Below are 72,089 nucleotides of genomic sequence, written 5' to 3' on the forward strand. Positions count from 1 at the left end.
TCATCCTCAGGTCAGCGTAAAAGTCCTTACTTGGCATTAATTCAGAGGTTGATTACAAAGGCAACTGAGGTTTTTCTCAATGCTTAGGACTGTGGACATACTTAGTAATATTTTGGTTTTGTAGTGACCTTTACATGTCTAGAGATGAAAACCTGGCATTGTTGCAGATAACAGCAATCATCATGCTTTTTTGTTTTCTTTGGGGTTTAAGAATAATGACTGATTATCAATGTAGTGTAATAATTACGTTTACGTAACCTGAGCAACCTGGATTCTGAAAATCAAGAGTGTTTTACTCAAATACTGTTAAATACTTTTTTTTTTAAGGTACGCTTACTGCCAATATCTGGCAAAACTTTGTCATTCTGAGCTTTTGGAGAGGAATTATTTCCTCTTTGACAGGTCAAATTTTCTGAGTCTTTGAGTGTCTCCAAAACAAATCCCAGTTCTAATGGTTTTGACCAGAAGCCAGAATGTTTTCCTGAGATCTGGTAGGAAGAGGAGGTGTATTGAAAATTGTTCCAGATGTTTGGAAAAGAGCTCAGTGGATGTGTGCGTAGAACACTTTGCACGATGATTCTGATTAGCTTCCTACTAAACCAGAAGAAAAGGTGTAGCGTTTTTTTTACATAAAAATTTGAATCTCTGGTTGAATGCTATTAAATATAGATAAGACTGCCTTAACCTACTGATGTCCCTCTTCTTTATTTTGTCAAGAACAGATTTAATCAGACATAATAATTGTATAAACAAATGTCCAGAGTGGGCCAAATTCAATCTCTGACTGAAGTGCGTTTGTGATATAATGGTCTAGAGCCGTTCAATGTAAATGTTCATGTAATTCTGATCATTACTTTTTTTCCTCCCTCACTGGCTCTCCATTGTATTATCTTTGTAAGAGAATTAATAATGTTGAAATGCTTTTAAAAAATATATATTATTTTAGTGATTATGTTATCGAAACCCCTCTGGGATATCCTTGCCTCTTTCTCCTTAACACGCTACCTCCCCACCTCCCCCTCCACCTGTACTCTCTGGTGTTTTCCCTGAGAGAGCAAAGTAAAAATTAAATAATAGTTGACATCATTTGGTTGGACTTGTGCTCAGATTCTCTCTATTATTTATGCAATCTTTCTTATTATTTTTCTTTTTCATTCACCGTTATATTTTATTTACTTTAATGAACTAGATGCTGGGCTTCAGCCTGAGACTGTAGAGAGAGACCTGGCGTGCTCTCAAACTATTGTTTTACTGTGGTTGAGATTAACGTCATCAGGATTTTCCTCTCTGTTATTTATTAAATCTTTTCTTTTCTCTCTCCTCCCTCCCTCATGTGTAAGGCATACCTTAGTGATGGTAATGAAATAGAAGCTGCATAAAAATGACAAATACAGTTTTGGGTTTTTTTATTCCCCCCTTTGCTTTAGGAGGCAATATCAAGTGTAGCAGACCTGCAATTTTACTTGTTTCTCTTTTTCAAGTCTGGATTGGCTTTTAGCAGAGGAAGTATGTACATATAAACTGGACTTAGGTGTAAATTCCCTAATTCTCACTTTCTGCAGAAATTCCCGGTCAGCAACACCACCATGCAGAAGTAGCCCTAGCTAATGAAGCCTGTATATATATACACACACACATATATATACACACATATTTACATATATATACACAGGCACACACATATATATATGTATGTGGTGTTAGTAAAATGGTGACAGGGGACAATTAAATGCCTCTCTATCTCAGCTGCAAAGGCTAGAATGGAAATGAAATTGCCTTTGCGGATACCAACTGCAGAGCAAGTATGTCTTTTTGTCAATTTGCTGAGCTAAATGTGCAGTTAGGGCTGTAGTCAGCCAGCTCAAAGCCTACCACCTGCCTTTTGCTGGCTCTAGGCCTTCAGAGGTGCCTATCCAGTAGGAAACGCTAGTCAGAGTTTTAGACAGCATTTAGGCTGTTTTGTCCCTGTGTGCATAATTTTGGGGAAGGGAGTAGTTGGGCATGGTATTCATGGGATAATTTTTGTCTGAAAGCAGTGTTTTCTGTGTGTCTAGAAATGTGGAGTGCCTCATTTTTGGTTGATGGCCATGAAACAAAGAGGATTTACACCCAGGACTTTGAGAAATATTTCAGTTTTGGTTGGTCTGGAGGTACACTAGATATTAACAGTAAAATGAGACAGATGGGTAGATTGCACTAGCTGGACCAAGGGGTCTTTCTTCAAAGGGTCTTCAACTTGTATATCTCTCCTTTGAAAGGTACTTGTCTGTGTTGGCTTTTTCTGTCTAGGAGGCAGCATTTACTGTGTCAAAATTCTTCAATGCTGGAACAAAAAGGCATGCTGAGAATGTAATGAAGTTCATGCCACAGTTTCTCTCCAAATAAAGCAGTACTCAAATGTTTTGGTGGGTTTTTTTTAGGATGTTTATCAAATAAGAAAATATCTGATCCTCAGGTGGGTTCCAGTGTTCTCAAGTTGTTTAAATCAAGGTTATGTTATGTCTCTGTTTTCAAGGAACTTGGTTCCTAGTGAATATAATTCAACACATTCATGGGTGTTGATACGCATCACCTTTTTCTGTTGAACTACCTTGCTATCTGAAATTTCAGTCATTGTGGAAGAGTATTTTTTATTTTGTTTGTATTTTCGCAGTGTTAGTCATTATTCTTAACTTTCCTTGAGGTGGAAAGGCTTTTGTATTGGTCCCAACGTGTGGATCTCAAACTGTGAAACTTAGGAGCTCAGAGCTGACCTTTGAATGTGGTGAATCCACCTAATTTGTTCTAGCACAAATAGGGCCTTGGATGTCTGTTCTGATTTATCCTTTGGAATTTATCTATTGGCTGGGGAAAAAGATTATCTTAATCTTAATCTGCAATAGATAATCTTAATTCTCTTTAGTGGAAGAACTCTCCATCTTTAGGTTTGCCAGCCCTGTGGAATAGTATGAATGCAGTTGGATGTGGTCTAAGTTGGGGATGCATTGTGAAGGCATCAACCCCAAAAGAACTTTAAGGCTTTAAGAAAATTCAGGGTAATCTACAGGCTTCTGGAAAGCATCTCAGAAGGACTCTTTTGAGGGGTTGTTTTGAGAGGGATGACTCAGTGGAAGATCTGTCAGTTAAGACTTTCCTTTGTGATAACTTCTTTGCAATGTGATTCCACAAATTTTGATTCTGCTTGCAGTGTTAGGTGGTGGTAGCATATGTCTCTTGATTCTTCTGTGTGCCACTACTGTGGAAGGCACGGTTCAGAGAATTATTTGATTTTTACAGCAGCTCTCTGTTGAGTTTTGCCATTTACAACCTTTGGTGCTTGCAATTGGAATTACAAATCACTTGGTCATAATTGGTATGTACTGAAGCTGGACGAGGCTCATTACTCGGGAAGAATCTCAAGATGTAGTCCTCAAGTTTGTGCCTTCAAAAGGTACAGTTAAAGATAAAAGCATGGTAATGATGTTTGTGTTTTATTAAGTATACATTACTTTGGTCTTCGCACAATGTAGTTTTCAGCTCTTAATGACTTGGTTTGATTCTGAATACATTTGCAGGGGTATATGGCCACCTTTGGTAAAACCTTGAGCAAATCAGGTCATGCACCAGAGTGGTCCATACCACTAGCATCTCAGGTTGTTAAAAGGGGGTTCTCCCAAATGCTACATTTGGGGTAAAGCACGTTACTGCAATGGCTCAATGGATCTCCGAAGAGCTTATATGGCACTTTTGGCCTGGGCACGCAGTTGCAGCTGATATCCATCAGATGGCATAAGAAAATGGAACAACATGCAATTACAAAAAAGTGCAATTTTTCGTCAGTAATGAATTTAATGTAAATGCTGGGGGGGAGCGACTGCAGCAGTTGTAGTATTATTTCTAGTAAATCAAAAAATGCCATTTGCACATTGACTCTGTTTGCGGATAACGACCTTCCATCCATATGTTTCTGGCTTATCCTTGCAGCTCATTTTCTAAATAAAGTTGAAACCTAACTAATATGGTATTGGGCCTCTCGCTGTTTCAGTTTGTCAGACTTTCTAATAAAAAGGCCTGTGTACGATGGCTTCATGCTTTTGGTATGTGTCAGAAATAGTTCTATGCATATACATTACGAAATTAGGATTTAATTTTTGTTGTGTAGCCATAAAAAATTAGATTATATAATTATTATGTTTTCCTTTCTTATCTTTTATATTTTTAATATAATTTTTGAGGATGCCACAGGGCACTCCTGCTGTGAATTAGCTGCAATAAACTCTCTTAAACAGATAAACATCAAAGAGCAGTAATGTTTTAAAATGAAGCAACCTGCATTCAAAAGCCAATTGCTTTATGTTGTAGATCTTGAATGCTTCAGCTGGTAAAAGTGAACAGGGTTTCTCAAGGGCACAGAGGAGTTGCACCACTGGGATTTTAACGCAACAAGGATTATTCAAGTGAAGTTGCTAGCAAATCCATTGGTTTTCATAGAAGCAGGCTTCCTTCTATTTTTCATGTTCCTCGTGGAGATTACCAAAATGTGAAGAGATCTTCTATTACCATGAATCCTACAGCTGTATTTAGACTGTTGATATTGAAGGTGTTCATGAGACTTACATGTCTTGCGGACTTTGTGGTGACTTCTGGTAAAACAATTGATTAACTGCAAACTTTGGTGGGAATTTTAACTAAATTAGGAGTCAGAGATTTTCTCCTTTTTAATTAGTTTAGAGGATTTACAGTAGACTGGCATTCACTTTGAACCTAGAGCTGCCACCAAGAACTGAAGTACCAAGCCTAGCTTCTATTCGAATGCCGTCAATGTTACAAAAGGTCCCAAATTTGGATTGTCTGCATTTCTGGACATCTGCTTTATATAGCTAAGACACTTTACCTCCTGGTGCTAAGGCTGTTTGCAAAAACCACCTCCTGATGGTACTGTGAATGCAGTTTCAGAAAAGCAAGCACCCACGTTGCCCAGAAAATACTCTGTGGAGGTTAATAAGACCTCGTGCATAGACTAGAAGATGTTCAGGGTCTTACCATCAAGGGTTATGTTTGCACTGAGCTCCTCAAGAATTCTCCTCCAGTTGTCAACAGGTCCTTATAACAGTTGTGCTTTGCAGGTGCAAAGGTAAAAATATTTATATTTGAGTGTGCAGCTGCATTTGGTTGCTCTGTATTTTTGATGTTGCTTTAGCAGTGTTGCATCTTTCGTATAGTTTTCTGATGATCTGAGCTCCTGAAACAACGAATTGGTACTTGCTGTTATTGTTTGGTTTTAACTTGAAACTAGATGTGAGGCTGAGGCAGAAACAGAGCTAAATCAAGTTCCCTGTTTCTTTTTTTCTTAAAGCAAAACCTGTGTTGAAAGATCCAACCTCTCCGATACAGTAATTATAGGGTGCTATCCTTAGTGATGTTAAATAGCTCCCTTTAGTGTATCTGTTTGATCTTGAGCTGTGAATTCCCTTTCTTTCGTGGGTGTAACTGTAAACAAGGGGATTAACATTGCTTCAGCGATGTTTTGCTTAAGTGAATAAAAGTTGAAAGGGTGTTTTGAATATCTGTGGAAAGCTTTGTGTGCTGTGGGGTTTCTGTTCTATGCGTATGCACAGTGCACCTTTCATGGTAAACTCCAGTGATGCTTTAAAGTTTGTGAAGTTCACTTGAAGCTTTTTATATTTGGGATGCTTTTGTGGAGCACTGTGAGTCTCTGTGGTAGTGGACCACAAAGGCACTGTGAAGTTCCACTCTATTATATCCATCCTTTTAGCTATGTAACTTTTTTCAAGACCTATCATGGAGAACAGGATTCTCATCATAAAATGTGTGCCAGATTTTAGGCTTTTTGGTAGCCCAGCGATGGCGAGTAGTTATCACACCAGGGACGTGGATGTCCATAAGAGAGTGGAAGTCATAAACCTCTGTCTTCCGTTGGTGCCTGGCATGCAAGCAGCGAAAGGACTGCTTGTTGAGGGGAAGGCGCATGTGTGGGGTGGCACACTGCTGTGACTTGGTCCCTGCGTGTGCTCTGCATCTTGTCCATAAGGCTCCTCGTATCTTAGTTGCCAGCCCGGTGCAGGACTCTGAAAAGCAAAAAGAAAACAGGGGAGAGAAGAGCGTGAATATTTTCAGTGCGGTCCCTACCTGACACGGAGAGGCTCCTGTGTCACACCATCAGCTGGGAGAAAAGAGAGGAAGGACCAGCATCCCTGGAAACTTGTCCGTCCTATGCAGGGCTCCCACCTGCTGCTCATCCACCCTTCAGCAGACCAAATCTCGTGTCGGAGCACCCTCTGTTTGCGCATGCAGTTTTCTGTCAGGACTTTGTTTAATTGGAAAATACAGACCCCTTTCCTCCCTCCAGTTATCCAAGGAAAAACCTAATGTCATGATTCCTTTTTTTTTTTTCCTTTTAACTTTTAACTCACCCTAGATTCTTACTGCACATGGCGCCTTCTTTCTATGACATGATTGATGTATAGAGGGTTTCCCCATTATCTCTTACCTTCATCTGATATTACACTCGGCACTTGTCAGTGTCAGAAGTTACACCTGCCTCTCTAGTTGTGGCAGGAGCCCAAACTGTGTCTCCTGGATGAGAGTCCTCCATGATTCCTCTCCAAGCTGTCAATTAAGCCTCTTGTTTTCATTTCAGCGTGCCTGGTTTCTCTGATCTGAAGAGGATGCTCTGCTCCGCTCTGAAGCGATACTTTCAGGAGGACAACAGCAGTTAAGGTGCGGGCCCTATTTTCCTGTCTGCATCCTGCAGGGCAAGAAGCGTTCGCATGCTACTCCTTGTTTTGAGATTATTTAAGAAACTGCCGCTGTTGAACTAGCAGGGGATCTTTCCTTCTGCGCCCTTTGCCGGAGCAGCTGACTGGCGTGCCCCAGCTGCAGGCCATCGTTTTCTTGGGAAAGTTTTAAGAGCGTCTGAAAAGTGATCATCTTCTTTCCTAGCCCTTACCGACATGTACGGGCTCTTCCTGGCCTTTCCAACTCCAGTGTGGAAGACGTTGTTTGTTTTCTTTTTAAATGTTATCTCTGCCTTCCTCCTTTTTTAATGAGGCTGTATATACATGAAGACTTGCTGCATATTCGGCGTGGCACATCGATGGAGCGGCCACTTTGAACTGCTTTTGCAACAATGGATTCTGCTTGACTGATAATGAAACCACGGGATAGACCTCTGGGAGGTGAGTCATATGTTAATTTGTTCTTGAAAGTTTCCTTGGTGTCTTAAAAGCTGTGATCTTTCAGAAAAATCTCTTATTTTATTTTTATTTTGTTTTATTTTATTTTATTTTATTTTATTTTATTTTATTTTATTTTATTTTATTTTATTTTATTTTATTTTATTTTATTTTATTTTATTTTATTTTTTTCAAGCTACTTCCTGGGGCCATGGCAGATGCTGTTCTGGAATGGCACCCAATGAGTTATTCTAATGTAGTCCAGGGCTCGGCTGGCATTCTGCTATTGTGCAAATATTTTCGGTACTTCTTTTACCGCAAAGATATTTTATTAAGTGCGGCACATTGTTATACACATGTGGTGCTATGGAGCTCCAGAATATGCATGGGACATAATGTTGAGCTGCAGAAACACAATAGCAATGAGTCACTGGAATCCCTTGTTGGTCACAAGAGTTTGAACAACTGCAGTGATAATCTTTTGAGACAATGTACAACTCCAGTGGTATTTGCTATCTGGTCCGTGGTCTCCCTCAGTTAGCTGCTTGATTGGCTTGGCTTTGTGGGTATTCTAATCATGTTGGCACAGTCACTTTGATTAACAGCGACATGCAACTTGCAAGTCTCTGGGCTTGCGCCGACCTCAATAAAGTTCTGTGCTTTTTCTCTTTTCAAATCTCATCAGCTTCCTGAGGGCACAAGAAATATTTTTGTGCTGTTTTCCGTGGTGGTTGGTGAATATTTAAGTGTGGGATTCAGAGGAGTGCATCTGCTTCTTCTCTATCTTGGAAGTTGAGAAAAGGGAAGAGTAAATAAAAAAAATTTTAAAAGTTACAGAAGGGAGGAATATAGAATTCTTAAATATGTATTATTTTTTTCATGGCCTTTCCAGTAGGTCCCAGTCAGCTTTAAATGTCAGCTTTAGTCCCCTCTTCGGTAAAGCAAGAGAGTACTCCCATCAATGTGACTTCATTTATGGCTAAACTGGCTGATCTTCACCTGTTACTTCTTCTTTTTAAAAGGCATGCTGAAAGCACTCTTGATCATATTTAATTTGTGTAATGCTGTGTCTTTAGAGGGAGAAGGGTACTGCTTTTACAGTCAGACAAACAGCCTTGCAGGTCCTTTGTCAGCATGGGTGAAAGCTTAATTCTCATTATTCCTCAAACCAGAAGAAACAGAAGTTCAGTGTCTCGTTTTAGACTTAAGGAAACTGATGGGACATGAAATCCATGTCGTGGTTTTAGTAGCCTCTGCTCGCTGGCTCTTGACCATATTCCCCACTCCTCTGCTGGTGTTTTCTAAGGATATACAATATTTTCAATGGCCATCACCTACTACCACGTGGTCCTTGAATACCATCTACACCACTGAAAGCAATGGTGTCTTCTAAAAGACAGCTTACAGCTGAGTTAAGCCAGTGGGATATTTAATTTAGATAGTGTGAAATACAAAATGTCCAGTACTGAAATTTGGAATAAGATGGGATTTTGGAGGGAGACATCCACATCGATCAAATTTTTTTTTTTTTTTTTTTTTTTTTTTTTTTTTTTTTTTTTTTTTTGGTATGCTTTGGATGGGGTAGTGTTCCCAGCTATTGAAAGTGTTGTTTTAACAACAGAGGGTTTGTAGATCTGTGCAGTTAAATTTAAGGTAGTTTCCAGGACACATTTGACTGGTGTCTTTGTTTCTGAAAACCTGAAGCTTGTTTCTTGGAACCCTTTTTCCACTTTAATTCAGCACTGCCTTGCCTTACAGAGGTTAGTAGGTCAGAAGTGCATTTCAGGGTAGTCATCCTTCAAACTTTAAAACTTTCCCATCCCCTTTCTGTGATGGTGGTGTTAGGGGTCAACCTCACGCTTCTATTTTTCATTGAAGAAAACATTACTTAAAATACACTGCAACACCTGCTTCCTTGACCCACTTTGCTTTAAGATCTTGTTACCGGGCTTTTGAATAGTGGTAAAGGAATGAGGGATGCTGAGGTCACTGTGCCATATGGGACATCAGGTGAATGTGTCAAAGAACGTGGACCCATCAAGGAGTCTGCTCACAAGTGAGTAGTTTCCTTTTGTTAAGATTTCACCTATTTAGAGTTGTCCTGCAATGCCTCAAACATTTTTTAAGTCTTTAAAAAAATTCTTGTTCTTTAGTCAGGACTTGTAGTAATAACCTGTTCTTGTCCAAAATAATTTTGTTAGTGATTAGTTTGAATATTTTAGCAATAGGATCTGCATTTTCAATCTTTTCAGGCAGAGAATCACCTTTTAAACTTGTTTTGTCTCTTGATAAGAGACCGTTAGCTCCTTTTTCCTCTCTTTCATTCTTTTTCTGTTCCGTCCTCCTTTTCTCTCTTCATTCGCAAAAAAGTTTGGATCTATGTCTTCATTTTAGTTTTTATCATCAAGTTATAGAAAATGCTGTCTTGTCATACATATTAATTTGACACTGTTAACCCTGTACAAATACATTTCTGGTGTTGACTACCTAGGAATACAAGTCTTTAAGTATATTAATGCAAACAGAGTTTGTTAGCCTGTTAGTAAGTCATTATTTCACTTGACTCTCCTTAGTCACTACTTACTGCATATGATACCCACTTTTGTGCTTATTGGAGTCAGTGAAGGTTAAGCACACAGTAGCTGTGAAAATCGTCTTATTTTCAGCTATGGGTGCCATTATATCTTTAAGAAGGCAGATTCTTTGCCTCTCTGAGTACTCTAGCTGTAAAATGAGGTATTTGCTTACTTTGAAGGGAACTCACATGTGTAGGTCTATAGAGGAATGTAAGATATTCGGATAATATGGTAAGGGAAGCCACACGAGTAGTTGTATGAGAAAATAATTGTTTCTTTAAGGAAAGGTCAAAAAAAAGCAGGGGGAGAGGTGGAGTTTTCTTTTCCTTTGTTTGGTCTCTACATGTTTTCAAAATTAACCCTAAAATAATATGAACCCTAGAAACAGTATTAGAGATTATGGTGGTAGTACTTAATGCCCTCTGCCTTCTCTGCCTGCTGGTGGTGCTTGGCAGTACTTCCTTGCTTAAGGGAACAGACCATTCACCTTCATGAGAGTGTTGGAGGTCTCCTCTTGGGGATGCTTCGGAGCAGAAACCCACTTCCACTCTGTGCAGAGTCTGTCTCATCTCACAGGGTACAGAAAGAGCCCGGGGGAATCTATGTGCATAAATTCAGAGGATGTGGGTCTCCCCTAAAGTTTTGTTTCATTATGTGTTGGTAACAGATTTGCACGAGGAGGAGTGTGGCAGGGTTGAAGGCAGTATCAGTTTTGCCACCCGTCTGTGTGGGTGATGTATGAAGATGTGTCAGAGAGGGCACAGAAGTGTGAGCCATGGCAGAGAAGCCCTCAGAGAACCCTGGCAGGAATTAATGGAGAAGTGCCTGAGAGAGCAATTGGCTTCAGTTTATTCCGACCCCTTTTAAAGATGTTGGGGAAGAACGGTTTACCAGTGAGGGGAGGGAAAAGTGAAGAGAAAACGTGGTTTGGTTCAAACTGACCAAAGCAGGGAAATGGAGAGTAAAGCTGTTATTACATCGCTAACTTCTGTTCTGGCGTGGAATGTCCTCAGCTCATCTGTCACCCTTCTACAACGAACAGTCCTTCACCAGCCTTAATACAGGCCAACGCCTCATGAGTGAAGGCTGTGGGCAGCCTGGTGGTGATCAAAGAAAGAGGTTGCTTTTGTCAACTGAAGCTGGAATCATACCTTATTTTAACAGGGGATATTTTTGTATTACTTCACTTTGGCTGGGAGTTTAGCGTGCAGTTGCATCTCAGCACAACGCTGCTGCAGATGCTGGGTGGGAAAAGGCGGATTGATGAGAAGTGGAGTTGAAAATACTGCAACTGAAGTGCTGGACAGCTTGGGCTGCTGAAAACCTTGTGCATGAAACCCTGTCTCCCTTAAAGTGGCTGGCAATGCTCCCGTTGAGTTCAGCAGAGCCAGGATTTTGCCCTCTATATTTATTATGATTTATGAAAAGATCAGTCACCGTAGTATCTAAGCACTGAGACATGGTATTTAGCTACAAACAATCACTTTAAGAGTGATGCCAAAAATCTACACATGCATTATACTTGGAGATTAAAGAACATGGATCTTTGGTTGCATGTGCTTCTCCAGTTGTAATTATTCTTCATCCCAAACACTGCAGCCCTCCGTGCTGTTGGGCACAGAGGGACTCCAGACTGAGGCAAATCAGAAAGATTATGTGATGTAGTAAATAGCTATAAATTAATGGATTTTGCTGGGATGCCAATAACTACCTCAGTTTCCCCGTCAGCCCCAAAGGAATTAATTAATTCCTCAGAGTTTAGCCAGCCACTGCAGGAAAGAATTTTACTCTTCTGCATTAATTTAACCATAACTGGTTACCTTGCAATAACTCATACAGCACTGTGTGCTCTCCACTCTGATGTTGCATGACAATAATGTGCTGCAGAAGAAAGCTGATTGAGTTCAAGTGAAATCTATCCCAAGGAAAGAGTATCCAGAGCAGCTGGTTTCATTTATATATTTTATTTCTGAAGCTCATGAGTGTTCCAATGAGAGATGGTATAATTGATTTAAATCAAATTATGAAACACTATACTTTTTATTCTAAAATGTACTTTTCTGGCATTCAATTATGTAATGTATCACTCGCAGGTAATGCAGGGTGAGGCTGAAGAGGTTGAAAAATATCCTTTTCTGTCATGTAGTCCGTTGCTACATGTTCTTGCCTTGGAACTGAAGCCACAGTTGCTGTTTGTAACAGAATGAACATATTGCTAAGGAATTGAGGTTCCATTGCTTCAGGTGAGACACAAAACCTTATTCCTTCAATGTGTTGGTGATGGGGAGCGCTTCTGATTTTTTGGAAGGACATCTCAGTTTCCTGTTTTTTCCAGGTGAAATTAGAAGAACACAGACCAAATAAATGGCAAGGAGAACAGAGGCTTTTAGTAAGGGGTAATGCCGGGCATTCATTGCAGCACAAGTTAATCTGCATTTTAAGAGGTTCAAAATTTTCAGAGTGTTTAATTGTTCACTCAAATGGCTGGGTGTTTGCTGAAGTAGAAGACCTCACAAGTGTGTTAAAAGCTTGTTGGAGTGTGTGTTTTCCCTAATAACTTCTGAACTGGCCAATTTAAACCAGATTTTATGGAGATAATGAAGTTCCTGTAAGTTTTCAGAAAACTTTTGGCTGAGCGGAAAGAAGCCAGAACAACTGGTGCCACCATTCATGGAAAGGCTACAGCTGGAGCTCAGCCATTCCCTGCTTGGACTTGGCCACCCAGCTTGGCTAGCTGGGAAAAACACACCTCGGTGACGTGCATGTGTGCAGCTCTGATCTAGCCTCAGCTTACACCTGCCTGTCCGGGGGGGCATGAAGGAGGGATCGTCTGTGAGGGTGTAGACAACGTGTGCAGAGGAAACACGTCTTTCACAAGCAGCACAACTAAGGAACAACTTTGTATTTTAACACACTGGATGTGAATCTTACATGAATCACAGCAGGATGATACACTTAAGAGATCTCTCTAACCTCACCATTTCCACTGACTTGGTTAAAGTAGCCGATGGAAGAAGTCTAGATGCCATGTGCCCTGACCGCACTGGCACCGTGCTGCTGTACATGAGGGCGCTGGGGCCACCTGTGACTCATGCCCTCGGTTAAGATGTAGTACAGTAGATTGGGAGGTGACATTACAGCCTGAAAAGCAATTGTACCCAGAGGGATATTGCTTCATTGGGGGATGAGTATTACTAGCTTTAAGGAGCTAGTTGTTACAAAACACCCTGACAACGGATTTGTATTTATTTACTGGCAGCCACTCAACCTGAATGTGGCTCTGAGTAGTGTCAAGTTTCAGAACTGCTGGTGCTTTTCCATGGAGTCCACGTGCCAGCTGGTGTACGTACACACGGCAAGTCACGGTCCTACATTTTCCACTTGTGTCCCTCACTCTTTGTGGCAGCTACTGTGTGCCAGTGGGTTTTGGGCATTAGCTTGCTGGCAACTGTGTCGCTTGGATAGGTTGGTGAGTGAGTGGGAGATCCCAAAAGGGAGTGCTTGGCTTTGAAAAAGATTTTACTAAAAGCTCTTAAAGCAAATGCTTTGTGCGCCAAAGTTTGATGTGGGATGAAGGACTTTTCAGTGTTTCTCCTCTGTTTTTATTTTCTATTACAGTAACAACTTTTCTGCCAGGTGATGTTCACTGTGAGCCAAACTTACGTTACATTTCACAGGTGCTCAGTTTAAATGTATTTGGGAGCCACACTGGGAACTTTTGTTTAGTTTCCAAAGAGGGGTCCCTAGCAGTGCCGATGTACCCAGATCCCTTCACAGCCCCTCTCAATGATGCTGGAGAAAACATTCCTCTTGGGCGAGAGAGTTCTAAGCTCCTATCACTCTTTAATCTGTGCTTATTTTGGAGGACCTTCCAAAAATGTTTTTTTGGTGGTAACCAATGGTATTAGCTATACCTGTCGTTTTAGGAATAGATTGAGCGACTTACTTTAAAAAAGGTCTCTGGAAGGATGTGAATAATTCTTTCTGGTCACTACTTATACCATCACTAGCTGGATTTGAACCTGTTTCCTGTTCAATATCTGATTACTTAGAGCTATCTTACAAGGTCAACAAAGTGGCATCATAAATGAAGTATAAAATGTATCATAACAGTGGTTTAAAATCAGCACAGTCCAGTTAGTTGATGGGCCATCTCCATTTATTTAAGCTATTAAAAACTCGTGCACACAGCCATTCTAAGTACTGATGCCATCAAATGTGGTCAACACAGACAGTTCAGCCTGCAAAAGTGAGCCAGAAAAGGCATTAAAATGCTTAGTCTATGACATACTTCCTTATTTTTGTCATTTTGACATTTATATGTTGTATCATTGAGGCTTTTGAGAAAGATGACCCAATTCCTGAAGGAAACTTAACCAAGATCTTTAGTTTATAATGCCTCAGTCGTCTGTTTTGCATTTAATTCAAATTGACCACCTGCATGCTGTTAACCTCTGGAAGGTTACTGCGATTGCAGTTGTTGTTGTTTGTTTAAAAGTTTTGTAGCTCAAGGAAAACATTAGTAACCAGTTACTTAACCTACAGTGTTTACTGATCTCGTTGAACTTGCAGATGTGGCTTTGCTGGCCAGTGAAAACTGGGAGTCGTCTGGTGCCAGTAATAGCTTGCACTTATTTTTCAGACAGCAATGGGTTGAGCAATTAAAAGAAATTCTTTTCATAAATATGCTCTTCGACTGTTGGCTATTTGTCTTAAATTTCAAAATGCAAAATGTAACTTAGTGGATGTGGAAGGTAGCTCTAAATGAGCCAAACTTTCAGAGAGGCGTGCTTGAGTTCCGAATACCGCTGATTACACATGCAAACCCCAGAGGTGCATGTGAAAACGTACAAGAATTGCGGAGGCAATTTAAGTGAATAAGACAGATGTGTTCATATTAACATTCTCTGACCAGGAGTATTTAAATTGCTGTAATGAAATATTTTACTAACTGAAAGCATTAAAAAATTAGTAATTACTTCTTGCAAAGCACCAGAATTTTTTTAAAACACACATTTTTTTAACCTTGGGAGTTTACTCTGTTGAGAATTTTCTGCTTTCCTTTACAGCAAAGAATAGAAATTCACTTCCTTTTAAAAGTCTCACATATTCCTTTGATTCTAAGAGGGGGAGCTTTACAGTGAACACGCTCAAAAGTGGGTTGGCAACACATGCTTAATCCATGACTCTCCTGTGAGGTGTGCCATCTACTTGCTTCTCAAGTACTAAAGACTAACACCTGCAGAAAATTGATTCCTGTTACAAAGCCCAACCTTTTACAGAAGCAGGAATATGACCAACCTTCACTCCTGTATATCACCCACCTAGGCCTGTGAGCAGAGACCCTGTTGCTCCTTCAAGCGTCTTCTCCTCTAAGAAAGAAGAGAAGAGTTAGTGGAACCACAAGTTTCCATGCATCCTTATTCTTAGCACACAGATGATAGAGTTGATGTTCTCCAGATAGATGACAAGTGTTTGGTTTTTATTGCAAGTACCACCTAACCTTTCCATCTGGGGGTGCCCTACTGGTATGGGCTGTTTTGGTTTTTTTTCAGGTAGGACTGATCTGGGGTAGGAGACAAGGGAGGAGTTTTATTCCCCCATTCAAAATCTTGACTTTTCAGTAGCAAATCAAAGGCCAAAAATGGTTTTGTCTAAAATAGTAAAACTCACTTGGAGTCAGAATACCTGTTGTCTGATGTACCTGGGTTTATCTGGCACCCTGGTTGCCCTTGACCACAATGTGTTGGGCCAACTGCTCAGACTGCAGATATGGGGATATGTGACGTTCAAGCAACGAGCACTGAGCAGCACTTCAGAGCACTTTTTAGAAAGGGAATTTAGTTTCCAGCTCAAATTTAGGAGCACTTGATGTAAACACCTTCTTCAAAGAGACTATATAGTTGAAAACCAAATTTTCCATCAAAAAACCATGAAGTAAAACTTTCTGTCAACATACTGTTAACCTCTCTACTGCTTTGTTGGGTTTTTGTTTGTCTGTGTGGGTGTCTGTGGGGATGCTCAGACATGTGGATTCAAATGAGCTGTTCAAACAGATTAAACAACTCTAAACCCCGCTGTGGTCTTTGGAAGTGAATTAGATTAAAGTGAATTAGGGCTATTTTAATTCTGAATGAGTGAGTCCACATGGGCTTAATATAGTTTTATATAGAAACCCACATTAAAATCACATCGTTAGTTAACTCGGATTGTTTCCCGTGTAGACGAACCTACCCTGTCTCTTCAGTTAGCAGTGCATTCAGAGCTTGCCTTTCCTGTAACTCGCACTGTCGACAAGCAAAGGAGCTAAATCAAAAATTATATGGGTTTTGTGCTGGTCTAAATGGTTACACAAACAATAGGTTGGTAATGCATCTGGCCTGTGGTGTGTCCAGAGAAAGAAGCTGGGCCTGAATAGCTTTTAGATACCATCACTGAAATCAACAACACTTGCCAGAAGAAAGCCTTCAGCTTTAATTCCGTAAGCTATAAATTATTACAGGGGTCTGATTCCTTGGAATGAAATGCAATAGATAGATGGCAGAGAAATATTATTAATGGGTAGTTTACCACATTCCTAACTGCACTGACTTCATGAGGATACTTTATATTAGTATCTGGAATAGAAATACTAGGGATTTATTAAAATGACTGAGTACTTGTTGTTAGCTAGAATACCGTACTATATTGGAAACATAAAGTATTCTGCATCAAAGCATGTAATCTCCATTTTTCCTCTTCATCCTTAATTTGATTATGAACTATTACTATGCTTTGCCATAAAATAGGAAAGTTGTACATTTTGATGGTTTCTCAAATGCTGATTTTACTTTCTGCACAAATACTTTGTATCTTTTCAGCATAATTATTTAGCAGCCATTTCGGGTTAATTATTGTCATTAACAATATGAGTCCTATGAGGGAATATCAATTAAAATATGCACAGCTGAACTTTCAAATGAGTAAATAATTTAGTTTTTGAAAATGACTGGAAACAGCAGGGTAACAGTCAAAAGGGGAACAATTATTTTAATGCTTATTTGACAAATGAGTAATTTTTACAGCAAATTAGTTTCTTATCATAGCACCCCTACTGGCAACAAGAGAGAAACTGTTAACATGAGTTTTAAAAATAAAAGCTGCTAAGTTATGCATGCAAAGTTAAGGAAATAATTTGTATGAAGAAAAGGTGATTATGATACACATTGTTAGCTGAAGAATGTTGCCATGGGAATCTAATTAAGGATATAAATCACACCAAATTATGTTTATATGTAGGGCTGGATACATTACAGTGATATGCACATTTATACATCAATTTTGGTTTTTATTGTCGAAGTATTGAAGATAGACCTTCATTGCTCTTTATTCTTGACCCCACTAAATCAGCAATTGAAAGTTAATTTGGTGGAATTGTTTAGAAATAACAACAGCAAGAAAAGTTAGCAGATGAAGTGTGGAATTTCAGGTTTGAATATATGATGCTCACTCAGTTGCATAACAGAAAAAAAGAAGGTAGAAAAACTTTGTGAGGTGAGTGAGTGTTATTCCTGGTTTGGGGGAAGTTTTAATGTACACCTTGACTTTTCAGCTACACCACCCTGGGTTGTTTATGCAATTATTCCACAGAATACGAAAACTCTGGAAGGGCAGGGGGAAGAAGTAAGAGATAGTGTATGGAAACCACAGCTATTGAAGGTGTTTGTGATGTTTTCAGAGCACTGAGAAGATTTTTCAAGGCCTTTTATGGGAGTTAAAACTCCTATAAAAAAGGGGAATTTCAGCAAAGATGTCTTTTGTCTTTCTCCTCTTTGCATGCTCTTTTTCATTTCTGATTTGCATGTTCAGCCTGATTACTGCCTGAAGTCCGCACCAGTGCTGCTGATGGTTTCCCACAGTTATGATTTGGAGTAAGTGGGTAGTTTATAGTGAAGCAGTGATCACCAAGGACAATTTGGAGTTTCTCTTTGGTTTCAGTGATTTTTGCCAAATTGCACTATTGAATTGCACCGAGTACTATTGCAAATTGTGGTCGAGAAACTTTCGGTGAAGGTGACCAAACTTAAATGATACTGGGGCCTGTTGGGCCAGGGAACGAAAGCTCTGGCTATATGTGCACGAGGCCTTGGCATGGTAAGGAATTGAAAAGCAAATTAGGAAAAAAAAAAAAAGCGTAATTTTTTTTTTTTTTTACACAATGCTGACCAAAGCTGAGCGTAGAAATTAGCCAAAGCTTGCAGTTCTAGATACTATGATAATGAAAAACTGAACTTGCCAGTTCTTGATAGAAGTTGGCAGTTGTGTCTCTTCTCACCAAATGGACAAATTCAATTTTTGACTGTGTTACTATCAAACATTTTGCAGCCTGTCTTTTCTGGTCCAGAGTCATGTTTTGGGACTAGACTCTAACTTGCTAGGTCCAAACATTTCTTTTCCACGTGACCTCTGTGCAATAAAGGGGATTGCAATATACCCAGTGGGGTCACACACCTTCTGATGACATCCACAACCAAGCATGTAATTAAGGGTGTAGATTTAGGGCTGTCTCCTTTGAAAAGCTGCTAGAATTGCAACGTTGCTCTGACAGAGGTATTTCCTCACCGGGGTATATCTTCCATATCTTTTTTTCGGTGATGTAATAAGACAGAGGGGAAGAACAGTATAAGATGTTGAGAAACATAATACTGTATGTTAGAGCTAGGACAGGGCTGTTGAAGGCTGGAACTGGGGAAAGAGAATCAGATCAGCCTGTCTGATCTGTTTGTAAGGAATCTTTCTGGTTTTTGTGTAAACATTTATTTCGTAGTAAGGCCTATTTAAGACAGTTTCACCTTTTTTTTTTTTTCCTACTTCACCACAACGCTGTCTCCCACCCCATCTCAAGCCACTGCACGGTTTCTCCCTGAAACCTCCCAGCACAGAAATTCCATAGGAAAACACAATGATGTCATTTCAGTCAGACCATAATTTTCCAGCTGTTGGAAGAAGGCATGTTGTGGTGTTTATTTCGCTACTTATAAAGATTTGTGGCAAGGAGGGAAATATTTTACTTCCAAGATCATTGTTCAAGTAATTGAAACTGCTCATCTGGAGCTTTGTGCCATAGCTGGGGGAGGCAGAAGGGGCGACGGGGGAGAGCAAATGTATGCATGGTGTGCGGGTAACTGCATGTATGGAGCCTCAGAGGAATTAAGGGATTTTTTCCAGTGTTGTTTTATGGTGAGAAGGAAAGAGGCATGGCATGGGTAGCCTTCCAGCATAGCTGTGCCAGTGTGAACCTTTGGCATCTCCGTTACCGGCGTTGCATTTGATGAGGCTTTCGTGCGGATCAAGCAAGCTCTCACCTTGGCTGTGTCTCAGGTTGCCTCTTGTATTAAGCATGGACAAGGCTTTGTCCTGAGCTGCTGATTCTGCTACAAGCCGGAGCTCTGTAGGTGGTGGAAATTGCTTATTGTAGTGCTGGTCGACATGGATTTGCAGACCTCTTGGCAGAGATTTTCAGAATCAGCTACAGCTTTCCGAAGCCTAGATCCTACTGGAAATGAAGATCCTTTTAGGGTGGTTCAAAAAAAAAAAAAACCCACAAAATCCAAATGTCAGACCAAACAATCAGTCCCGAGCCCCGGATTATCTCCTCTGTCAGCATGGCAAAGCTGCATCGCGCTGCACTACTGACCAACTTTTCCTCATGCTTTACAAAAGCCCTTGTGTGTGTGACAGTCTAGAGACGTGTCCTCTCACCCTTGGAGGCGACCAGATGTCCTCAGGCAAAGGAAGGGGGAGGAAGGAGGCAGGTATCTCAGACACCTCACATGCTTTGAAACGCTCATTTCTCACTAGGTTTTAGGTAGCGCAGTGGAAAGCGGGGTAGTTCTGACATGTGAAATCTTTGAGTTGGGCGCGCTCAGTACTTCAGTCAGGAAACGTTAGCCAAGCTCGCCCTCCCGTTCGTCTGAGCGCTCCAGAAGAGCTGGATGTAATAATGAACAAAAGCCTTTTGGATGCTGCTGTTGCTCATTTTTTCACTGTGTGGGTCCATTAAAGCATTGCTGCCTTTTGGGAACTCAGCTGGAAGAAGAAAACAGGCCTGGAAAAAATAACTGCATTATGCGAGACCACTGGCTACTGCTGGAATTGTGTCGGTTTGTAACACGTTAGGCAGGTTCCCTGTGCATCCGCTGCAAAGCTTCTGCTGACAGGACTTGAGCCCTAGCAGTGAAAGCAGCCAACAACAGCAAAAAAAAAAAATATGCTGTGGGCTCTCATATCCTGTGTGATCCTAGAGGCTGTGGGTAGCGTAACTTGGTAGGAGAGAAAATGAAACTGTTAAAGTGTTCCCCTGATGCACCCTGCAGCTTGTAAAGGCAATCATCAGATCAGATGACTGATTTCTTAGATGGAGGGAGGATGTGTAGGTGAGTGATAGGCAAAATAGCTGAACGTTTGATTTAGCCCCCAAATTTTTCATTATGATCAGTTCCATGCAATTTAACTTCACTCTTTTCCCTTCTCCACTTTCCTTTTCTGTCATGCTTGGCACCACGCTTTCCACTCAAAATTCCAGTTTAAGAGAATAAAAGTAGTCCAGCACAGAAATGTATGCTAGCTGGGCCCACGGTAGTTACCCCCCCCAGGCTATCAAAGCGTGTACAGAAGCAGAGCTGAAGTTTGCCATCATTGATCAGGTCTAGAAATTAAAACAACCCCTTGAACTCAACACATAAATATAGTCTCTTCGGCTTTTAACCCTGCTCCCCATTACCTCATCATATTTTACCATGAAGGAAACTTATACTATAATGTATTCTTTGTCACATATGGTCCACACCCTTATGTAAACTGCATTTTCAGTCCTCTTCCCAGGCAGACACATTACCCAATAGGCATTCCTCAGACGTGCCAGTTAATCCAATAGATTTGCTAAGCAGTAAAGTGTTAACACAATTACAGTAAAAGCACAGGACAAAATAAATATTCCCCAAAGAACCTTTAGGAGGATTTTGCCATTTCTTGGTTAGTAAGAGATGATCCCTCAACAGACACCAGGCTGGCCCTGTTTTCGTTTCTTTTATTTTATCTGTCCCACTGGAGCAAGAAAAATATATCAGTGTATAGGCAACAGAAGAATGAGCAGTCTAGTATTATCTGTACTTTTTGATTCAGTCTGCAGGGAAAGCTGAGAGTCAGGGGAAGAATCAGGGAACTTTGTGTTCAGCCAACTTCCCAAGCCTTTGGTGTCTGGCCAGATTTGCAAAACTTAATTGTACATTTGCATTGTGTGTTGCAATACCTTGGAGATCTGCAAAGCGGTTCTCATATGTCCCTTTTGGGTGCTCGGCTACTCCAAACGTTCCCATGAAATGAACGTACAGCTTTCATGCTCGCTGTATGATGTCCAGTACCTGCACACTCACTGGCATGGTGGCACCTTACCTATCTACCCTTTAGTAGCCTGAAGGGAGAGGCGGAAGGAGGCTGAATCGCTCCGTTGATCAGCCCAGAGCTGCCCTGAGGCATGTTTTTCCCTGGGGTGCTGGTATCCACTCCTGCTTACCCAGCAAGGTGGCAGAAGTGGGCGAGAGCTGGCTATAGGTCCCCCAGTGTTCTCTTCTAGAGTGCCCTGAGGCAACTTTGGCTATCTATCTAAGCTCTTGAGTTGTTCGTTCTTAGTACTTTCCCTTGAATCTTGTTGCGGTGGAATGGTAACACTGCTTTTTCCATACAGGGCCACCACTGGTGTATTTTTTTCCACCACTCTCTAACTTCTTGGTCTAGTTTGAGTCATCTGAGCTTGGAAATCTCCAGTGAGTTTGGACCTGAATGTGACTGGACTGATCTGTGCTAGGGCCAATACTTCTTAGGGGGAGAGAGAAAAAGAAAAAAGTAAGGCAAGCATTGAATTTATAGCACTCCAGATGTCAGGGAAATGAACATAAAAGTGCAGATGCCTTATAGTCAGGCAGACTGTTCAAATGTATGCAAATGGGTGACAAGTTTATGTGAATATGGTTGAAAAAAAGAAAAAGCAAGGGAAAAAAATGCTTAAATAATCCGGTTCTTATTGTTGTGAGTCTTGGGCATTGAGTTTTGAGGAAGTCATGATTGTGATGATCCAAAGAAGGCTAAGGCCCTGGTAAACATGGCCAGATGGGTAGACTTTGATTGGTCTTAATGTTCTTGGACATACCATTAAAGTAACATAAATTCATACCTTCTAAATTATGGGGCCTATTGATCAAGCTTTTCCTTGCACAGCAGTATTTAGATTATTCTGCAAATCATCTTCATGGCTAGCTATGAGAGTTGACTACAGTGTCTTCAGTTAGGGTAGCATAAATGTATGGTATTTAAGTGAGAGCAGATGTACTTGCACGTACATTTCACATATGAGCTTCTCGATTGTTTGGGGGTAACAAAACAATTCTCTCTGTCAAATGTGCTTCCAACTTGTGAATTAATTATATCTGCCTCCCTGCAAACTGTTTAGGAGCAGCTGGTCTTCCTGGCATCTTTATTAGCATGCAAAGAAGCTTCTCCAAAACCTGAAATGCCAAAAGGAAAAGCCTCTGGCTAAGTCCTACCATGGATACTCAGAAGTGAGTGGTGTCTGTCTGCAGCCAGGTGAAGGGAGGAGCCAACAGTGGTCAGTCTAAGGCATCCCCCTGCACATGATCTTGATTTGCTTTCTATTCCTTTCTGCTGTTGGATAAAAATACCTTAAAATTATAGTCGTAGGCAGCCATAAGGTTAACAAAAACTGATACAGCCTGGATAATCTGCTGCTTAACAGCTCCTGTGGGTCTGTGTCCAAACCCCATGTCTTTAAATTTTTCAAGTGGACTAGATTTTCTGGATCCCTTTGCTTAAAATGCACAAGGGATTTTTGGATGGTAAAATGTTACTAAGCATTGCTTGGATATGTTCTTTGTTCATCCATGATGGAAAAGACCTGCCATATACGTAGTCCCATGATGCAATACTAGAACCTTTTAAAAAGTTATTAAACAGGTAGTAAAATTCCTTTACAAAATACACTTTGATTTGTACAATTTTTAGAAATGGTAGAGGACAAAACCACATCCTTACCCCTGTAAGCCCCCAAACAAATCCACAGAAAAAAAAAAAAGCTTTAATTTACAATAGCTGGGTTTTACTATACAGGAAAGGTGAGAAAAATAATACAAGTTATACAGCACACTTCTTACAAATACCAGCTTATATGACCTAACACTGGCAGTTAACATCTTAGATTTTTCTCAGCAATAAGCTACATCTGCAGAACTTATGGGTTGGGTTTTATAAAGTTCACAATTCAAAAATGTCTCCGTGCTAAAGGGCTTTGGCTCTCTAGCTCAGGGCAAATTTTATATGCTACAGTCTGTAACCATCTTTGTTTCTAGAAAAGTATATGCATGGATCATGGATTAAAATGTTTTACTATGTGCCATGTGGGTTTTATTATCTGAATAGATTATATCCTAAACAGGTCAACTACCTCTGATTTAAATGCATGGAGAATGGGAAACAGCGTTTATTCATGCAGTGGGTTTATCATGTGATGCCGCAGCTATACCTCACTCCCAGCCACTATCTGAAAGGGAGAGCAGGATACAGGGTATCTGAAGTCAACATCATAACTAATCCCACTTTATTTCAAGAGATGCAAGGGTTGATATGAAGAAGTGAATCTCAGCAGTCATTGTGATGATGAGAACTTGGTGCATTCTCAGCTGGTCACAAACTTCTGAGTCTCTGAACATGTTACAAATAGAAATGGGCTGAGCATATCTGAAATGGCTGGGAAGTGGTAGGCGTGGAGTATTTGCCGGCTTGTAAGCAGGTTGGGAGCCTATTCTCCTCCAGATATGTCAGTTTACCAGAATAACTTGAATGGAACCAGATCGGATTACATTAGTAAATCCAGGAGAAAAGCAGAGAAGTGAGAGGTTGGAATCAGCAAGGGCTCAACCTCCCCTGACAGGCTGTGATCTGCATTTTAGGTATTTCAATATAGGTATACTGAAGTATCTAGGCAGTATCTAGATAATGTTCTGGTTTACCTTTGCTGGACTCAGCTGTTTGTATGCATGTGTGTATTTCTATGTGAGAGTGTGTGTGTATTGCACACATCAATGATGGTACAGGAAAACATTATGTTCCTTTGTATGTAAGTGAAGGCATTATATATGGCATTATAATGGAGGTAGATGTAGTGGTGTTCTTGTTCTCGTTTCTCTCCGTGCAAGGTCATCTCCTTGATGAAGACCTGTCTTGCCACCAGGTCAGGCATTCCTAGCCTTTCCATGTACCTCTGCAGATGCTAAGGTGTGTTTGTGATTGTGTACAATGGGAAACACGGAAAGTATGAGCTATTCAGAAATCAGAGGGGAAACAATAGAAGAATAAGTAGGTGTAATACCTGTGGATGGAAATGATTGTCTGAATTTGAAAGAAGGGAGGGGTAGTATTACTACTTCGTATTTGTTGTTGCAATTAGCTGCTCTTAAATATGTGTTTCAGTGTTGCGTTATTGTTTTCAGTGAGACCAAACTGACTATTATATAGCCGTGCAACAGTTTCCCAAGGGAAGTGGGGGGGAAGCTATTTACTGATTTGCTTGAATCTCTGTTGAACAAAGCAGTGGAAAATACTCTGTAGGAAATAATCATCCACTGGCAGGAGGTTGGAAGAGGTTACGTAATAGTGATCGTATTTCTGTGACAATGAATGATTCCGTTTATATAACACTCATTTCTGGTCACATACCCTAGACTTTGCTTATTTTTGTCTCATCCCAAGATAACGCAACAGATAAATTCAACTCACCAATTTTGGCCACGCTTTCTAGAAAATAGTTAAACATTTCTTATCTTAAATTTGTGCCACATGACTATCCCAATGCCCACAACGTCTTGCTTCTCTTGAAGGTATACATCTCTTTCTGCCTGAATTTTTAAGAGACTGTAGTATCTATCTTTAAAAAGGGGGAAGGGGAGGGTTTTGGAAATTGTGCACCGGTCAGTCTAACCTTGATATCTCAAAAGATACTAGAACAAATTATTAAGCAGTAAGTGTGTAAGCACCATCCAGATAATAAGGTGATAAAAAAGAGTCAACACGTATTTGTCAAGAACAAATCATGTTAAACCAATCTAATTTCGTTCCTTCACAGAGAAACTGTCTTAGTGGATAAAGCAAAAGTGGTAAATGTGATACATCTTGACTTAAGCCAGGCTTTTGACACTGCGGCACATTATATACTCATGCATAAACTGGAGAAATTTGGCCTGAGTAGGAGGGGAGGGCCTGGTTCTTTGAAACCCCACACTGAGAAAGTAGTTAGCAGTGGTGCCCTGCTAAAAGGAGAATTTCACTTTTGCTCTCAGAAGAGGGTGAATTGTGGACATGGTTTCAGTCAATAAATTTTCATTACTGACTTGAATGATGGAACAGAAAGTGAGCGTGTAAAACTTAAGGAGGGCACTACGCTGAGAGGGTACAGAAGTGCTTTAGAAGACAGGATTAGAAGAACAAATGAACATGATACATCGGGGAAAAAAGTTAACAGCAGGACAGCTCTCAGATTATAAAACTACAAAGTCATACGCGTCAGATAATCTGTAACCACACAGTGACTTGGCAGCAGGACAGAAGATGGAGTTTTAGTGCCTGGCAAGTGGAACAGGAATAAAAGATGTGATAATTGCATTAAAAAAGCAACTTCCAGTGTGCAGCATGTGAGCAAAGCTGTTGTGTGCCAGACGTCTCTGAGCGCGGGGAAGTCAGAAGCTGGATTTTTTTGGGTCTGTTTTTTGACGACTTCTGAAAGTGAGGCAGAAAAATGGGAGGTAATCCAGAAAAATGACCCAAATGATTCAAGACTTAGAAAACATGATCTGCGCTGAGAGATTTGTTGTGTGTTTGTCTAGAAAAGATATGTCTGAGGGAGGGTATAAGTCTTCTAGGCAAGTGTTGTTAGAAAGAGGATACAAACTTATCAGTCACTGTTCTACTGAGCATAGGATCAGAAGTACCATATTTTTGCACATTTAATAGAAGGCTCTCTGTGAAAACCGAACTGAAGTCAGATTTAGAAGATCAGTGCTTTACTTGCTCAGGCAAGTGAAAAGTGTATCACACACCTACCTCCCAAAGCCGCTGCCGACCCTGATCTGTGCTGGTTGCTCTCTCTCCCCAGACCTCCATCATGTCTCTGTATTTAATTTAATACCTAAAGGTGCAACGTATCTGTAGACTTGCGTTCAGATGTCCGTGTTTTCAACGGGGTGGATTGACCTAAAGTGTGGGTTAAAGATGTGAAGATAAATTCAGAGATTGGCTTCCCTGGTAGCAGAACAAGGCTTTTGGTTGTTTAAAAAACTTGTATCTGTATAGGATCGTTAATCACTGGAACAGGTTACCCAGGGATGTTGTAGATTCTCTTCTGAAGGTTTTAAGAAGTTTGACAGACATCTGTCATAGCTGGAAGTAAACTTGATACTGCTCCTGGGTAAGAAGATAGACTGGATGTCCTCTTAAGATTCCTTTTAGTCTGACATCTGTACGATTTCTGTGACATAATGGTTTGCAACAATGTAATATATTTTATATTACTGCAAAAAAGCACAGAACTGCTATAATCCAGGCAGTTTTGCTTTATGATGAGAGATGAAAATATAGGTATGAATTCATAAAAGTCTCAGGAAAATAAATGCCTGATCCGACTTTAAATATAAATGAACACAGAAAGAATGATATGCTGAATAATGATCCTGCAAAACAAAACTAGCTCAGTTCCTCACTACTAGCTATCACAGGCTATCGATTATCTATCACGTCTTGTTTGTGTGATAACGTAAGAATTTAAATTGTAGCCTCACCCAAAACAAACACAGATGTGTTTTCTCTAGGTGTTAATCTCCCAAAGGCCCGCAGCCTTGTCATGTAAACAGACCTCTGAGCTCCAGCCTGGTTAGCTCTGTATCAAATAAGCTGTATTAATATCCTGGGTCAAAACTTCCTTCAGGCAGCCTGAGGGCAGCAGCCGTCCAAACGCATGTGCGCTGACACCTTTCCAGGGACGAGCCTCTCGGAGCTGGGCCCTGGATTTACGGCTTGTATGTTTTCTATTTGTAAGAAACGGAGTGTTTATTCGACACACAAGGCTTCTGATAACTCCGCTGTTGCTAAATCTGATACTGCTTCCGTGGGGAATGCTTACCCTGCCCCAAAGAGAAAGCCAAGGGGGAAATGAAGTGGAAGGTTGCAAAGAAACCAAACTGTGCTCCTTCAAATGCTGCTCCGAGAAAGAGCTCTTGAGCCCTGGGGACTCGGAAAGATCTCCGCCCTTTCGAAGGAGGGAGAGCTGGAGCTAGTTCTGCTATTGCTTCTGTGGGCTTTTATGGTAAGCAAGGGGAGCAGGCTTTGCTGTGCCTCTGCCCTCAGCTGGTGGCTTTCCTCAGCCGCTCGAGACACCCCTTTTGTTTCAGCTCCCACGCTTTGCATCCTCTCTGTAACGGAGAAGCTCAACCTGTCAGTGATCAACTTAACATACTGTGGGCGTGAAACTGCCTGTTTTTTCTCCCGATTCACTGCCGCGTAACCTCTGACTCCTAAACTGGAGTCTCTCGTTCCTAAATTAGCAGTCTAGGGTGATCTGCTCCAGGTGCCCCCCAACTCTTTTAGGAAAGCTCCTTCCGTTGCTGACACGTTGGCTGTAGGAATCGGCTGGGGCGCTTACCGAAGCCCGTTTTGGAACGGTACCGCCGTGGCTGTGTTCTTGCACCCTTGCCAGCCTCTGTTTTTTGCCTCGTTTGTGCTACGAGCGGCCGCTGAAGAGGGGAAGGCAGAGGGCAGTCGTCGTCTTCGCTGCGCCGGGCCGGGGAGCTCCCTCTGCTCCGCCCCGGCTGTTAGTCCGTGGCACGCATCCACAGAAAACAATAGCTGCGCAAGAGATGGCTGCGTCCCATGGGTGGCCTTTCAGGAGCGGGGAGATTTTGAAAGAAAAATGCTGCTGTGCCCAACTTCCCTTGTGTACATGCTGCTACCAGAAGCTTCCCCTATGAATCCCTTTTCTTCAGAGCCGAAGCCAAATCCTGCTGCAGCCCATAACCGGAGGAGCATCCTGCTGGCTTCTACAAGAGACTTGTCTGAGGGTGGCATGAAATGGCTCCCAAACAGCAAATCATTTTAGCTCCCCTCTTGCGAATACTGTGTGCTCCTCTGCTAATCTGGAATATGCTCCTCCCGGGTCTGAACTGGTTGGGGCTGGTTAACCCTTTGTGGCCTGCTAATCCTGGCAGCGGTTCTTCTGTCTGGGGCCATGGTGGAAAGACGGCGTGGGTGGATTGCCCCGGGGTTCGGTACCGGCATTCGTGGGCCTGGCCCCTGCTACAGAGCATTACCGTGGCTGGACGTTGCCACCAGCTGCCGCTGCCAGAGCCAGTGCTGAGCACGTCTTCGCATTGTCCATGTACTCTCAGGCAAACCCCAGGAGGGCGTTACTTAAAAGCCATCTGGATGGAGCCCCAGACTGGTCTCCTGGAGAGGAAGCGGCTCCCGCGTCCTTGTGTGGAGGAGGAGTGGGTTGATCTCTGCCTGCCCGTCCCTGAGGACAAGGTGCAGCATCGCTCGCAGGGGGAAGTCACGGGGCTGATTTAAACTCAGCACCTGAACTAAGCTGTTGCGTCTACCTGTTTGCTGTAGAATATAATTACACTCTTGACTCGCAAAGGCAGTGTCTTGGGGACTTTATTTAGCGTATAAATTCTGTGTTATTTTATTAAGTCTTTGTTCTTAATACAGAGTGCTTGCAAGCCCCGAAGAAAACATCCAAGTCCTACGTAAAGATCATGTATATGAATTTTAAGGAAAATCCTTGAAAGATTTGACCCAAAGAAGAACTTGCACTTCCCACCCCCACCCTCCCCCAGGTATTTTTGGCACTGCTTGTCTGACTTTGCAGCATAAGGAATGTCAGCTCTGGTCTCTGACAGCTTCGTTGAGGGACACCGGGCACTTGGACAGCCCGTTACTGTCTGTTAGGTTGCAGCTTTCTAGAGTAATGTATTAAATTTTCAGAATATGCTTTCTTCCCTCACAGTGTTGATTAGTGCTTGCAGTTAGATGGATGTTTACCAAAGTAACGCGTCTTAAACAATTTAACAAAAGGGAAACAAGCAAAAACCTCGAAACAAAATACTTTCACTTTTCCAAACAGATCGCTAGTTACCGTCCTGGCGTGAGCGACTTTGCCCGTTCAGTTGAAGTCATCGGTGCTTTTCCCTGGGACCTTTGCTTAAACACCCCCCAAAACTTTCAGCCTTCTAATTACATGAAGGCACAAAAAATAAGAACAATGAAAAGGCAAGAGCCTGATGTATTTTCAGTTGTACGTTGCTCCTAATGAAAATCATGTGTGCGGAAACCTCAGTGATTTTGTCCTGGCTTACTGAAATTAAACAAAGACTGATACCTATTTATAATCCCGAGACTTCTGCCAGTAATATATTTTATCACTATGGTTGCAAAAACAAATAACCACTAAGGAAGTATTTTTCATAAAAATGAATGAACTCGGAAGATTCCAGGGAAAGACTTGCCGCTTGTGGTAGGGTAGCGGGGAAATGTGAAGCAAGTGCGGCAAAGTAGTTAGAAGCAATAATGGACTTTACTTTTATTATGGTACTGATATTTACTGTCCCTTTTTATTTCATCAGCTTGATTTGCAATAATCTTCTGTTACTTATATAGACTAGATTTTCTACTGTACTTTCATCAGGGAGGAAAAGCGGGATATTTTAAATAATTATGTTTATTTCTAATTAGAAAGCAAGTAACTTAATTGCTTGTTATTTTCTTGACTTGCTTACATCTAATAAATACGACAGAGCGCTTTACCAAAGTGTTCCAAAAGTAATGTAAACCACATGTAGTACCCCACGCAGAAAGGACATCAAAATTTAATTTCTGAATGGTTTTATGTAGATGAGTTTATTGTGGTTAAATGCAACCAGCCTCCTCTGCTTCTGCCCTGTCATGTTCAGAGCTTCCCAGTCAGCATTAACTGTGTAATATGGTCCTTAGGAGGGAATGGCTAAAATGCCCTAATGGTGATACAATAAGGCTACAGGTGAGAGCAAACCAGGAATCTGCCCTCAAACTCTGCCTGATTTAAAAAAAAAAAAAAAAAAAGCCTATTGCAGGCAATATGTTCTGTGTGACAGGACTGACAAATAGAATAGCAAGATTCAGACCTGGTGCTCCCACAATTCAGTGTTGTTCATGTACCCTCACACACTACTGAGCTCTTTCACCAGATTTTGTTTTTTCCTATTCAGTCTCTCAGCTGAATGTGCCATACAGGGCATTTTGGGCAAATCTGTCCCTCTTCTAGTATGCATGCATTCCATCTCAGGGCCACAGAGCATGCATAGTGTTCCTTGTTGGTGGCAGCTATTCTGGGAAGACTTCTACAAGCCATTGGAAGAGTGGGACTTCAATCTTTACCAGGATATTTGGGCTATGAGAACTACTCTCCTCATCTCCAGTGGTAAGAAGCCTGAAGGTGTGGTGTTCAAATTCTGTTTGTCACGCTCACAAGGACTCCTTTAGATGAAATTTTCTTTGTACTTGTCAGCTTCTAAGAAAGATGTGATTTATTCCTAGGGAGGGAAAGTTTTAAAAGACAAATTACATCATGAAAACCTTTTTTTTGGTGTTGAGGCTCTTTGTCACTTGCAATGTGAATAGTTTGTTTAGGTCTGGCATCTTCCATAACCCCACATTAGTACTTGCCTGTCGTACCAGGTGCGTAAAACTAGTCTGCCTATTATACGGTGAGCTGTGATTGAATCCTTTATTTATAACTTCTGCCCCACATTGCATTAATTAGAATGCAAATTAAGGGTTTCCTGGAAAGCTGCTGTTTATTTCTGCCATACTTTACATGTTTCATTAGTCTTAGGACCCTGACACAGTCGAGTTATGTCAATTTAACAAGTTATCAGTCAGCGGAGCCGTTGTGATTGTACATATGCATGCACGTAAGCTTCCTGGGCTGCAACGGGATGCAGCCTGAGTTTCATCTCTAGCGAAAGGCATTTAAGCTACGTTACTTTGTCTTGTATTAGTTACTGGGGCTCAGCTAATTAGAGGTAACTTTTTCCAAACAGGATAGCTTGATCCTGCGCCTCTAATTTACACCAAAACTTCTGAATCTGACTTTGTAAGATGTTTTTAACTGAGAAGCGCAGTTTTCACTAGGAAGTATTTTTTTGGCCAGCGCTCTTGATAGTAACTGTGAATAGTCTATATCCCTGACTGTCAGGACATTAAGGTGGATTGTGAATGATTAGACCACAAATTACAGGGGTTTTTTGTTGTTTTGTTTTTAACCACGCAGCTTAGCACAAGCTGCGTTTTCACATATGTCCCTGGTTACCAGCCTTTGGTAGCTGACCCTCACTTGAGGAAACTGGCCACGTTCAGTGTCTCTCTAGGTCCTGTGGCATCTGCTGAGGTTCGGCAGCGTGGCTGCACCTCTTGCACAAGGCTGCCTCGGCTTGCCAGCGTGGACCCACGTTGCTCTGCGAGGGCCGGTGTCCTGCGCGGAGCGTCTCTTGTCTCTGCTTCCTATAGCTGTGCAAGACGCAGAACTGAAAAGTAATGTTTTCTGTTTTCTAAAATATTGGGAATAATGTCACTTTGGAGGGAAATCCATTTCAAAAATAACCACTACTTTCTTAACCTTTCAAGGTGCTGTGATGAAAGACTTATTTCTGAATGTGTTTAAGCCCCAGAGGACAAATTTTCACGCAAGTTGCTCTGAAGGAGCTTACACCAAAGTAACTAAGAATTTGGCCCCTGGCACCGTTATTTTTCCTCAGCTCACGGAGTGAGAGAAGGGGGTGGAGGGAAGTAACCTATCCCATTTCTGTTTGAAAATATTTAGCTTGAGTGATGTGAAGATTTCAGTAGATCTGTGACAAGATCAAAGACTATAAATTATTTAACAGTGGTTCTACTTTTGTGGAATTATTTAAAGTATCATAATTGCAGCTCAGCTTCCCAGCCTTCATTTTCAAGTCTGGAATTCTGTTGGGAACTATCATAATCACTGAAGAGTATAATATTACAGGCTGGGTATAAAAATATCTTTTTAATGACTAGCAAATTAGTGAAATGTCTTGACCTGAATCTAGACCAAACAGAAGACAGTGTTTTTATGGAGGAGGAAGAAAGACTAAATTGTCACCACATTGTTATTCTTGTTAAATTCTCCACTACTTAAAATGTCAGTTGATTAGATAAAATTTGTAACACTGTGCATCAATGCAAGTGATGAAGGGCTGTGTGTTACATAGTATCTTGGCATTTCTGCACTTTTGTTTTCCTTTTAATGCTAGCATGCGCATTCTGTGACTGAAACTTGGAAAAATAAAGGCTATTCATTACTTTGGTACTCTGTGAACAATAGAGATCATGAAAGGCATCACAGGGAACTCCTCTGTGTGTTGGCTCTTCAAGAAGCAAGATGAGCCCTTGGAGGGTTTTCTCATAGGCTTCAAGTAATTGTTGTGTGCATGATCTGCCTGGCTAAACATTTTGTGCCTGACTTAAATGAAATAGGATCTAGAAGACACGGGAGTGTCCCACTCCCTACCATGTGATTCAAAGTGCTAACCAAGTCTCTGTTAACCTAGGAACGGGAGTTTATTCTCCAAATTCTGGTTTGCAAATGAGCTAAAGGAAACTGAGCCCTCGTGTTCCTGTGTGCAATCAGGTGTCAGTGGCAAAACTCTCAGTTCGAGCAATTTTGACCATATAGTGAAGATGCCATGCAGGTCTCTGCAAATGAGGATTCTATTCCCTCTTACATTACCAGTTTCTGCTGTGATTTGGGAGAAGTCACAGACCTTTCTGTTCTTCATTGCCCCCAAATTAAACCAGAAGCGATAATACGAAACGGTTTACATGGTGACCGTTATGCTAATGCAGCTGCATTTGCAGTGCAGTCTCCGAATCAAAGGAGTGAAATAATAGTGGTAGTACAGGCAGGGTGACTGCGTTTTGCCTTCAGGGCAGGGTATGATAGATATTTTGGGGACAGAAGCCACCTTAGTGTCCTGTGTTCACAGGACTCCTTATGCAGTCAGGCCGTAGTCTGTAACTGAGCACCAAAGCCACACTTCCAAATGAGCAATAGGAGCCTGGAGATAACACGATGCAGGAACAGAGGTGGTCTCCGTTCCTGCCTTTCTCTCCACATGGCTGGGGCCTTTGGTGCTCTGCATTGCAAAGACAAATGAGAAAATTCTTCAGCACCTGGCTCCAATGAATGTGATTAGTCTTTAACATAAGCGCAAAGGAGATTCATAAATGAAATGAAAAAGACTGTTATCCTGAGACTTTGTCTCCTGGAAGGACCTGCGTAGCAGGTTGGAGGCCATCTACAGCAAGGTTACACTCAACACCTGTGTGTATTGTGGATGCGCGTCGGGTTAGTAACGTCTCCCAGAAGACAAACACAATGTGAACAATCGTTTTTACTGGCAAGTGTCATCTGTTAGATATCAGCCTAATTTTCTCCAGTGACAGAAAGCAGACTTCATCCACGCTATGTTGAGCATTTCATTAGCCTGTACGCAACCTAGTGCTCTGGCCCAGCTACTCTTTCAGGCTGCGTGTTGACATGCACTGGGGATCTGGAGTCTCCAAAGCATTTAGGCAAGATTGTATCATGGTGCAGCCATTTCTTTCACTTCTCCACACTGAATTACATCCTCCTACTCCTTGGAAATACAGTAGAAATATATTGTTTGAAGAGCTTGCTCGTTTTATTACAGTTCCTTGCTGTCTAGCTTTGCTGAAGTTGTGCTGACAGATCAGGAAGGGCTTAGAAAAGGGCATTAGGAGAATGATCACAGATCTGGAAAACCTACCCACAGAATCTCAGTCTAGTTAGCTTATTCAACACCGAGACCCAATGACATCCTAGATGTACTTTAAATGAAGAGCTTTCTGATTAGTGGGTGACTTTCTCCTCTCCCAGGAAAAGGGTTGGCAAAATAAGATTTAAAAAAATATTTTTTTAAGTTGGGAGAGTGACTAACCACTGCTTTCCTGGATATATGATGAGGTCTTTATCACTTTCAGTCTTTGAGCTTTAAGCTTTCTATTTCTGGAGTCAAGAGAGGGTTTTATGGCCTGTGGTGGTAGGAGCTGATGTTCAAGCAGACTTGATGCTTGCAATTGTATATAGCTGGCTGCAGTGACCTTTCTGGTCCCTTCCAGCACGGCATCCCTAAGCCTGCATCTTCCAAAAAGACTCTGTCCTTTGATTTTCAAGAAGAATGAAAGTTTGAATGAAGCAACCACTGACCTAAGATTTTCTCATGTAAGAGGTCAGGTGGTCCACAGTCGTTCTACATGGCCATAAATCTGTGACTCTACAAACTTGGCTCGATAAGTGGTGGAAACTGCTCTTCCATTGAAGAAGCTCCAAACCCCTTGCTTTAACAACAAGATTCTAGGAACTTCCTTAGTGAGACTGTGCTGTATGTAAGCAGCCTTTGGAAAGCTCCCAGACACATTCTGCACTGTACAGAGACTAGATAGTGGTGAAATCTCATCTAGTGTGTGCCCTGGAATTACTACTCATCCCTCTTTATAATAAATGAGTGCTATTTGGCTACAATCTTTCTAAAGCTGTAATGCAGCGGCATCCTGGAGTGCAAGAGTCCTATCTTAGATGGCTACATTCAAAACATACCCTAGGGACTGTTAGAGAAATTTATAATCATCCCTTTAGAATCCCAGGATTAAATTCTAAGTGGCAAGCAAATAAATAAACAATGCTTCTCCCTAATGCCTATTTATTTACTGTAGATCAATGGAACATTCAAGGATGAAATTGGTTTTCTTAGAGGATTAAAAAAATATTTAAAATAGGCTTTATTATGAGAATTAATATTGTGGATTCTGGAGGGGTGAATGGTTAGCGTGAGCTAGGTTATTGTAAACTGTTCCGTTCTGAAAGAAGTATTTAGGGGTAGGAGAAGAGAAATGAAGTTAAAGGACATCTTATTTTGGTTCATCGGTTTGACAGCCTGCTAAAAGAAGCCTGTGAAATTGCCTACGGTTGCTGGGAACTGGGCAAACAATGTGGAAATGTGCACAGTAGAAATGCATTGACACGCTGTGTTGTGCCAACACGTGTAATTGCAATACCTGTTTGGGGCAGTATTTTTTTTTGTAACAGGTCCTGCTGTTTCCCCTCTTCTTATACCTGGTCTAAACCAGCAGATGACATCTGTGTGCGTAAAAGGCAACCTCAGGAGGTGCAAAGCCCAGCTGCTGGACTGCGCTTCCACTCTTACCTCCGCTGACCAAAACGCACATGGGCATGAGGGAGGTTTCTCCCGCTGTTGGACTAGGCTGTGATATTGATGCTATTTTCCTTCTCTGTTTTTCCCTGGTCCCCCTCATCTGTCTGAATTTGGAAGGGAACAAACAAGTTATTTTGATTCTGTTTTACCAAAAGGAAGAATAGCAGGAGAGGAGAGTTTAGGGCTGTTTACTGAAGCTCAGAATGGTTTGGAGTGCTGTGGGTTGGGGCAGTGGTTGCTGCCACCTCATAAAAAAGCAGAGCGGTCTCTTTTCATCTTTGGGAAAAACAAACAAAAAAAAACCCATGGAAAAACAAACAAAAAAAACCCATGAAAAAACAATATTGGCAACCATAGAAGGAAAGAACAGTCAATGCACTCTATAAAACCACTGTCAGACCGTAACAACAGTAAATGTCCAGGTGAACCAAAGACTTGTGAAATTAAAATCTAATCTTGAGAATATATTGTGTTTGTATAGAATATTGTTTTCTTCTGTCTCTTTCTGTTTTTTTCTCTCTGTGGTTTCTGAGTGAGTTTTAGTGTTCTCGAAAGCTAACAGTATTGCAGCTCTATTGACCAAGATCTAGATCTTGAACGTAGTCTTTACTGATGAGAGAATGAAGTGTACTCTCTGTAATGTACATATTGAATCTATATGGGCATACATAGGTTCTCTAAGAACTTCTCTGTATGCTGCATGAGTCTTCTATACCCTTCCATTTTTCAAATCTTGTTTTCTCTGCAGTGCCAGCACATGTTGGTTTTTTTAAGTCCCATTTCTCCTGCAGACTTTATCCAAGCTGGTTTTTTTGCTGCTGTGATGGGGGTATCATCTGGATGGTTCAAGGCTGTAAAATCCTCCTGTTGAAGCCATGTCTATAGCATCGCTTTCTAGTGCACAGGCAGTGGGATTTGCACCAGGGATTCTTGTCCTTTCAAGGTAGGGGAGAGCCTGTTACTAAATTTTGCAGAGGCAGTAACAACTTGTGATCATGGCAGGCCAAGAAGGAATGTTCCTTTTGACTAATTCTTTGAGCACAGGTCTTGTTTCCTGATTTAAAACTCATGTTCCACAGGAGAAGATGATCCTGATGGGCTGCTATGTGCCACTCCAGCCAGGATAAGCAAAAGACTTAAATATTGTGGGACATCTGTGAATCACAGGCTCCATGTGGGAGACAGGGATGGCAGTGATGGAAGCAACTATGAAAAAGAATAACAGGAGTGTTCGGTTAATGACGGCTGAAATCTTCTGAAGAGGAAGGAGGGGAAGAAATTTGAGTACTAGATAGTGAATAGGAGCCTGAAGGAATGTGGAAAATATGTACAGTAGCAAAGAGAGAGACTGCAGAGATCTATAAATGATGCAGGAAATTGTGAAGGCTAAGATACAGTTGAGGGACTGATTATATATATACGATGGACTTAAAAATCCTTACAGGCATCTGGAGAAGTTACGTGAAAAAGAAACTTTGCATGATGGGACTAAAAGGCATTGCTAATTGATAACTATAGACTCTGCTTTTGAAAGGTTATGAGTATTTTAAAAGATGGGAGGGATGATTGCAGGCTGTGCAAATGAACTCTGTGTGTGTTGGGGGGAGGTAAAATATTTCTCTACACTTTGTTCAAGGACCGGAGTTTTGGGGTTGTTGTCAGGAAAATGCTTATGGCTGTGAATTGCATTTTTTTTAAACTCTGTCTGTTTAATTTAAAAGTCCTTTGTCCCATTTGCTGCATTAGTCTTACAGTTCTTGCTTTAGGCTTATATTAAAAGTTGGCAGTCTCGGCTGGAGGAAAACTAGGGGATAGGTCAGATGCTAATTAATTTCATGCTAATTGTGCCATAATTTGAAATCCAGTGGATTAGTTTCTGTGGGAGAGCTGAAATATATGGAAAGGCAAAAATGAATAAAGATAATTAATCTCTGTAAAATTGCTTGTGATGCTCTAAGAAAAAGAGGTTTTGTTGTTGCTTTTATTTTTTGTTTGAAATGTTTTAAAGACACCTGTGCTATGGATTATGTGAAAGATTCAGTTCTGCTGAATGCCACCTCTTTGTTCCTAAAACACCTAAAAGAAACACCCCAGCAGCTGGCTGAGCTCTTGGTGAGGCTTCCCTCCCAGTGGGATGAGCAATTGGTTTTGGACAGCTTCACCGTGGAAGGATTGAGCTGGGTGCCAGCTGGAGCTCTGTGCCAAGTGGGAATGGCACTACTCAGCCCCCTGTAGCCCACTGAGCTGAAGGACAATCCCAGTAGTTTGAGGTGGGTTTTGAGGGCTGTACTCTTGAGCATGCTACTGCGCTGAATTCATCAGAGCCCCCCGTGAGAGAGAAGCGAGCGCCGGTGGAATTGCAAGCAGTTTCAGCTGCCGGGGCGCTGTGCCGTCGTCGCATCCTGAACTCCTTCTGTGCGTGCTCAGGGGAGGGAGATAGCTCACCCAAGCAGATGGCCATTGCGCACAGTCTCCTTCTTGCTCTTGCACAAGGGGAAGAGCTCCCATTCCCCCATCGTGGGAGGGTAAGTAGAGTGCCCAGAAAGAAGAAAACGTTTGTTTCCTTTTCTTTTCCTTTCTATTTGTTTCCCCTCTAGAAGTAGATGACGCTGGTATGGACAAGGGGCGGATGCAAAACACTCCTTGCTCTCTGTGCTTCCCTCCCACCGAGTCTCCAGCAGCTGGTCGGAGAGCTTGACTCGGAGCCAGGCTGGGGTAGTGATTTACTGCTGGCCTGTAGTGGCTATAAATTACTGCATGCCCTGGAGAACAGTGGTCGTAGAGGTAGAGCTGCAACTCAGAGGTGGGTCCCATGCACACCACCTCTAAGGTCTTTACCTTAAGCATGGAGAACCAGGCTCTGCCCGATGTCAAAAGACCTGCCTGTGTGTTTCCAGGCTGGCTCCGTACAAAGGATTAAATTGTTGACTATATACAGTCAACTGTATAGTTGATTATAAAGCTGTGTATTTTCCTTGGAGTTTTCTCCCCACCCGTTATCGGCCTACGAGAGTTCAGTGACCTAGTTTTGAACCATCAGAGAGCAGCGACTTCCCAAGTAATCGTCTCTTGCTCTGAAATCCAAGGAGCTCCAACTCAACAAGGATGCAGGGGTGGGGATTGGTGCGGTTTTCACAATTGAACTTCTTTTGTTTTGCTTTCTACTTGCAAACACCAAGCAGAAGTTCAAATAACGTTACAAAGCAGAAAGCTTTATGATTAATTACGCCTGGTACAGATATAATTTAAACATATTGACTTGTCTGAAGTAAGTGCCAGACGGTGCGATAGGGGAGACAGGAAGTGGCTGGTGGAGACTGCTGAACCAAGCTGGAATCAAAAGTCAGCGAGAGGAAGCGCATCATCATTTAACTTTGCTCAGCAGAAAACTGATGCAATCGTTGATGGACACTGATATCAAAGGGAGAAAAATCATGACAAATTCTTTATGCTTTTAAAATTAATGTAAAGCTAATCAATAGCTTGACTTGGTGCAATATAAAAATGTAGTACTGGGACCTCCATTAAAATGATTTTTCTTTAAACCTATATTCTGGGATTGCTATTAGAGAGGTTTTAGAGATAATAACGACAGTTAAAAGACAGCTTTCTAATTCCCATCAGGTTGTTGCGTTTCAATGCAGCTAGTCTGTAGCTGTGCTGGGAACTAGGTAATGTCAGCCCTTGAAAGATTATGTTTTCTTTAGCTTTTTTTCTTTATGGACCAGTGGGTCCCTAGGAATATTTAAGATAGCTTTTAAATGGGGTCAGGGATGGAGAGGAGGAGAAACCGTTTGACTGGGCTAGACTTGCTGTGCTAAAAGAGCTCATGGCTTTTTTTTTTTTTCCCCCTCCTCTCCCTCCAGCAAACTGTGACCATATGGGAATCTGTGAGTCAAAGTTCAGAAACCAACCAGCTGCCTTAGGTTTCTGATAACAGATCATATTGTGGTGAAGGCTCACTTATCTTTGATAACCCATGCATCTAAAATCAGAATATGTGTATTTTTCTCAACTTCGTGGTTGTATTTTATCACCCTGGGCACACATTCTTCACTCTCTCACTCAAGCTGGTCATAACTGTTTAATGGTTATGACTGTGCCATCTGTAGAAGTGTTACATCGTTCACCGCAGTCCCTCTCAGAGACGTCTATTCATCTCAAATTGTGTCTCTGTGGGTGCCGGTCACGGAGACTCCACAACTTGGCACCCCTGGAGCCGACCGGTGATTCATGTCTCCAGAGTTTCATGACACTGGCCATGCAGAAGCCAGAAGTGAGCCATCTGCCCCAGACATTTCTCCCTCCTCCTTTCCTGAAATACACCGGACATCGTGAGATTGCAGCTATGCAAAGATTTTGCATGAAGTGTAACTGTTGTGGAACCAGGTGAAATCTGCCTCCTTGTGGTTTTAGGAATGGCCGTTTTCTGTCTATGCAGGGCACTCTTCCAGGTGCAGGTGTTCTGGTTTTACTTTTCATCTGCTGAGCAGCCTGCGCTATGAGAGCTGCAGTGTTTTCTGGACTGAGCTTATCTTTGGGGAATGCTAAATAGGTTGGTCAGGCTTGCTGCCTGTCTATCGTCTCAAAAGAAATCTCAGCTCCCCTGTCATCTCAGATTAAATCTCAGCTTCCCTGTGCTGGTGTTCTGAGTCCTCTTCAGACAGAGGAGGAGATGCCTGAGACTGCAGATGTTGTAACTGTGATCCTACAGAGAGATGTCCCTAAGCAAGGCATTCAGGGTAAAGAAAAAGAATCTAACCACAATGTTCTGTGGTTTCCCAAACCCTTCTCCAGTCAATGAACTTTGCCCAAATGTAGAACAGGAAGTATTCTATGCCACATAGTACTTCGAAGATGTCGGTAGGAGGAGCAGAAGCCATAGAGGAAGCTTGTGAAATTAAGGGAACAAAGAAGTATAGGATGAAACCATGGAGGCTGAGGAGAAAACCCATCCATGTGGAGGAAGCCTAGAGGTGCTTAGGAGTACTAGAGGAGAGATGATCATCCTGGGTTTCCTGTGAAAAGGTGCTGATTGTTCCATCCTTCCAATATGTAGACAGCTGACAGTTTCTGCAGCTGGAAGGAGAGATGGGAGGGTGTTTAGATGAGAAGTGGTAGATGCCGAGATAAAACTAAAAACAAAGCAAGAAACATCAAATGAAAAGTTAGAGGAGATAAAAGCCAGGCTTGGAGCCAGGAATGGGTGAAGGAACCACATCTGAATACTATATGTAACAGAGGAGAGGCTGTCTCCCCTTTTCTTGGAGTATCTCATTCTTGATCAGAGTTACTGCATCGTTCTCGGCAGCTAGATCTGCTCTGTAATTATTGTGTGTTCTGCTTAGCCACTCTTCCTACTTTCCCTGCCAGGAAGATCACAAAGCAGCAGATCTCGAATCTGGGAAGCATTTCCTGCTAGACTTTCTTTAGTCTGTGCCTGGGCCCAGCTAGTATCAAGACAATGTGGTGACTACAGCTGGTAATCTTGCATAAGCAGAGAGGGGCAAGCTGGCAGATTTGAGTCAGTATGGTCAGAAGATACTGGTTTGCTGCAGATCCTCCTGTAGACAACTTGCCAAGGCTGAATCATGGTTCTGTGGCCATTCTCTTCTTCGTTTTTCAGATGCCCTAGAGGAGATGATTTCAGGATTTGCAGTTCCTTGTTCTCTGCAGCTGTCTCCAGTATCTGTATGAATGAGATAAAGTTGCAAAATGTTTTGGTGTTGTATGCTGCTCTTCTCCTGAGTTGATCCTGTGGGCTTTTTGATGGTAACTTCATCAGGAATGCTTACGGCATAGTTTCACTACAGTTCCTTTTTAATAGCATTGGCCACAAATATGATTTCTCCGTAAATCTGTTTTACCTTTATGTGAATTGTTTCATCTGCTCTGGCCATGACAATCCTAATAACCCATGCCGTGTGGCTGAAGCAGGATATTTAGCAAAGAACTGGAACACTCTCCTTCTATGGCCTCAGTGTGACTCTTAAATGTGGTATAGGTTTTGTGTGTCAGCTCTCATTTAGCACTTCATGTAAGTAGATGGGGTCCTGGGTAATGGAGGGGACCTCCAAAGGTTAACATGAGCATCCTGGTAGGATGGTAATGGAGTGTCACTGTGGGGGAGATTTTGAAGGCCTGGAGATGGCATTGTGAGTTGTTTTGAAAGCTGCCAATTGTTGTCAGTATGTTGACGATTATTTTCAATTTGTTTTGTTTTGTTTTTTAATTGTGGAAATGTTCCCAGAAGCTTAGTAAATGAGGACATGTTCTTATAAATATTCAGCTAATATGTTAGAGCTCACATGGCCCAGCTTTGGTTATGAAACCTCCTCCTTTGAGTTGGTGTCGTTTGTACCCTAGAAGGCCTGCGTTCAGAAGAGGTGCTCCTAGTTGCGGGATGAAGGGATTTCTCTCAACCTGCAAAGCGCTAGGGCTTAGAGTATGCTGCTTTCAAAACAGACGTGCAGCCTTGCAAATGTATTTAATCCCATTCTGACACATGGCTCTGTTTGTGGACATGGAATGCCAGAAACCCACAATGTATTCTGTATGATATTTGTAAGCTCCATGCAAAACTGCTGAACCAAAAAACCTAGTCTTAACAATTAAGATCAGGATTGTGCTTGCAGAGGTGTTATGTAGCTTGTTTTCTTTCATCCCTTGGAGATTTTCTTTTTCGAAGATGATGGAGATTGCTGAAACTTCTGGATGTCCGTTGCGTTAAAAAATAGTCAGCAAATACCATTCCGAGTGGCTCTGTGAGATTTCTTCCTCCTTTTGTGCGTGCTCAGGATCAAAATTAAGCCACTTCCTCACAGTGAGAAATTAGTTAGTAATTTTCAACAGTGTAGTGGTGACATGGGAGCTCTGGAGAATCGTCCCAAAGCTAGTATGTGAAAGCCAAGCGTCAACTGGCAAGGTCTGAAACAGATGGAAGGTTTTTAGCTTCTTGCATACATAGTTGCGTGAGTCCCATGGAAAATGTGCAACTTGTACCCCTGTGTTATTTAGCTGCTAATAATATTGCTGTGTGTTCTCGCCTGTACAGTGAAACTTAACGGGGAGTGTGTGTACATCCTACAGTTTGACTTTGCATAAAGTATTTTGGCAATGCAGAAAGAAAGGTAAAATATGAGATCTATTTGTTTTTTAACCCTTATGCTACCCCTCACCGGTGTCAACGTGCAGATTAAAAGCAATGCCACTCCTTCATTGGACCTTCATTCTCTTTCTTTTGCTCTCAATGAGTATTCACAATGATTAACTGCACCCTTCCTGCTTTGCTTTGTGCTTAGAGCTGTGTTGCACTTCGCCAGTCTGCGCTGCGTGGTGAAGCAATGAGCGGAATGGAGAGTTGAATTACACATGATTTCTTGATGGCCCCAATGAGATGAAATGAGTGCTACTTAGAGAGTAAGTTATCCCTCACTGTGATCATGAGTGGCAGAATTTAGGTCTTTTGTTTCTGAAAACGGAGGTTTCTAGTTCTACGCATTTTAATTCTGCAAACTGTTTTTCATGGAAGGAGAGAGAAATAAACCTTGCAAGGATGGTAAGTTTTGCTTTGCTGCTGATAAGCCTGGTACTACAAATACTTTTTTTTTCAAAAATAACCTATGCTGACTTGTGCAAAGTAACACCTTGATTTACACCAGTCCAAGATTCAAAGCATTCAAACTCATCTGTGGGAAGGAAATACATTAACGGAAGTTATTAGGAATTCCTCTCCTTATGTTTTCCTTCCATGTCTTCTGTGGTCCATCTGTGAAATGGACCGTAAGAGGGGAGCATAAGGAGTGGGAGATCAGCATAGTGGGAAGACAGAAACAATGAAACCTCAATGAATTGATGATGGAAGGGAGGGAGGGAGACAAAAAGACCCTGAAGAGAGCTGTGGATGAGCCGGGGGAAAAGAAGGAGGAACAGAGTGTCCGAATGCCCAAAGGAACAGAGGGAGCCGCAGCACCCGTCGGCCAGTTAAGCAAAAATGAGAAAACGGATGAATGGGGAGAACAGCAATAAGCTGATGCAGTTTGCTGCACACAGAATTGGAAACAGAGTTTTCGGAAAGGAAAGGAATACATTGTGCCATTTGTGCTTGTATTGAGTAGGACCTTAATCTCTGAATGGTTTGCCTGTCTTCTCAGTGGACCAACGGGAGAAATCGGGTGTGATTCAGAGTGAATGAGAGGCACCATCTGGCTCTAAGTTTGCTGTATTCCTTCTGCTTCGTATCAATGCCACAGAATAAAGTTTTGTATTAGGGAAATCGGGTCCTTCACTAAGAACGTATATCAATCGCATTAGATGATGTATTACCCTTCCAACCCCCAGTGTCGAACATCCAAAAATAGCTTGCACGGACATGCGGGGCAGGTCCTAGGCTTTGGTTAACAATATTTAGTGTTCCGTGGGGAAGGGGAGAAACACTGTAATGAAATCACCAGCCTTAAACTAAGCTGTTTTTCTTAGGTGGCTCCCTCAGATCTCAGCAAAAACGTGTCTGTGCAGGTTCAGCCAAGCTGCCTGTTGAATAGTTTGGCCAAACGCAGGAAGCAAGATCTTTGACCTTCTGCAGTGTCCTCATTGTAGACGCATGCATATAATTTCCAGTAATTTAACAGGAGCTTTAGTTTGAAAAAGATTTGGGTTTTATTACTTTCATTCATCATCATTAACTCATGCCATGTGGCGGAGAGGAGGGAATGACATATTTCCGCAATTAGATTCAGTATTTTGCATGAAAAAATGAGCTGTTAGAGCAAATGCTGCTTTTGAAATAGGGACTAAAACCAACGGAAACAAAAGTTGTGATGTGTGCTTGGAAGAGAAGAGTTAAAAAAGGATATTTTTACAATGAAGTCTTCTTTAAGTTGTGGTTAGAAATGATTTAGCCTTCTAACCTATTCCTACTGTGTACTTGGCTTATGTTCAAAAAATGTTTTCATCCAGTACCTTGATGCGCTTCTAATTCGTCTGTTAGAAATATGCACTCTTAAACGGTGCACTGGATTTGTCTGCTGAAAGTACCTTTGCATAGCGTAAGGCTGCTTCAACTTGCAGGGGGAGTGTGAAATTTCATTTGATTTTTAGTTCGTGTGGCTTTGCTTTGCTTGAGTTTTGATTTAGCTGAGCCCAACAATTTAACACAAAACACAGCTAGGAAAATCCTATTTCCTATGGTGTGAGATGCAAAAGGAGTCAGTTCTTCGGGGTGGCTTGGCTCTGGGCTGAGGTGCACTTCGGGGGTTTCGCTACACTCTATTTTTTAACCCTTTGCTGAGAAAGCTAAATTGCAAGGGCCTGATCCTGTTTTCTGTGAAGTAGAAGGGAAGTTTGCCATCAATTAAGATGGGAACAACATGGGGCCCAATGTTGGTAATGAAACCCAAAACCAGGCGAGCTTCATGTGGTTGAGTGTTCCTGCCAGCATTCCTCACGACTGTGTGTGTGACACATGCTCCCTTGACAATCTAATGACGAATACGTGTAGACCCAAACATGTATTTTATTTTACATAGCAGGCTGCATTTTCGGTAATTTGCCTTTTCTCCTTGTATGCGTCTCAGTCTTGTGGATGTTAGCATGAGCCAGTACTCTTGATAGCTTTTCTGTTTCCCTTCTTGGGATGTTGGTTTTCTTTTCTGCATGTTCAATTACATGTGCACATTCATCTATCATTAGTTCCTGTTCACTGGAGGATATTTTGCAGAGCTCTTTACGTAGCGTTCGTAATACTCTTATCCATGATTCGGATTTCTTACTGACAGCAAAAGTTCAGTCCCTTTTCCTGCTGTTTTATTCATTTTATAGCTCCATCTAGATAAACTACTTACAAGTTCTTTAGTGGAAGTTTAACAATTTGGTTGAATTTTTCCCTTCTAATTCAATTGTGCATTGAATTTTGTTCAAATTTAGATTTATTTGTACTGTTTTTAAGGCATTTAAAAATGTAAGCTCCTCATTTATCAGGATTTCTCTAGTGATTGCTTTCTTGCTTTGTTGTCATAATTCTCACCGGACTTTTTGTTGTTGTTGCTCTCACTCTTCTCTAGTTTTCTAGTTTCTCACTAGAGAACTAGTTCTCCATTTTTCATAGGAAAAATGATCATAGAATCGTAGAATCTTTGGATTGGAAGGGACCTTTAAAGGTCATCTAGTCCAACTCCCCTGCAATGATCCTCATCTTTTGATTATGCGTGCCAGTTTAACTCTGTTTCAGGAGAAAAAAATGATCATTTGTGTTATTGCGCTCAATTACTTATGTCAGTAGTGCATAGATGTGGGTGATGGGGAGATCTGTATGTGTAGGTGTGTCTGTATATGTAATATCTTCACATGTGTGATGCATGCACCCACATCTACTTCGACTCTTTATTTAGTTTCTCCATTTCCACTGTAACTTCTGTGAACATCCCATCCAGAGATATTGCTGTCTCTGGACAGGAGGCAAAAATACAGAACTACTTATAAAAGCTAAGTCCGAGCCACCTCTGTTGTGAAAGGAGATCGGAGGAGGTAAGTCTGATGAGCTTTCTCTGCACAGTGTGGAATCGGCAGCTCTCCCACTGCACGAGTGTGTCCCCACGCCTGTGCTGTGCCTCTGCCACAAGCCCAGGGCTCCATCTTTGCTCTCTGACAGTCCAGCTCCACAGAGGCAAAATACTACGGTTTCTCCTTGCTCCAGCTGCCCCTCAAGACTCTTTCCAGTGGACTATTGACCATGGGGAAGACAGAAAAAATGTCACCTAAACTCAGATTGTAATATGTTTTCTTGTGACCTCACCAAGGGCATGTGAGGAATAATTCAGACTTATTTCCATTTCTCTCTTGCATCTTTGGAAGAGCATGATGCCTTCTGTGGACCCTTGTCTGTAAGAAGGGTAAAACTTGCCCTGTGCACAAAGTGTACATCTGGGACCTCAGTTCTTACTCCTCATTTCAAACATACATAGAAGTCAGCGCAAGACTATTGGAGTAAAAACTTTCTGTTTGGCTCTTGGATAGATTTTCATGATGATATGCTAAAATGCAGTCTAGTGTTTGGCAAACATGACAGAGAAGAAATTTCAGCAATAATTTATTCTTTTACTAATAATTCATCTGGCTATTGATCTAGTTTGAGTTTGGCTCCAGCTCTGCCCTTCAGCAGGTTTTGTAAACAGGTTTTTTCTTATCTGCATGAGTCAGGGTTTGACTTTCCCACTCTTGGTATAAATTACACCTGTGTCTCCAGTACCATGCTAATGCCTGGGATTTAGTGAGAAAAAGAAGGAATTTGAGCTCAACCTTTTATCCTGGAAGACTTTGCCTTTTCCATTACTCAAGCTCCACACCAAGATGTCTTTCTGCTCCGCCAGCACCTTTACAGACAGAAGAGCAGCCTGAAACAAATGTAATTCCCGCCTTTTGGAATCTATGTTTTACTCTACCTTCTGAAGTTTTTAGAGTTATGTTTTAATTAGCATTTAAAGGTAAAGTGAGGAAGGATCGAAAGACTCCTCATGTAAGAAACATACCCGTAGAAGCAAATAAGACTCACTGCACTCAGGGAGATTATTAATATGAGGCAAGTTTACTCAAGAAATTCTAGGATCAGGCCCATGATACTGAATTTGATTTAATTCACTCATACATAATGATTACCCACAGCTCTGAGCAGATGTAGTAATGACTACAATTACTTGCAGATCATTTTTTATTATGATTAAATCTGTACATGATATTATTCTTGAGGCAGCAGTTTTTAATATTCAGCTTGCTCCCCTCTCTCATCAACACTGACTGTGTACAACGTTAGAGGCACATCCCCAGTTCAGCAGTGAATAGCTTTCTGCCATGATCAAATGTTGGTTTTGTTTGGAGTCCATTGGCGTATGCACTTAAATGTTCAAAGTTCATCTTTGGAGCATCAAAATTGCATGCATGTGTGTGTGTTTTCAAGTGTATTTCAATTGTGAAGCCCCCACTGGCTTCAAGAGGGCAGTCTTGTTGCACACGTTGGGTGTGCGAATGAAACCGTCACCTGTCATGCTTCTCAGCGACCATGGACTACAGCAATGGAGTGGCCAGCAACCTGACCTAGAGGTTTGGTCGTCCCTTAGAAGCTTTCACCTGACTCAGGTTGGTTTTGCTGGAGCCAGCAGATTCCTGCATTCTGCTCCCAGGTCCGCCCAAGTCTCTTTGCGTAAGCCTAGAGAAGTCTACAGACTGCCTTTTAATTTATTCTTTTGTGAGATGAAGAAGGGTCTTGCGCTTCTGGGCATATGAGAGAACAGGATTATTCAAACAGGGCATTTGCCATATGTTTGTCATTCGTGTGTGATGTTAGTCTCATCTTCTAGATTAAGCACGGCAAATACTGTAAATAGCCCCGATGGAGATAAATATAACTGAACATTAAAGTCATTCTATAAGCTTGATTGTTCTGTATTTTTGGTAAAATTTCTTATTGACAATTGGAGGCCAGGTTAGAGAAAATCAGGAGGATATCATTGTCTGTGAACTAGCTGAAGATTTTCTAATTAAGAAAACAAGTTTCATCAGCCGGCTCCTCCCTCAATATTCCCATTTAAGCAAAATGAGATTTGTCAAAAAATACTCACCACTTGCTGTGGTTCTTTATCTGCACAGGGAGGGTCATTGCATCAAACAAAGACATCTTTCACAGTCCTTGTCGTCTGTGTTTGTTTCTGGATTTGTTTTTCTGATGAAAGCCATAACAAAATCTCTGGTCATGATGAGGCAATTTTTAAAAGCAATGAATTGTGGTTGGGAGGAGAAAAGTTGTTTGGACGTAGAATTTCTACTCAGCTGGGTGACCAGGAAAGAACCTGTTAAGGAACGTTTTGCTTCATGCTGCTTCACAGCTTATAGTCTTGATTTCTAGTTTATGGTAATTTTAGGCGTTCTCTTGATTGAAGGAGATGACCTAAAAAAAATTTCTGGAAAGTTGCTACTCAGGAACACTTCCTATTGCTAAAAGCAACACCTCTAAACCACAACATTTCACCTAAGGCAACATGATAACACAGCAGAAAGAGAAAAAAAGACCGATTCACAGCAAAATGCCAAATTGTAGGTATAGGAATTAATTGTTTTCATAAGTGGGTGACAGGAGTGTCAGTACTCTGAACAATTAAATTTGTCTTAATGATTAGCTGCAGTAACGTTCAGGAGCAGAGAGCTGTGCATTGATCACGAGAATATGATGCGTGTTTCTTGATGAAGATGAATGATGTTGCAGAGTGACAAGTTGATGTCTTTAGATTGAACGAAGCACCCTGTGTTTTATAACTTGGCATATGGTCAGAAAGGGTTACCATGATCTGCAGTGTCTAGTGGTGTGCTAATAGCAGGGTGGGTAAGAGCTGACATGGTACTCAAGGTATGGTTTTATAAAAAGTCATTGACCACTTTAAGGGACACTCTGTTAGCACTACGCATAGCAAGCTAGGCATAACTGCAAACCAGGAAGCCATTTGTCATAAAGATTATTACTAGGTGGTTAAGCACTTGAAAGGCTACCACTTGATGCAAGACCTTCCCTATAAAAGCTTGGCTATAGGTCGGTAATTTGCCAATATTCCTGGGTCAGGAGAAAGCAGCTTAAGATCAGAAATAATAATAGAACATTTTAGAGCTGACGGAACAATGCCAGAAGCAGGGGAAGTATTAATAATTTTCATCATAAAAAGACCCTCTCAGGTTTAGGGGAGGAAAAAAAGTCACAAAGGAATCTCGTTGAAGATTTGAAGAGATACTTCAAAGGACTTCATTAATACAAAAGGAAAGATTAGCCCAAGAACAAAAGAATAGGAGAGGAGTTGGCAAGTATAAAGCCGGTAGAAGAATTATAATAATGTCATACATGGGATACTTGAGTGAAAAGCTAAAGAGAAATTAAAACAAAAGTATCTTTAAACTTTTGAGACCAATAAGGTCATTGGGGATATTCGCCAAAAGTTAAGATGAGGGTTTTTACTGGATGTGGCTGTAAAACTTAGTTTTCACTTCTGAACACAAATGCAGTGCTGGCATGAGGAGTGATAAGAAAAGCAGTAGAGGACATAGCAAGAGGTCGTGCAGGGAGCTTACAGCCGTTTTCATACACAATCTAGGGCTGAGTTCTTCAGTTCTCTGGGAATTTCACTGCTTTTGTGAGACAACAGCAATTGTAATTCTTTCTTCTAGGGCTTAGAGTGTAGTCCAAGAGCTTAATAAAACAACGTGAAGGAAAGCTCATTTGCTTGACTTTGTATGCAAGTTCACATTTGAAACTGAAGAGCAAACAGTGCCATGAGATACCCATTGTGGCTCATGAATGGAAAATGAATTATGTTGTTCAAGTATCATGTTCACTTGCATATTTCCACGTTGCAAAACAATGGCTTACAAAATACTGCACGCAGCATGCCTATAATTTTGGGTTGCAGTTGAAGGGCAATTTAGTAATATTGTGCCCAAAGGCTCCAAGCAACATTGACACAGTGTTGGCCCCTTGCGATGATCCCTTTTTGAAGACACAATAATGACCTGGTTTATGTCCCAGGGAGCTTGCAATCTAATTGAAGAAAAGCTCCAAGAATGCTGATGATAAACAGGAAAGGAAAGAATGGATGAAGGGAAAAGGAGAGTGTCCATTTACCTACTGGTAGTAACAGTACCTGTCCTCTTTACTGCTGTGCTTATGTTCAAGCACTGTAAAACATCGGTGAGTTGGTACTTGCGACATCTGTGCTACAGCAACAAGGTGTGTTAATTTGGAGGTTCTGCAGGTCGTGTTCTCTGAGCTTTTCAATTAGTCTAGATGACTATAATTTCTTGTGGATGGAGGGAAAAGTGTGCATTTAGTTTTCTGATATCTTCATGATTGTAACTTGCTTTTTAGATGCTATATTCAATATCATAGGAATAGGGCATAGGTAAGCTGTATGCCAGGTGCTGAGTCTTTGCTGCTATCAGATGCTGTGCCAGTGCCAGCATGGCTGGTAAGAAGGGACAGCTGGAACCAGTTGAGATGATGCCCGCTCTTGGATGAAGGGGTAGGTTTCTTCTTGCCAAGCTGCTGGTAGTCCAGTGCAAAACCTGGTTCATTTCTTCCAGGAGAAGGCAAACACTGTCCTGCATGCAAAATTTAGGTTAACAAAATATCCTTCTGGACTAAATGAGTGGGAGGCAGCAGTTCTGTTGATTAGACCCTGTTAATTGACTTCTTTTCCCAGTGTGCCCATATTCTTGAAGAGAGACGCTCTTATACCTGTATACACGTCTTTGGCAGCTCTTGTAAATAATTTTGAAGTATCCTTCTCTTCCATCAACGTCCTGAATCCTGTGCAGGCTCTTTTCATGTCTTGACTATTTTAGTCCACTGTTCATTGTTTGCAGAGGTATGTATACACACTATTTTTAATTGACTATCCAAAATGAATTACTGTTGCTGATTTGGTTACCCTAAATCCTGTTCTGTTATTAAACAAATTTGCTGTCAAATGAAAGACCGATGTTATAGTGCTGTGTCCTACTTCATGGATTAAAAAGAGTATTTATTCTAATTAAACTCTTAAGAAAAACACACAGAATGCTCTAAGAATGGGCAGCGCTTATACTCACAGCTGTTAACAAATGTGATAGATCTGATTTGAGATTAAGATACAAAGGAAGAACGATTAGAGTTCAATCAATTAAACAGGATCTGAGGACCAAGGTTACAGAAGAAGACAGTGGTTTTAAACATGCCTATAAGAGAAGGTAATTTACTATGTATAACTTAAAAGCATAAAGTCTTTCAATGACGCAGTTCTAGATCAACCACATAAAATGATGATGATTGCCGTTATAAATGGTTCTGAAGACGGACGTGTCTTATGTACTTTTTTGCTTTTGTGAGTAAATGCATATGTAAGATTTCTTCCAAAATTAGAATGCATGGCTATCAATCATTTATACTAAGCACAGATAGTCCTGCTCACCTGTCATGGCATAAAGTGCATTTATTCCTTTCTGAGCAAGCTGCCGTAAGATGCTTTCTTTTGTTGTGGAATGTAGGCTTACTGTGTTATTACTGAACTTTTCTTTTTTTCCTGACTTGAATTGAAAGGAAACAGAAAATAGTTAGTTAGTTTAACTCAGTCTCATAGTACACCACGCATAGCTATACATTATCTTTAGGCTTTCTTAGCTTTATGTACAGTTGGATAAGTTTTGGCTCCTTCTGTCTAACGCTGTTTCCCCTAATGGTTGAAGAAATGGAACATTATACTATGTAACGTGTGGGGGTCACATTAATCACAGAAAATTCTTTTAATGTCTCAGAAGTAACTGTCAAACTGGACATACTGAATCTATTTAAACTAAAGCATGCCATTTTTTATCTACAGTGATCTTTAATTCACATAAAAGGGTCAAGAAAATGTGATTAAGTGACAGTTTTAAAATGTACTATAATATTAAATAGCTTGATTAAGTGACAACTATAAAATGTAATACAATATTAAGTATCTGGCTATGTCCCAAAAGAACTTTAAAGTATTTTGAACGGTTTGGGAATTCTCTAGCCCATCATGAGTTACAAAAGAGCATTTTTATTAAATATAAACAAGTGAACTCAGGGAAAAAACCCACATAAAGTCTTGTTATGGTGCAAATAATGTCAATCCTAGCTTCAAATTAAAGCGACCACCTTTCCAAACAAGATCTGAAGGAAACAAATAGGACTCCTCCTAATGCTGCTGCCCCCCTAAGACTGCAGAAGCAAAGAACCCCCTGACTGAGGATTTGCACAGAGTAGTACAGTGAGTCAAGTAAAGATTTTTACATTGTATGGCTAAATCAGTAAATTTATGTGTTGCTCTCCTAGCTTTTCAAGTGTAAAATATATGTATAGCGATGTGTTTGACACTGTGGTGGAATAAAACCCCTTCGACATCTCCAGCAAACTGCTGCTTGTCTGCTATGCCTTGTACTTCATTAGGAGCCTGTGTGCACCATCAGGCCTGAAAGGAGAAATTGGTGTGAGAAAAGTGGTTTAAAGTGTGTAGCTTGATCAGAACATGATCTTTGTGACTGTAAAAAGCTTTGCAAAGAAAAGAAAGGTGATCAATGGGGAGAATGTGATTTTCCAGTTTGTTTACAGAGGACTGAATTAATGGTTACCATATTGGAGAAACCAGGAGAAGACATGATGCTTAGCAGCTCACTCTCCAAAGTACAGAGCGCTGAAAGCTAGACGTGGTGTGCAAAGCACTGGAGAGGTTTGGGGCTGGCATTCATGAGGAAGGCAGGCCACCAGTTCTCATGTCTACGTGAGCATGAACGTGTTTGAACGAACTGGGGAACGCCATCATCTCACTCCCCTCTCTGTTTCCAGGGTTAGGTTTTTATTATCTCCTGTCAACCACAAACTGAATGTTTTACACTTGTTCCCTTGTGGTTTGAGCACTGTTTTGCTATTTTACACTCCCTTAGAATTTTAATTTCCCAGCTTTCCCTTGGATAAAAGTAACAAATTTGCTGAATTTGGCGGTCGGCATTTTGAAATGCTATTCTGTAACACATCTAGTGATTCAGCTTCATCTGCTCTTGGTATTTCCTGGGTTTTTTCTTGAAAGCATCCAAATAGATCTGAAGCTCGACAGTTCTCATGCTAAGATATTTGAAGTAGAGTTTGGGAGATATGGAATGGATTGATAGGAAATGTCCAAGAAAAGGGTCATGTAGTTTGCTTATTAAATGTCATCTGATTCTGGGTTAATAGGAACTCTAGCCCATCTGGTGAACTTCTTTGCATGTGTCTAACATGTGGTTCAGGGTATACAACCACTGTCTCTTCTACATGGATTCGTATACAGAACAAATATGAAAGAGGAAAAAACTCCCATACTATGCTGGTTCTGATCATAGAAATCTGGAGTTTTCAAGTCAGATGCTAAGCAAATTTTAACATACATTTTCCAATTTCTTCATGCTGAGCAACGCTTGTCTTTTGCATTTTTGCAGGGCCTATGTGTGTGGAGAATGGGTATGGTTTTTCTTTAAATGTTGTGAGCCACTCTGGAGTTGCAGCAGTATCTGTCACAGATGAAAATACTATAACTACATTTCTTTGTAATCCATTCATTGGTTTATGGACCCCAAATCCTCAGGAGAGGGTCACAAATCCACATAATGTTCTTACATGCTGGCTTTTGCATTTGGATCTCTGATGTAGCTGACAGATGTGCAAAATCCCATCTAGCCAGATATCTCCCTCCTGACTACGCAATCCAAGGAGATCAAGAACACACGTTATTCCAGCTAAAGGCTGCCTTGAATCTAGGCTAATAACTTTCACTCCTGATCTGCTGGTTTCAGATGCCAACCTGTCAATTCATTTTTTTCAAACAATATTCTTAGTATGTTCTAGACAACATTTAAAATTTTGCTTTCTCAGAAATTAGATAATTAAATGAGTTGTCAGCTTGGTAAGTAATACAGCAGAAATGAAACTCAATATGCCAGCCACTCTGCTGCAAAATTTTAAATGCAAACTTTTATTTAACGGATGTGAGAAACAAAGGGATTGTCATATTGGATGAGCTGTGAGATCCATCAAGTCTTGTATGGCCTGTTTAGAAACATCCAAGAACAGAGGCTCCAGAAAAAGATCTAGGAAGCTAGAATTTTGGTCTCTGCCAGTCAGTGGTGGGTTTCAATACTAAAATTTAGCTGTTGTCCTTGTAAGAGGAGACACCAGGTTTTGTGCTCAAGTCTCGGAGACACCAGCAGAGATGCTCCAATCTGTTGACTCTGCAGTGGGCACAGTTGCCTCTGGTGGTTGGGCTCCTGGGTAGGGTAACTCCTTAAATGTTTGCAGTTGAATGTGTCGCGACTTGTCTGTCAGAGACTTAAGGTATGGATAGGAGTTGCCCTGAAGAGCCACCCACCTGCACTGTAATGGTTAGCAAGGATAAGTTTTTGAGTGGAATTGTTTATGGCCTTAAAATATCAATTTCCACAATGGACAAAACAAAACAAAACAAAACCAACCCAAAAGCAACCAACCAAACCCCAAGAATTCGTATAGAGATTTCAGCAACCACGCTGCTCCCACGTAAAAAAGAAAATCACATTGTTGCCATCTCTCCTTAAAACAAGAATCCATATGTCGGTTGAGATGGCCAAAGATGGTTTATAAATGCTTGAACCAGATATGCTAATAGAAAATATATTTTAATTTTGCAGGCAATATGCATTGCTATTAGAAAAGGCTGAAGTCATATTGGTGATGGTCTGTGGGGTCTTTTTCATCATTAGCCGATTTTCTCTGAGGTCCTTTACCCATGTAAGGAGAAATGGGATTTCTGACATGCTGATTCATTTTCACACAACTCTTCCACTTGTGGGGATAAAGGTAGTCCTGTAGAGAAATAGGTGCTTGCTCCAGGATCCACTGGAGTTATTCTCAGTATTTCAATAGGCAAAAGATCCACCTAGGTGGCTCGTTCTGGAGAGGACAACTTGATTTTAAGGCTGGCTAAGCAATCGCAGCTTGTGAAGAAACAGCATCAAGGTGAAGAGAGAACCCAGTAGAGCATAGTCCACCCAGGACTGGGCTGCTTGAGGAGTGCAAGCGAGGGTCAGGACAGGATCCATCTGTCGGGATTGTCTCCCATTAGGTCAGACCCCACTATGAATTACCAAGCTGCCTTGCTTGTGGAGCATCATTCTGTATGGGAAAAGCAACCCAGCCTGTTTCTTTTGCAGCTGATGATGTGTGTTGGTAGCGTATGCAGATGTTTGCTTTCATGATGAATCCAGGCAGGGAGTAAAGATAAATATCTACCAAGTAATAGTCACCCCCACCTTCTTCCAATCAAATAGCTGTCAGTTGGGTCTTGCATTTTTCCTAGGCTAACTAGGATGATGTAGAAAAATATAAGCTCCTATCCTTGAGTAATTTTGAAGCAAATTGAAATCCATGCTGGGAACCTGATGTGCTTGCTTTAGCTGACTTGCTAGCAGCATGTGAATTATTTTAATTACAACTTTTATTTGATGCTCTCCAGGACTTGGTGCTGCAATACTATAACAGTCCGAGTTCCTGAGATTTGCTTGCAGGATGATGTCCCCGATTTTGTGTCAGCCTTTAAAATGAAACTGAGCTGGAGGGGCCCGATCCAAAATCCTTTGAACTGAAGGGAAAAAGCCTTTTATCAACTTGGGTTCAGAGTACGGTATTTGTTTTGACTAACTCCATCTTTTCTTCTCCTTCAGTACTTTTCTGGTTTCTATTTTATGTATTCTGAGTTCAAACAGATCTGATAAAATTTTTCGCAAATGTTCTTCCTCTGTGTATTGACTGTTTCAAATCTGAGTGATATTACTTCTGACTGGCCGCTTAAAGTCACCTGCTGGTGTTTCTATTCTGTGATTGGATGTATAGAAATATTCTTCCCAAGTAAATAACAGCATTTGCTTTGACATTTGTTTTCTGCAAACGTTTGTGCCAGGAAACCAGATTGTATGGCTGAAGCGAATGAATATTTTTATCTGCATTAGTCACCCAAATCTAATTTTAAATCTCTAAGGAAGAGAGAAGTGGAAGTTTGCCTGATTTGTGCTCATCTTAGTTGAAGATGTATGTTAGGGCTCCAAAGTCAGATCCTTTAACACCCTTTTTGATAATGAATGAATAAGCTAAAACATAATTTGGAAAGATTTTTACATTGGTAGTAACAAATTATTTTATTTTTTTTTACTATAATTTCTTTCTTTTGACTTAGTTTGGGTGCTATTGGCCAAGGTTGCTGAAGTGACAGTGGTGGCTTTATTAAAATAAGAGACTGGGGTTTTCAAAGGGACCCAAGAAAGGAGAGCCTCCCATTGAAATTCTATGGAGTAACCTATATTGTCAGGATCTTGCATTATAGTCTATTTTGTGAATGCATTTTTGAGGCCGTGTTGTGCTGCAGACATAAATATTTATAGCTGGGGCTCTGATCCTGCCTTTGCTTATGCATGTATCTAACTTAAACACATGTGAGTATTCCCCTTGGCTCCAATAAGGCTATTTGCATTCATAAAACTGAGGATGCATCTGGTATTTTTTCATGGAATTATTAGTAATTCTATTGTGTTAAACTGCAGACGCAGTTTTGTGGGTGAAAAACTGTACCTCTACCTGGGAAGATTAGGTGCTGTACCAATTGATGCTTCTGTGACCTTCATTTTTGTACGTAGTCCCAGGATAGCAAACCTGAGCTGCCACACCACCTCGGACACACTGACCATCTATTCATTCATTCCCTATGAATTTTTTATAGCCACTGTCTTTGTAAGATACAAAGCAAAGAGACAGATGCAAAGTTGGCCATCAGTTTTCTAATGGAGCGAGAGCATAATTAATCAGAAATAACACCTAGGAATAACTGGTGCAGAAGGGTATTTCCCAGGGAGGTAACGTAGCCTCCTCACGATGTAAGTCAACTTGTGTTAATCACACGACAAAATTAGTGACAGTTTGCCTTTGCAACCTCTTAGATTTGTTAGCCAGCAACTTTCTAGCTTGTTATTCAGGTTTGGGGTTTTTTTTGATAAGGACGAATGGAATATTAGGCCAGAGATCAAAAGTTACCGAGTCAAACAGAAACGCCGGAAAACAATTCTGCTGGTGATGAAAGACAAATTATTCGCATGGAGACAGGGACAGACCATCATCAGAACAGCAAGTTCTGCATCCCCTTGACAGCTATGACAGGATTATTAATGTACTGCAAGCAGGCATCAGGGCTGAGCTGTGGTGTGAAAACTGTGTCACGTTTACTGCCATTAGTGAACGGCACTAAATGGGGTCATAACTTTCACCTTAAACTCTTGCAAACGATCCCTTTTCAAAGTTGTATGGTTAAGAACAGGCTCAAACCTGGAATTGCTCTAATCGGTGTTTTACTGGGTCTGTGGCAACACCATAAATAAACCCAAGAATATGCTGGTGCGCTGATTATATATTTTTGACAAGTAGGCTATTGTGTCTAATGTCTGTGGCCGTCTTACTCTGGCAGCAGCCTTGTATTATTCATTGTTTATCTCAGTATTCCTAGCAGAGAGATAAGGCAACGCATCGGACAATCACATCTTAGCATTTTGCCTTTTTTTTTTTTTAAATGCCCTTTCTCAGAGGATTTTAGTTATGGTTTTCACTGTTATAAACAGCCGTTAGCAAGTGCTTACAGGTAAATTTGTGTTTTGAGCAGTTTTCTGAATAAAGAGAGCCTTAAGCATATGCTTGAATGCTTTTCTGAACCCGAGCCTAAGACAGGTTTGATTAGAAAAAGATGATACTTTGCCCATGTATATAGTAGTGCTTTTGTTTCCCCCTGAACAGTAAGCTGGACATTTGGACTTGGTTCACTTGGCGCTAATGATACATGACCCTGCAGGCTGTGGTCTCAGCTGGCTTCCATTTTGGGTTTGCAATTTCCTCAGCAAATTTTATAATGGCTTTTTGAGTTGGTGATGAAATCTTACTTCTCTATCTGTACGTATACGAATGTGAGTGCTGGCCATCGAGAGATTAGCGCGGCAGGGGAGATCGTGCCTTTTTCTGCAGGATGCGGGTGTAAAAAGGACAACTTCGGCATAGTTATGTTTTTGCACTCTGCTGGTCTACTCCTTCGTACGAGAATCCCCTCTCTTCCGCTTTACTTTCTTGAAAGGTCTCATGCCAAGATCTCCTTTGCTGCCTTCTCTGGGTTGTCCGAGACTCATCTCCCTCTGGTTCCCTACCGTCAGTCAGAGCAAAATTCCCTTTGCTGTAGCGTTTGCATTCCCATCTCCTATTGCCTCTCTCCTCTCACAGTAGTTCTGCCAGTGACTTTCACAGCTGCTCTGGGGCTCTGCTGTGGTGCAGCTGTCCTTTGCTGCTGCTCATACTCAACTGGATGTTTTCCAGTCTTTCCTGAAGAGATTGTTTCCTACCACCCACAGCATGCTGAGAGGCGTAGTAGAAATGCTTACGTATTTGCATTGACTTCCATGGCACAATGGGTAGGACGTAGGGTGAAAGTAAATCTCTTGTGAACTTGGTTACAGAAAAAATTGTCACTGACCGCAAAATAAACTCGTATTTGGTATTACCTTTTATGATTCTCTGCCCGTGGTTTGAAGACTACTAAATGTTGCTCTTTTTAGTCTCTTGTGTTTTCATCTGAACTATTTCCTCTTGGTTTCACTTGTTTCCTGTGTTCTATCTTAATTCCTTTTATATACCAATAGGTATTTCAATGGCACAGCTCTTTCTCCTACCATCTGCTTAACAGTAGAGTTTACCTTGCAGACGTAGGTCTGTGATGCTCAGAGTTACAGCGCGGGATGATTCTGGACTGATAGACTTTCTAATGTAAGCAGTTTTACAGGCAAAACTGGACTTTACTGGTGTCTCTTCTTTTGATAGGATGGCGTCCCTACAAGCCGTGTCTTTGGCAATATGGGTAGGAACATTCTCTCGAGTGCTAGAGAATGCTAAATTCTCAGCAAAAAAGTCATCTCTCCCCAGTACTGAGTTGGTTGTGCAGAAAATAATCTATTTAACTGAAGTTTATTTTTCTCACCTGGTTAATGTGATACGGTGATCTTGCTGGTTCTCCAGTATAATTGGGGCGGGGGGTGTGGGGTGTGCAGATTATTAGCGCAAGACCTGAATTCCTCCTCTAGAACCCAAATTGCCAGGCTTTCTTAAAAATCCATAAAGACACTGAAGTTGCACAAATTCTGTTTTTCTTTAGACAAGTCACTGTTCCGACTTTTAATAGGGAGTGCGGCTGCTTTTTGAATTACTGTTGTAACCACAGAAGAAAGCAGTGGGTTTACATAGAGTAGACCTGAACTAACAAGAGCCATGAGCCTTGTTGGGGCTACACTGATTTACTCCAGTTGGAGGCTAGGTAGATCTTTTGTCTCATTTTGAGAATCTCTTTGCATTTCTTGTTTGACTTGGACCATGTATCTACCGTCTGATTCTTTGTATCTGAGCAAATTCTGTTTTGTGTTCACACTCTTCCCATTTCTGCTTTGCGTATGGTACTTGCTGAAATAAACAGTTGATGAACTGTGGTACAATAGGTGTACAGATGTTCTCTCAGCATGCCAGCTGCATTTATGATTCGCCTCTCCATAACTGTATATCTTCTACCTTTACCATACTTGAAGTTACTTGTAGCTGTCGAGTTTGATTTTATGTGGGGAGAGCTCTTGTTGCATAGCAGGGGCTCATATCACCTCCGTGGGTCTTTTCTCCTTAGGTTACGTGAATAGCAGCGCTTCACAGATTTCTCTCTAGACATAAAATCATACAATAGCATGAAAAGTTTTGCAGAACAGTGGACATGAGGAAAATGGAAGAGGTGAGGCTTTTGTTTATAATTCTTTTTTTGCCCTCCACTTTCTTGTGTATGAAGGCAGGCTATTTCTTGATGCTAGTTCATTTTGGACTGCCCTGAAAGACAAAGGAAAAACTCTGCTGGGTCATTTTAGCTTTGTATCTTTTGTTTCTCTCTGTTGTCTTAAAAAATGGAAGGAACACTTTTATGTGATTTGTATTGTTTTTCTTCAGTGGCATAGGCAAAATTTTCATTTGGGGTCCCCAGAAAATTGGTAAAAGTCTAGGGGATGTAACTGTGTTGTTTTCTTTCAGAAGAGCCTGCAGATATGAGAGATTACTGGCATAAAAATACTTTTTTTGCACTCCTTTTGAGCTATTCTTGAAAACAGATGCCTTCCACAGCACACACTTACAAAAATATTCACCCTGCTTATACCCTAGCATGCATTTTCACAGCAAGATCTAGGCGTACATACAAAAAACCTAAGAACTGTTTTTTTCCTTAGAAGTATTTGACAAGCTCATCAGTTGGGCAATTATTTTCTTTTATGTTTTTTTAAAAATGTAATTCCTCGCTTTGGATTTTTATACCACAAGAGGTAGCCAAAGATCAGGTATTAATTTCCACCCAATAATGTTTGTTTATATCTTCCAGATAAATTAAAATATGATTCAGTGCATCATCAGGCTGTAAATTACAATACTAGGGAATGCTAATGGTCTTATAGGAGCCAGGACCAAAATTTATATGAAGACAGTTGATCTGTTTGGGAGTGTTATGTTAGGTTCATCAATTTTCTGGGGCTGACCTAATAATTACCTTCATCAGAGCAAGGCTTGTGCACCTTAAATTCCTACATGCTTGGTTGGATTATACTGTAACCTGGTTTTGCCAGCCCTTCAAACACAGCCATGTTTGGGGAAAAAAAAAGTGAAAACAGGACTGCTTTGCTTCTTAGACGAGATTTTTTTTTTTAGGCTCAGTTTGAGGAGGGATAAATTAAAAAAAAAAAAAAAAACTCACAGAAGAAATTTTATCTCAAGGTGTTCCCACATGATGAAAATCTGATAGACTAGTTTTCCTGAGCTGTGTTTAATTGCTTTAATTTAGCTGCTAGGGTATTAAAGCACTGGCTATGTGGGTAGTCCAGACTTCAGGATGGGCGAGGTGGCATTCAGAGCACAGGATGCCTTCCTTTTGCTCACTGAACTCCTATGTCCTTGTCCCTTTTGCCTGCCCTGTACTGGAGTCACAATTCCCACCTCTGTGCCCTGATGTCAAGGGCCATAAGTTATGACTTTCCTGTGGAAGAAGACAGCTTGCTTTGGTCCTAGGCATGGCGTGTAGGGCAGGAGAGGCTAAGGTAAGTCTCCATCCCTTGTAGCAAATGAGGTGGCAGATCTTCATAGCTCAGCTGAGGGGTTTTATCCAGGTGGCTGAAATGAGTTTCTTAATCGAAATAAACCAACATTTGTACTTTGTGTGTGTTAACAGTCAGGGTTGCTAATAATTAATTACTTATCTGAATTTATGAAGTTAAGTCAGAGCTGCAGAATGGTTGAGGTGGGAAGCAGTCTCTGGAGATTGTCTAATCCAAACCCCTCTGTTGAAAGCAAGGTCAGCTAGAGCAGGTTTCTCAGGACCATGTACAGTGGATTTTTAATATCTCCAAGGGTGGAGATGGCACAAATTTCTGCACAACCTGTTTCACCGTTTAACTGCTGTCACAATAATAATGTTTTCCTATGTTTAAATGGAGTTTTCTGTATTTCAAATTGTGCCTATTGCCTCTTGTCCTGTCATTGGTCACCACTGAGAAGAGCCTGGCTCCATCTTCTTTACTCCCCCCCGCAACCCTCATCAGATGTTTGTACAGAGGGATAAGATTCCCATGAGCCTCCTCCAGACTGTGCAGCCCAAGCTGTCTCAGACTCTTCCCGTATGACAGATGCTGCAGTCCCTCAATCATTTCAGTGGCTCTTCACTGGAATCCCTCCAGTATGTCTGTATCTGTCTTGTACTGGGGAACCAAATTCCGTTTCCTGAAATGTCTAGGTCAGTGTATATAAATTACAAAACACATCTTGGCATGAGCCACCAGTCCCCTCCTTTCCAAGAAAGGTGCTACGTGTTTTCTTGAGGGTGTTCCCAGTGAAAAGAGCATTGCTGCCTTGGCTTGGGTCCTGGATCCAGTGAGGCACAGGAGGGTCCCTTCCTCCCTATGCATCAATGTTGGCTGCACAGTGAATGACCTTTTTGGGTGTAACCCAACTGTATTGGCTATAAAAACCCTAGGCAGAGCGTGATGAAAGTGGAAGAAGCTTGCTAACATAAAACCTGCTATATTGAAGCACAGATAGAGATTAATGCAGGAAGCACTGGCCTGTTTTATGTCGAGAATAAGACTAGAAAAATCTTTTGGGGCATCCTCTGGAGTTAAAAGCCATGAAATCTTAGCCATTTTATACTCTGAGCATCCCTATATCCTGCTGAAGGCTAGTAGGCTGTTACTTAGAAAAAGCTGTAAAAGTTTTGCCAAATTTGGTCAGTCTGATCTTCATGAAATTCTCTGACGTGAGTTTCCAGCATTCTGCTTTGGGGATGTCTTAAACTTGTAAGGTTTTTGTGGTGGTAGGGCCACCAGGAATGGTGTCATGTGAATGCTAAGCTGACTCTTACTAGCTGTGATTTTTTTTAAAAATTTTTTTGTTTTTTAATTTCAATGGGTAGTCAATGCCTGATGGCACGTAAAACTGTATTTGCAAAGATTCTGCACAAGATCTGTCTGGCAGGTTTAAATTTTTGATGTTCAGGGGAAAGGCAGAGTTTTTGCTGGCAATCACTTGCCTTTAAAAGCCAGTTGAACCTGTTTGAATTCTATAGCTTGCTTTGTGTGGAGGGGCTGATATAGTGGGTAGATATATAAGCCAGTGTGACCTCCTCATGCCAGTGAGCTCTGCTGCCTAAATGCTGTGACCTCTTCCAAAAGCTTTTAGAAAGGGTGGGGGAACATTCTGGTTCAAAAGGCTAGAGAGAGAAGAGCAAAAGGCTAATTTCTTTGAAGAACAAAGAATAACTAATTGGCAAAGAAGCCCAAGCTGTTAGAAGAACACAATATTCATGTGGGGGATGGTAGCATCATTGGCAGCAGCAAACTTCTTATTACCTCTCACTCCTGTCTTTCTTTGAGTTGGAAAGCTGATGAGAGTGGAAGATGAAGAGTTTGCAAAGTAGATGCGGTGTCAGGTCTCCATGGATTTAATGTTGCCTGTTATGTTAATCCCGAAGATAAATGGGCACGCTGCAGCAGAAGACTCCCCTGGGTGTGAGATCCCTTCTAACTCTGGTCAAGGCAGGGAGTAGAGCATTCCCTCTCTCAGTTTTTTTGCAGACCTGCTAAAAAATAGGAGTAGGGGAAAACTGATGACAGGAAATTTCTGCTCAGCAAATACGCACAGGGGCTATCTGGATGTTTATGGGTTGACACGTGCCCAGCTACATCAAGCAAAAAAAATCAAGTAGAGCCTCAGCACTCGTACTTCTAGAAGGAAAGTGTGTTTGTAATGGTTTCCTTTCACTCGTTTACTGATAGGAGCTCCTGCTAGCTAATTCAATTTAGATCTCTCTCCCCTTTCTCAGATGTTTCAGAGCACAGAATTGGTGGCGTCTGGGTCAGGTATTAAGGACAGGACTTAAAAGGAAAAATAGCATTTTTCATTTGGAAATTTTCTTTAATTCCTGTTCCCGTAAAGTGTGGTGGAGGGCAGAGCGAGCAAGCCTTGAGCCTGCAATGTTGACTGGTTACTGACCTTCAGCAATTTACATAAGCTATTTCCTCACCCTATGGAATGAGGATAATGATACTTTTAAGTCTACTTAAAAAAAATTACATTGGGGCTAGATATTATTGAACTACTGCTTTAGTACAAAGAACAACTCTGTAGTATGGCAGAAAACTTTCTGGAGACTTAAAACTTAGAAATCAGTGGAGAAAATGGAACCTTTAAAAATGTGTTATTTATAAAAATCTTTAAATTGAGACAACAGGGAAAAAATTAGAATGCTGTTAACTTTTTCTTTTGCTCTTTTCTTCCCCTGCCACCCCCCCCAGTGTTTACTTTTCAACATAGTGTTGAAGTGGGTTTTGCTTTTGTCTATAATCAGTTCAACCTCCAAGTTCTCCAGTGCTTCAGCTGAAACCACTGCAGAGGTCTCTTATTTGTTCCAAAACAACTGTTGCCTCTAGAATTTTTGCTTTAAAGTAAGAGGAATGTGTTGGCTCTTCTACCATGCTGTGAAAGCTTATTTGACAAAAATCTATAATTTCAGCCAAATTTGAGATGACAGCGCCAGCGGTAAAGTTGCGACAAAAAAATGACAGAAACCAGACGATTATAAGTTGAAGTTGATGGTCTCTTCTTATTCAAAGTAGCATGGAAGAGACTTCATAACAAAGGAATGCTGCCCAAATTCATATCTGAGGCATCTCCTAATCACTCAACAGGTGACGTTTGTACCAAGTTTGAGAGGTGCCAACTATTACAATCCTATCGTTAGCCTGGTAGTAGTTGTGTTTTGTTAAAACTCAAGCTTCTGAAACCAAGATGTTACGTGACAATCTTATCCTTCATTAAATCATGAGGTCCCAAGGCTTTGGAAAGAACTTGGAAGTATGAACCCCAAAGACTCAAAAAACCCACAAGAAAGTAGGAAAAAAGCATTGCTTTGGTTCCTCATTTAAATGCCATGCTTAGTAAGGTACTCTTTGAACTTCTAAAGAATCCAAAGGATTAGTTTTAACACTTGGGGCAGCCTGTTTGGGAATCTGTGTGCATGCATGTGTCATCTCATTTAAAAGCAATTATTTACTCTCTTCTCTCTTAACTTTTTTTCTGTGTTTGAGATAAAGTCATCCTGGGTATGTAGTTTCTCACAGTGATGCATGTCTTCACCTGTCAGTAGCAGGAATGGTCATTCCCAGTGTAGCAAACCCTCTCTTCTAATTTCCATTGCAGTTAGATCTCATGTGGAACATCTGTTTCTTCTGGGCATATTGTAACTCATTCATATGAGTGCTGACTAGTAACTGGCTCTAGTGAGAGCTGCTCTTGTGCTCCTTTTCCACTTCAAAGTAGCCCTTGAGGTGGCATAGTCAGTTCCTGGAAGATCATCCCAGTGTGACAACATCAGGTGTTGTGGGAAACCATAGAAAACCTATTGAAATTTTCCTCCAAATACTTAGACTTCTTTATGCATGTTTTGGCCAGCCAGCAGCAGCTAGTCAGCTCCCCTGGAGATAGAACTGTTGAGTTTATTCCCTCAAACAATACTCCTGGTAAAAGCTTGAGGAACAGTATAATTTTTTTTTTTTTTGGGGGGGGGGCTGTCTTATTGTCTTATCTTAGGGAGGTGATATGAGGTGCTCTGCCTGGGGATGTCAGGATAAAATCCTACATACTGTCAGAATGGTTTGGGGGCCAGTCCCTCGTCAGCTGGATTCTTTTTTCCTGTTGGTTGTAGCATCCCCCTTTGCTAAACTGCAGTGTCGAGGAGATGCAGTTAAATGAGATGTCCTCACAACAGATTTGGCAGGACCACAGCATGCTGAGATTACACCTTATAGCAAGTGATGCTGCATCATCTGCCTGGGAGGGGCTGGAGACACTTCTTCAGTGTCTGAGGAAACGAAAATGTGCATACCTGAGAAATACAGATAGAGACCACATCGTGAAATCACTGAGACCATTTGGGAAGCAACACTGTTGTGAGAATTGATCTGTATGGATGGTCACTGGGTTTGTTGAGTTGCATTTCTTAAGCTGCATCTGTAGAGCCTCCATTATTCAAAAGTAGCTTGTGATGACATAGCCTACCATTTTTGGTAGGTCTTGGGCAGCCCTTCCAGCAGCAACTGTCTCCATCTCCTTCCAACCTCCATCTGGCTGTTAAGACCAAACACCTAAGTGCCAAATCTATTTTGCCTACATCCCTGCTTCTAGCTGTTCCACAGTCTCAAACTGGCCTAGTGCTTTGGTTAAGCAGGAACTAATATGCCTAATTAATTATTCCTGGTGGACACTGCATAAAGTTAATCTAATTTCCTTCCACATCTTGCCTGGACTATAAGATCCCCTTGTGCTTTTCATTGTGCAGAAGAAGAGAAAAAACATTCAGGTGGAATTTGCTATTCCTTGCCATTTCCTTTCTTTGGGCAGTGATGCTGGTTACATGTTATGGACTAGTTCAAAGATAAACTCATGTTATTCTGTGTCTGACTGAATGGCAGAGTTCTCATGCTCTCCAGTACGTATATGCACAGTGGTCGGTGTTTGGCTGAAATACAGATGTTTGCTGTGAGAAGGACACATTTTCAGTCATAAGTTTTGAGTCGTCTTGGCTAACAGGCTTTTTCAGTAGGAGAGTCGTTCTTGTGGCAGGGTTTGATGAGCCTGGGTTGTGTCCTCAGGCTTCCAGACAGCCATGAAGATGCTGGGTAAGACCAGTGGATGCTGTCCCTGAAGAAAGGAAAATTTGGAGGAAGTAACTTTACCTATTCCTATCAAATTTTGGCCAGTGTTTTTTGGTTGGTTTGTTCTTTGGGCTTTTTTTAGAATTAAGCATCTAATTTAATTGCCTGGGCTTCTAAAATGGTATTTATCTTGTGTTCAAATCTGGAGAAGCTGTCCTCTTAAGCTCACTTTCAGAGTTAGGTTTTCATTAGGGTTCACAACAAGGGCAGGATTTTCAAAGCACTCCATGGTAGCACTCCTGGTTAGGTATTCAACAGGGCTCAGCCAGCCAGGATGTTCAGCTTGGTGTCTATCTGTGTGTTGAGCTGTCTTTAAAAAGTGTATCCCAAGTGTCGGTAATACTCTCAGAAAAGCTTAGAAATAGGGTTGATGGGTTCAGTTCTGCTCCCTGGGTTGACTGCAGCTGCAGGTCACCACATATTGAGCTGAACATCTTCTTTAGAGGCAGGCTATGCAGTGAAGGGGAGGGGTTATGAAGCATATAAGTAGAGCTCTTCACCCTTAATGGTTTTGAGTGAGGTCATGTTTGACACTCAGGCTACTTAGCTGGGAAAAAAAATTCCTTTTTGGCATTGCCAGTTCCCCAGTACACGTGAGGTTACTTCTTTTGCATGTTTTGTTTATAGGTGTCAAGCAGCAATGTGTCACTTCTTTACAAATGAATGTGTATTATGTCTTGCTGATCACGGGCCAGAAAAATGTATCACTGGGCAAAAGGGGAAGCGAGGATATTTCAATGCGCCAGGATTCCTACTTCTGGGAATTTGTTGGGGAGTTTGCTGTGTTCAGCAAAGACCAAGCTTTCTCCTGAAAATGAAATTCCTGCAACCACTTTCTTCAGCGTACGGCTGATGTATTTGAGGCAGATTGCCTCTGACCTGTCTGTAGGCAGCCAAATAGAAATTCTTACAGTAGCACAGAACTGAATATCCTTTCACATAGAAATACTGCATGCACACCACACATGTGAACATATGCACATATTGTTCTTTTTTCATCACTTTTTGGGGAGTGTGCATTAAATTTTCATATTGCATTTTGGATGTGCTGACTGGGTGAGTTGCTGGAGAAAAGATGAATCATTAGGAGTGGTTGCAGCAATTCAGCATTACACCCCCTCCTACTGTGTTTTTATTTGGCCAGCTTGTTGCTCACAAGGCACCGCCTTTTGGCTCTCCAAGAAAGCTGTGCAATACTATCTTATTTTATTGTGCGTTAAATGTACAGATTGTTTTATGAATCACTACTCGCTTCTCATTCATTTTCTCAACAAAGTACAAGCTACAATACAACCTGTGAAATACTTTGCTGTTAGCAAAAGAGATCTTATTTGTGAACGTGGTCTGGACTCCTTTTATAACATTCTGAGTCTTAAACTCATTTCCTTTGAAGTCCCTGGATTTTTATAGCCTGTAAGAATTAAAAAAATTTAAAACCCCATCATGATGTAAGGAAATAACTTGTGGTTTTTTTGCAAATTAATAAGCTCCAAGTAACATGGAATATTTCTCTTACAAAGTGTGTAATAAACAACAGAGGAATGTATTGCTGCACTGATGACCGCAGTGGAAGGAAGACTCTTTTTCTCTCTTTTGCTATTGTAAGACTCTTGGGGCTGGTGCGTTCTTAGGCTGATATAGTAGCGTTGTTTTGGATTCCCACTCACCGCCTAGAGCAGTCCCACATGGCTGGGTGCAGAGTAACTACTGCCTGTGGAGTTGGAACATGAATATGAAGCATGCTAATGCTAGTATCAATTAGACAGTGACCCAGAAATTCTTGGAAGAATGATTTTTCAGCTATATCCTGTCTCCAGGGCTTATAACCCTAACAGTAGCTCCTCACAGATTCTGATGTTGAAAGCTGGAACAACTGGGGAGTGAGCCAGGGGAAGATGAGGGGGGACAGAACTGAAATGATGTTCCTGAGCGAAACAAATCATTTGGGCAAAGGAATAATCAAAGCTCTCGGACGAATAACGGAACAATCATTTCAATTATAAGTGTGCCTAGGTTTATATTAAGCCAAGGTGTCAGCTAGACAGATGTACCAGCAGTTTGCTTTCCATAATAAGGGTTGGGTTTTTGAAGCTATTTTAATGACATCTGGGCATTTTACTAGGCCTCAAATTCTTGATGACTTTCCAGGTCTTGCAGCCACCATTTGCATCATCTGACCTCCCAACCTCTTCCATTCTTTCGAAGTCTTATGAAGAACATCAAACTTGCAGATGCAATTATTGTATAATAAAGTATTGATTTCCTAAGAAACCCTTGAACATCATCTTTCATAATTAGCATTTACAAGGCATCAAGAATTAACCACGTACAGCCTTACCAATTAATTACAAGACCCTTTCATTTCTGAAAAAAAATCAGTGCCCAGCTGCTGAAAACAGCTGAGCATGTCATCTAACTTCATTGAATGCCAACATATGAGGTGTCTAGATAAGACTAGTGCAAAAGCAGAGTTATAAAAGAAAGCTTTTGTCTTTTCATACTGCATTTGATAATTAACTTTATTTACCCATTTCAGCTACTTGGCATTGTCTTCCCATGTGTGTTGTAATTTTTTCCCCGGTAATTTCTATTTTCTGCAGCAGCGGCTCTTCATGAGAGTAGCTCCGGTCAGCTTCAGGCATGGGAGCAAATAAGGCATTTGTTGCTCAATTAGATGTTTTTTATTTTGGCAGTATAAATCTCAGAGGGATGCTATGGCTTAGTTTCAGTCTCTCACAGGAATAAACTACCTGGCAAATACTGTCTAATTGTAAGCCTTCCCCCTCTGAGTCTTTTGTCGCAGGCGAACTCTGTACAAAAAAGAGTTTGGTGCTGGACTCCCTAGGCCTCTGAAAGCAGATGTATGAAGGGGCCTTTTTTTCTCTCCAAGCAGAGTGATGGCTCTTAAGTCTCCACTCAGCTGCTGTTTTAACATGGAAACTCTCATTAGTTTGAGCTTTGAGTTCCCCAGCAACCTGTATGCCTGTAACTGCCCCACTCCGAGCAGCTTGTTCCCTGCTTCCCCTGTAAGAGTTGGTGAGACACAGAAAGGACATCCTTATGAAGGACTTATGAAGGGTCCTTCACCAGGCAATGCTCACAGACTGTGTTTGGACCCCAGCAAGACTCAGTTGTGGACTTTTTGGTCTAAAAAAAGAGCCAGAGACAGGCTGTAATGCCCCCTTCTTGTGAGAGAGGTTTGAGTCCTCCCTTAGAAAGGGAGAAGCCCTGTTTCAAAGTCCTGCTCAGGAGACTTCATGTCTTAAACAGGATTGAGCTCCCTGCCCCCGAGTAACACAAGAAAAGACCACGTAACAGGAGGTAAGAGTGGTGGGGAGGGTAGCAAAGTCTGAAGGAGGCTTGCATGCGCTTTTTGGGCTAATACAATCATGAGAGTGGGGAAAGCGGACTTAGTATTTTTCATTTATGGGTAATGGGCTGAGTTTGACTTGTAGCAAAGGGAGGATGGTAAAGAATATCAGGAGAGAGAAATCAAGGGGATTAAATGAATTAACCCACCAAACCTCACTGTGGGAATGGGAAATATTATTGTTGTCATTTTGCAGATGGGAAACATGTCCACCCCGCAGCACAGTAACTTCCCCAAGAAAGTCCAGGAAGGTCTGGGATTGGATACTCTGCTTTGCTGTCTTGTTTTTTAATTGCTGTCCCACACACGTGGATGTGATTATTTTCTTATGGGTTCTGAATAGCATTTGGTCCCATGAAACACAGAAGGGGAAACCTCACACATGATACAGTGCTAGACGGGTATAATAAAAAGAAATACCAGTTTATTGCTGTCTTGGGTGTGGGACGACACGGGCTCTTGAATCTGCTACCTTCCACTGGCTCAGCTGCAAGCAGGTGTTCACATCGTGTATAATCATTGTGATGGGGGGGGAAAAATCCCCCCAAAAACAGTGCAAGAAAGAGAAACAGACATTAAACTTCGACTGATAACCCACTAAATACAGAATTCAAGTTGCAAGTATTGATTTCCAGGGAGCATCAGGCTGATAGCTGCCATAAAACTCAAGCCCTGTTGACATTTTAGTCAATAACCGGCTTGTATCATCATCCCAGGGTCTCCAGATCTGGACTATGCTCAGATACTTTTTAGTGCAAATTTACTCAAATTTTTGTCTTCCAGAATCAATTTTCCTAAAGAGATTTTACCGAAGCCTCTTCAGGGAACGTTGGGGAATATCCTTCATTTGGAGGAGATTTTTCAATTTTCAGGAATATGATTATGGGATTATTTCACTTGAAGGAAAACTTTGTATCACCCTTTCATATCTACTGACCAAGCCAGAGAATGAACAAACACCACTGCCTTTTACATTGGTTTTAAAATCCTGTGTTTATCTGCAGTAGTTGTGGAAGGGGAAGCACAAATGTTTGATGTCCTGCTTGGATAGTCAGAAGTTTGTTTTCAGGACTGGCTTGGACTGTGCTATTCAACCTGTGGGTCAGGCCAGGTTTCATAGAAAGTATGTTTCCTATCGCAGGTGGGTGTTATCTGCTGGTAGTCCGAAAAGGAGAAGATGCTCCACCACAGCCTCCATCTTTTCCTGTTGATTTGGCCTGTGAATGTTGCTTATTGGATAGACACAGTGCAAAAGCCTATATATCAGGGTTTGATAAGTATCTGTGACAGAAAATGTGCAAGAGTACCAATCTGCTTGCTCACTTACCAACACTTCCACACAGAGCCTGTTTTTCCTGAGAATTTTCCCACCAAGATTTGGGCCTCTGTTGGGTTCATAATCCATTTGGATCCTCTGAACAGGTATTTTCCTACCTGTTGTTGTACAGTAGCTCTTCTAGCTATGGTCAACTCAAGAAGCGTATCTGCGAAGGTATCAGAGCCTGCTGAGACTGTGTACTGGCATGCCAAGTATTCCCAAACTGAGATGCGTAGCTGAAACGGCTGCGTTGCATTAGCTGCACTTCTGTTGGCTCAGGGACCTCTGCTTGGAGACGCTCAGTTTCTTCACTGGTTCCCATTTTAGCTAAGTGTTGAAAAGGGGATGTTGCAAGTGTAAGGGCTGATCACGCGGGCGTGCGAGTGAGCCGGTTACTAATCTACCCCATGTTATTGCCCCTTCTCAGAGATGCATTTTCCGACTCTGCGCTCCTTGTTTTGCTGCAGCACAAACTTCTGTATCTAGTTTAAGTGTCGTCCACTTTGCTCTTGCGTGCGGTGGACGAGAACACCCTTGTTTGTGCCGCTGCTTCAAGTTGTTAGTGGGTATTGCTGTCAGGATTAACCTCGTATCCCTGCAAATTCCTTTGAGTAAATCACTTAAAACTATGGGTAGGCGGCTCCTCCCTCTGGGTACACGTAAATCTCTCAGGGTGCTACGTTCAGGTTACTGCGTTAAGAGCTGACCCTAGGACGGACACACGCACACACATGTATTTGCCTTATTTGGGGTGTGGAAAGAGGCATTACTTACATTTTCTGTTCAGGATTTTTTTTCCTCTGAAAGGCCCTTTGTCTGGAAGTACCGGAAAGGGTGAGACAAACTAGTTGCCTTCACAGCCCGATGAGCAAAAAGAAAGCAGTACTCCTGTTACCTGGAGACATTCAAGAAGGCAAGTGCAATTAGTCAGTAGATAATTAAGTTGTACACAATCGGAGTACTGGAGACAAATCACCTTAGTCTACAGATGTAGCAGAGCAGGAGAAGCCCTTTTTCAGAAACTGCATGACAGGGAAGAGAGAGAAGGCAGAAACTGCTTGATCAACATTATACATACCACATCCTCGGCAAACAGAAGCTAAAGTGGGGCCTTTTCTTGCAGACTTCCTCCTGGGAACAGTGCTGCGGGAGGTAATGTGTCAAGGCTTGATCTCGCCACTCTGGTCTCCCTAAGGAAAAAGTTTCACTGATGGGAGCAACTTGGAGGGGCTTGCTAATTTAGTCTAGTAAGACTAGGAGTAAGGCTATTTAGGACTCAAACAGTGCCTGAGAGAACTGATGATTGCTCTTGGTCTCCCCGCTGTTCAGGGCTGCCCTAATGCATGGTGCAGGTCCCAGAGAGCTGTT

This window comes from Phaethon aethereus (assembly GCF_964289735.1).
Source record: "Phaethon aethereus genome assembly, chromosome: 3".
In the NCBI taxonomy this organism is placed as follows: Eukaryota; Metazoa; Chordata; class Aves; order Phaethontiformes; family Phaethontidae; genus Phaethon; species Phaethon aethereus.